This window comes from Serinus canaria, chromosome 2, assembly GCF_022539315.1.
Source record: "Serinus canaria isolate serCan28SL12 chromosome 2, serCan2020, whole genome shotgun sequence".
NCBI lineage: Eukaryota > Metazoa > Chordata > Aves > Passeriformes > Fringillidae > Serinus > Serinus canaria.
Window position 1 is genome coordinate 72,518,657 of NC_066315.1, and position 72,089 is coordinate 72,590,745.

The window sequence follows — 72,089 nt, forward strand, 5'->3', positions numbered from 1 at the left end:
AATAGATTATCTGATGCTATTAATGGTAATACAGTGCTAATATCATGACAGTATTGTTAATATACTGTATTTGATCCCAGACAACAGCCCTTGAATGCCATGAATCAGTACCTCTGTTCAACTTAATGCAAAAAAATGCATTATTTTTCATTTTTCACCTTTTTTTTCCTGTAATTTTTTTGTTTTGCTCATACCAAGCCATAGGACAAGAAACAATGGGCAGAAACTGATGCACAAGATGTGCCTCCTGAATAAGAGGATGAACTTCCTTACTGTGCAGAAGATTGAGCCCTGAACAGATTGCCCAGAGAAGTTGCAGAGTCTCCACCACTTGAGATATTCAAGAAATGTCTGGATACACCCTTGTGCCATACATAGTGGTGTCTGCATAGGTTTTTCTCTCACATGTTCTCACCCCATTCTTCTCTGACTACAAGTGTAAGTCTTCAATAACTTTTTCCTTTTTTTCTCTTCTCTTAAATCTGTTATCACAGAGGTGTTACCACCATTTCTGTTTGCCCCAGCCTTTTTCAATGGCACATCTGTCTTTGGAGCTGTCAGTCATTGGCTCTGTCAGACACGGAGGAAGTTTCTGGCAGAGAAACACTCCTGTGTTTCTCACAGAAGACACTCCTGTAGCCCCTGCCACCAAATCTTGTCCACAAAAAGCAAATACAGTTTGTTAAGATCATTTTCTAATAAAAACCCCATTATTGTCTAAGGAGCATGAATTATATCTGACAATTTCCTGGAGGGCTTCAGTCAACACCTTCTCAGGAGAATCAAATATTTTTGACCATCCTGATACCAGTAGACAGCTAAAAGAGCTGCCAGAATTAGGAGCTGGTCATGTTCTAGTAAGAAGTCTCTGTTCTTCTATGCAGACAACATGCTGAAAGGCTTTTGTCTCCAGCAGGACGGGGACAAAAGATTACAAAAGGTGTTGTACTGGGCAATGACAGCCCTAAAGGGACTGAATCTTTACACTGTCAGTTGTTCTGGATGTGGCTATCTAAATGATGCCATCCTCAAACAGAGTCAAAAAAAGTGCCTCTTTAGACTTGGGTTCAGCCACTATTATTCAGCTCAGGAATTCACAGTGAACAGGACTACCTCTGACAAAGTGCCACCTACCAGATTCACAAGATCTTCTCAAAGTGAGAAGATATAATGTCTGTAATTCTCAGCATTACAGACATTATATCACCACTTTAGCAAAAGCTTCAGCAGCCCAGTCTCCAGAAACAAAAGCTTTGTCATCATGAGGTAAAAGACAGGGTATTCCATGGCATATGAGACAGCAATTAAAACATATATCAGTTGATACAATTCACCAATATTCAATCCATTTGCAACAGTTCATTGCTGCAGTGTAACAAAAATAATCTTTGGTCTGAGAGGCTTGACTATGTAATTAAAACACAGTATATAAAGCAAATCATGCATCTGAGATCCACTGCTTAGCTACTTTCCTGATTTTATTAGCCCTTGAATTGACCTAAACATGCTGTGTTGTTCACTATAGTTTTGAAACTGAGCTTTTAAAAAACGTAATCAAACAAGTCATAAAAAGGCTTGATTTCTAAAGCCAAAACCAGCACTTAAATGTTGTCGAAAATCTGATGGGATTTTGATGCATGGAAGTGGATTTTTCTGTGTGTTAGAGGTAATAATTTGGCAAGTGTTAAGAGTATGTATGGAAGTTTCCAGAAAAAAAAAAAAGCTAAGATGAAAAAACAACATTATAATCACACTAACTATACCAATAGCTAATATTTATCTTAAGTATGAACTCTCTAAAAGCTAAGACTGGCTTTCTTTCTTTTCTAAGAAACTGAAATATTAGATGTTAAAGTGTCATTAAACATCAGTTTAAATTCTTCTGAAACAGACACCGAGCAGTAGCTTGTTTGATATACTCGTTCTGTACCAAATAATTGCCCTCAATTCCATATCTCCATGTGAAACCTTCATAAGAAGCAGCAAAGGCCCTGAGGCAAAAGTGAGGAAGCAGCTGCATGGTATGTCTTGTTTTCTGTACCACGGTGCAAAACACACCCAGCACTTGTAGACAGAGATCTATGGAAGCTGAGGCAGTTGCACCCAAGAATGGCACTGATGCTTTTCAGAGAGCATCAGCTGGTGGCAAATATCTTTAATATGAATGTTTTCTTTTGCCTAAGTTTCTATGCTGCAAGATAATATTATTTGTCTTGTATTTTAGACTGAAAAAGTAATTTTTACATACCTGGTGATTTATGCTGAGGAAGTAATAACATTTAATTTGACAAACAGAGCTTTCTCTAACCTTTTATCTTATTATTACTCCTCAATATTCCTAAATACTGGAACAACTAAAGCAATCTGCCAGGTAGCCACAGTACTGCAACAAAACCAGTCTTTCATCACAATAAGAACAAACAATTTCCGAGTATAAAAATAAATCTAGAATAAAATGGTGATAAAGCTTAGAGTTCAGTGTAAAGAAAAAGACAGTGACTGCTCTGTATCTGTATAAAAACCCTTATAAGAAATCTCATTTTTCTTTGAACTGTTTGTGCCAACAAAGAATTTCTAACTGAAAAGCAATGACAGAGAAGGAATAGCTGCTTACTTGGGAGCTGTTGAACTAATTGTCTTGGATGATTCTGCAATTTATCATACAATTCCAGCCTCCAAATTGTCTAGTGCAAATCTGTGAGGATATCTACAGGCAGATATAATTTAGAACAAAGACAAATAAGACAAAAGCACTGTGCTCCAAAATCTTGGTCCTTATTTCTGCTAGGAGAAACAATTAAATTACCAAACCAACCAAGACAAAATTTCAGGAATACTTTCATATGATTGAAAGGTTGATATCACATGCAGATGCTGTTGGAGACATTTCAGATGCATATAATTAGATATTTATCTGTTTATCTATTTATGATGATCTGTGAGCATCTGAAGGGCAACAGAGTTGTCTGGGTGTATGGCTATTCTCAACACTACTAGGAAAATGCTATGAGATAATGTTTGCATTAGGAAAACCACACAGACATTTCTAATATTAACAAATTGCCTTCAGAAATGTCAGCAAACTAGAACAAAACTTATTAATTTTTCAAGTAATATAAATCCTCTGCCTTAATTATTTTAAGGAAGTACTCTTGATACTTTGAAACAGTGTCCATGGGATTTTTATACTGGACTCTTCTATCACCTTAAGACCTACAGATAAGATGGTAGAAAGTTCAAATCTAATATAGTAAAATAAACTCAGCATTCAAATATTCTTCAATTAAAGAAAACTTTTATTTCTGCTATTGGAAGAGGTGTATTGGATTCATACATTGTTAAAGACTTCATCATCTCTTAGTTATGAATTACCAATCAGGACATGATTAATACAAATATGTCTTAAACCCAAATACATGCATGCATTTTGCAACACTGTGATTGCATAGCCAGACAAAATTTTAGTAAAGTGTGCGAGCAAACAGGGCAAAGGCAGGTAGATGCAGTTGCAAGTAGGAGGCACTCAAGTAATAAAAGTTGTCAGGAAAAAAACACATAAGCAGAGGGAGTTAAAAGTGGCAGAAGTCCAGCTGAACATCCTGGAAGAACAATTGGCAGGACAGAAGCCAAGCAAACAAGCAGGTAAGCAGACTCCCCTTCTCAGGAGGAGCAATAGCATAAAAACATCTGGCACATGACAGATGAAAGAGGCAAGCCTATTTCACTTCCAACTTGTCTCATCAAAGAACTCTCAAGCCTCATCATTCAGATCTCTGAAAGCAAGGACCAACAAGAACGGCAGCCATTATTAAACATGGAGTTGTATATTCAAAGATAATTTGGAACAAATATCTTAAAAACTGCATGTTTCGTATATAGCAATGATGATTAATACTGTTCAGAATGACCATGAGCAAGGAGTATGCTGTTTGTGTGAGAATTTAGTAAAATTCAGTTTTAAAGCTTAAAACTGGCCTGATTTTTCAGTCTGCAAATGCTTCTATTCCAGAGTTCTCTAATTCCCTAAGTGATCCATACATCTATTCAGATGTAATACAACATTGATTTCATTGCTACTCAAATACTCAATTTATCATATGAACACCACAAACTTATGGTAGATTGGCTCAATTTGAAGAATTCCCCAAAAAGCAATATTTGCGGAATTACAGAAGTTTGGACTTTTTCATTTCCCACATGGGTCCTTCTGACCTTTTACTTTAGTTTAAACAAAATTTATTCTACATACATTCACCCTCTCTCTAGCAAAGCAACAGGTATATAACAAGACAAGTTGCCCCAAAAACATTTCCAGAAGTTTCACAATTTTTCTGATACCTTCAAAAAGCATTGCAGCAGAGCATAGTAGAGACCTAACTACAGCTTCTTCTGTATTTAGTTTGCTACGTGCTAGACTCTGCCAGACAAAAGCACACCAGGTAGTCACAGAATTTAAAGAGAAAACAAAAGTATTTCTCACAGAAGAGACAGAGGCCAGCTTACAAAAATCAGTATGCAGTGACAAATGGATCTCTCACCATTTGTGAGTGATCCACCCCATCAATACAATGTGCACATCAATGCAATCTCTTAAGGAGGTCAGGGTTCTGCTTTTAAGACTGACAGATTGTGGTAGCTTTCAGAGATGTTTGGGATGTTGTCGTTCATCTTTTGCAACAATTTGTATTTCACTTTTTTGATTTGATAGTTCATTATGCTGTTTTCACCATCACTCTGCAAAAATGGAGATGAATTCAATGAAGCAAAAAGCAGCCAAAAAACCAAGCCTATTTTATGTCTCAGACTGCCTTTCTACTCAGAACTACTTTGGTATCATTGCCTTAAAACGCTTAGTGCCTCAGGGCTTGTGCTGTCTGAGGCATTATGTCTTATAATCAAGTTTATATCCTCAACAGAAAAGTCCCATTGGACTGAGAAATGCAATATTTATAACTTCAAGAAATGTTACTGGTTCATTAAGCATTTCCAAAAGTTATTTCCCTCTAAGAACAGTTGCTACTGATTGCATTTATAAAATACTTCTCCTATGCAACATTGCAAAGCACATACTTCTGCTCCTGTAGCTACTTAGCAAGAGTTACACCAATTTTGCAATATTATCTATTGGGATAGATCTATAATATCTGCTGGAAAACATCTGTCCAACTACCTCACAGCTGCAATAGCTTTGAAGCCCTGCTCACAAATATTTTATTTCAGATATAAATTTTTAAGCTTCCACTGTTTTCAACAATGCATGTCAAACCTAATGCACCTCAAGCCTGTAGGTCACTGAAATGTCACCATGACTTGTGCATCACAAAGGAGTCCCATGAATTTTTGTGGCAAGAGAGGTGCCAGTTGTTCTAGGTTCAGAGATGCCAAAGAATGAAGCTGTTTAACCAAATTCTCCTTTTGTGTGTTGCTTTTACTCATGCTTCAGTGTAGCTGTGTTTCTCACCACGGTCTTCAAGGCAATTACCTCACAAACAGAAACCACAATTAGATTCTATGTATCCTACAAATAACACTCAGGAAAATTAATTCATACTAAACTCAGATGAGCTACATTTCTTTCTGCTGAATTCAAAAGATCTTGGAACTTAGCAGGGAGCCTACCAATTATTTCAACTAAACCTGTGTATTGCATAACCGGTAGTGTTAAATGCATGGCAAATATGAATCTACAGCCTTTCTCTAGAGGCTGAGACTCAGACATCCTCATGTGATGGTAATGTTTCTGTCCTTCAAAGACCTTGCCAGTATCTTCAGGCAAAAAGGAGGAAACGAAGATCTAATAATAAATATATTTTTTTTAGCAAAAGCATTTGTGTGGTGGAGAATAATATTAGCCTTATTATACATCATAAAAGGAAACTTTCTCCAATTTCTCTTAAAGGCAATAACTTTAAGTAGCTGAATGTGGAAATGTGTTTTTTTCCTTCACATGCTAATAAGGCTAACTGAATATGTTTGAGGTTTTTTTTGCTCTAGGCCTCTAAGCAGATTTTTTTCCCAGTATCTGCAGAGCCTCTTGGCTGTCTGTTACAGTTATAATACGTTCAATATTTAAAATTTTCACTGCACAAAGAGTTCCTGCAGTTTGTTAATCTTTCCAACCAAGATATTAAAATCTCTTAACAGGCTTTTAAGAATGTTTTGAACACCTAAAAGACTTTCTAAAGAAAACTGCTAAACAAAAAAACAACCCCTCCCCCCCCCAAAAAAAAAAAAAAAGAAAAATAGGTGAAAATTGAAAATTAATACCTAGCAGGTAAGGTATGAAACAGTTCAGTTTCTTAGTTTCAGAGTTTAAAAACTCTGCAACTTCATCAGTTGCAGAGTTTTTAAACTGTAGTTACAAATAAAATAGATGGTATAGTGTGTCAACAAGCATAAGAATATGATCATCACTGAAGAGAGTCACTGGACAAAAATTTTGTACCACCCATTTTACAACTCACTTAGCAGATATGATTGTTCACGCCTTTAACATAAAAGATGGAGAGTTTACTCTTTAGGTGTAATTTTCTCTGAAAACAGCACTCTTGCTCACTATTGAACTAACCATTTCCTGAAGATGCACATTATATCATGAAGGGAATAAAAATAATAATTTGCTGTTTATTTTGACACACAATATACCTTTTTGTAAGACCTTTATCAAAGTCTCAAAGCACCCACAATATGAGCAATTAAAGAAAGGATTAACTGTGATTCACTCAATTTTGCCTTTTCATCTCATAAGAAATTTGTACAGAAAAATGTGTCTTTAACACAGAAGTTAACTGTCCTTTGCAGTGTATCCAAGAAGGGAACATACTACTTAGTGGAGACATGTGAAGGGTTCACAGGTCAAATATTCCTGTGGTTTTCTCTAACAAACAGAAGCATTTGTTAGGGCTTGATAGGGCAAAGGGAAATGGCCTCAAGTTGTGCAAAGGTATCTTCAGGTTGTACGTAACAGGCTTCCCAAGAGAGTGGTGGAGTCACCATTCCTGCAAGTGTTCTAAAAACAAGTAGATGTGGCTCTTTGTAACATGGTTTTAGTGGACATGATGGTATTTGGTTGAAAGTTTGACTCATTGATCTTGGAGGTCTCTCCACACTTTAATGATTTTATACTTTATAGTTAAAGACAAATAATATCTCCTAAGCTAGGCCTGAAGCCGTGCAATCCACACATGTAACATAAGTTAAAAGACTCATGAGTTTCAAAGTTCCATCTGATAGGATCACCATCTCTTCAAACAACACTAAAAGCTATTAAAAAAACCAAGGAAGCATTTCTTAATCTCTCTAGAGTCCAGTAGGCTACAATAACATTAATCTACTTGGGGTGAAATAGTCAACAGGCAAAAGCAAGCAGACTGCAAAGTTGTCAGATGTTTAGGAAGAAGACAGTCTGACAGAGACAGATAGGAGTGATACACCTGTCAAAATTAATTTAACTCAGAATCTTCCTTACATAAGGTCAAGGCAGCTCAAATGGACAAGGAATATAATTAATTCAACAGTTCAAATAGACTGCATGGTTGCTCAGTCATAAAGAATAAAGAGATTAAATACAGGGTCCAGGTGCTACCTGTCCACAACAGACGTCCAAGTACCTCATTTGGCTGAGACAGTACCAAAAGTCAGAGTTTTCTTCTGGCTACCTACTCAGAAATGGCTGGAAGGCAATTGAAGATATTAGCATAGAGACTATTAAAGTATATCACCCAAGAATGACATGTCTTGCCCATTATAAAAAGAAGCTCAGGTAGACATTTAACATCATTAAATAACTGTTTAACTCACTTATATAACTCTGAATGCACACTCGTAAAAATACAGGCTATACCTATAGAAATCACTGCTGGATTTTTAGAGACTTTCTAGGGAGAAATAAACTGCTTTTGCCCAAGTACAATACTCAAAAAATTGCAGTCTATTATGTTAGATTAGGTAATAAAAGCCCATCTGCACACCTAAAAAGGATCCTTACCCTGGCTGCTCTCAAGTCCATCAGAGGTACCATCAGCCTATATCAGGCACATCTTCAGAAACTGAGAAGTACATAGACTTACAGTGGGAGGCAGGAAGCCAGTATGGATCCAGACAAAAGAATATAATGTTCAGGCCCCTCTCATGGGAAAATTCTCAGCCCCATTTTGCAGGTGTGAAACCCATCAAGAGTCAAGAATGAAGGGTCCTGCTGGCTGAAGGGGTGATGCTTCCTGGGCGAATGGGACATACACAGAGATTGCACAGAGATACAGTAAGGGATAATAGGAGGTGGAACAAAAGGCAGGGAAAGGGATGGATTTAGGCAATTTGAGAAGGAAAAGGTGTGTGGAAAATAGAGGAATAAAGGATAAAAGGGCTGGTTGCTTGAAAATAAATAATGTATGATCACTTCATTTTTTTTAGCCACATCCTGCACTTGAACAGTTTAATCTGGTCACATTTCTTATTGGCTTTCTTTCTAATTCTCTTCCTGTGTGCATGTATGTACTGGAGGGTCTGAGTGCAATAATTGTGCAGAGCACAGGTTGAAGGTCTGTAATGTCAGCAACTTCATCTGTAATGTCAGCAACTCGAGAGACTAGAATGAGAAATTTCTAGCACCAAAAACTGGAGATTCCCAGGGCATAGGAATCTGTGTGTCCACAGCACCAGCAAGTGGAACAACAGAAGGACTGAGTGCCACCACCTGGACTGGGAACACAGGTTGATTGACCTACATGCCAGCTGAAGATGGAGAGAGATCAATTGCCAGTCATGGGGATGGGGCCAGTGTCAGAGCCCCACAAGCCCATGTGGCCAGGAACTGCAGAAAGTGGAAGTTCTAGCGAGAAATAAAATGGACCCGCTGGCAGGTATGTGATACAGCCTGGGGGCCAAGGAGGGACATGTGTCTTCCAGTTAGGAGCATGTCCAATCCATGAAGTTAACCGTAGCCCTATATGTATTCATACATGTGGTCTGCAGGTGTATTCTTCCTGTGTGCCTGCTGGAAATACATTTTCAGTGTTACTGCTGATTGGGCCTGGGACATGGAGCAGTGCAGCAGTTTTGCTTCACTTGGTCTGTGAGATTCAGGGCAATATATTTTCCCTGGACATCTTCCAAAGTAGATAAGTGCAGTTGGATAGCTACAGACATAGGCCATAGATTTGAAATAATTCCTTCAAAAGAGGATTCAGGTAGAATCATCTGAAGAATGCTCCATTCTCTGGAGAACAGAAGATGAGATAGTTTTGAAAATTATGTCCAGTATTCTCTCTTCTCTTTATATTGTTACTGATTTTTTAAAAATACCAAATTACATTTTAGCGCTGTCTGGAAGAACCATAAAAGACCCCATATTACTTATTTCAGATTGGCTTTAGGATATAACTGCTTCATCCTAACCCTTTTTGAACTTACGAAACAAAAGGTTTACCATAAGTCAAATTTTAATTTGGGAAAAATAATATCAACCACAAACAAACAATTGCATCTGTTTTTTTGTAATGTGGATATTTACCTTTTTGGGAGGAGGAAAAAAAAAAACCAAGCAGAATCAGAGATCATCTTCATCTAAAGGCATCATGTTATTAAAGAAGGATTGCTGACAACATGTTTGTTTCAGGAGCACTTGCTCAGCCACAGTGAATCATCCAATAAGGTATTAAAAGCTAGTCTTCAGGGAAAGCTGATTCACATATATATATTTTCCAAACCTTTCTTTAACAGTGATTATTGATATGTGCATTTTAATATATTTATGATCTTTCAGGAAGAGACCTAAAATAAAAACTCTGGAAACTGCCTAGTCCAGTCCCCCCAGATCAAGGCAGGGGTAGTCAGAACATGTAAAAATGTCTTCACATATCTCCAAGGATGGAGACTCAACAAAATCTCTGGGCAACTTGGTCCAGTGATTGGACACCTGATAGTAAAAAAGTATTTTTCTTATGCCTAACAAGAATTTCCCATGTTTCAGTTTGTGCTCCTTTGCCTCTTGTCTTTTAGCTGTGCACCACTGAGATGTCATCTCCATCTTACTCTCCCCACCCCATATACAAATGGATAAAATCTCATAAGAAAGTGGTCTTTACCTTATTATCTATATTCTTAATGAAGGTGTTAAATGGTGGTGGCCTCACTCTTGATCCCTGGGGAACACCACTAGTTCATGACTGGCCTCTAAACTGAATTTCACATCACTGATCACAGCCTTCCCTCAGTTTTCATTTTACCTCACTCTCTGTACTCCATCAGTTTTTCAATAGGATATTGTGAGAGAGACACTTTACTAAAGTAAATATAAATGACATCCACTGTTCTCTTCTTGTCCACCAAGCAAGCAATTTTGTGGTAACAGCTCATTAGTTGGTCAGACACAATCTCTGCTTTTTTGGTCAGACACAATTTCTGTAAATCCAAGCTGACAACTCCCAATCACCGTCTTGATATGTTTAGAGTACCATGGTTATTTCTACATCCTTTGTCTTCAACTCCTCTGACTTACTTAATAATGTGTCTACATTTTCCCTTGGTTTTTTTCAGCCATATGTAAAATCTCTTTTTGTTGTCCTTCATGTCCCTTGACATATTTACCTGTAGATGAGCTCTGGCTTTCCTAACCTCATCTCTGCACATTCAGCTAGTGTCTATACAATTCCTCTTTTTTGTCCAGATCCTTCTTCCATCTCTTCTATGCTCTCATTTTAAGTTTGTGTTTTGTCAGAAGCATCCATGTGGGCTTCCTGACTCTATTGCTCTATTATAAATTGCTACCTCCTAAAATACTAAATGCAAACTGGAAAAAGGGAAAAAGAAAACATAAAAATCATTCTATAGCTTCTGCTCGTTAAGGCAGACGCAGAAGACTTGTGTATCAGCTGTCATGCATGAAGATAAATTACATGTAAAAAAAAGAAGCATGTATTCTCTTTGTAAAACAGAATTGGAGCTGATAAATTGCTGTACTTGGCCCAAATTCTCAGCTGGTATTTATTTACACACCTCCACTGAAGACAAAGCAGCTACTCTCATTTGTACCTGCTGAAAGTAGAGATCATTAGAATCTCTTTTACTCATTAAGTTTGAATGTTAATGATGTGTTCCCTGTAAAGAAATTAAGTATCTCTAGACGCTCTAAATTCTTATCAGGTATACTCAAAAGTACAGTTATCATATTTGTTTACCAATTTCTGCCTCAGAAAAGCAATTTGCTAAAAGATTCTTCCTCCTTCCAATGGAAGTAGGCGAAGAACTAGTGGAACCAGAACAACTACTGCTCCCACCCCTGTACCCACACAGTGGGTAACCTAAAGTAGAAAAGTTTAGGTGTCACAGTAAATGTTTGCTGGACTAAATCATATTCTTTTACTGAAATGTTGAGCAGAGAAAAACAATGTAATGAAAATCAGCACTTGTTGAAATTGCTTACAGTATTAAAAAACCCCTGTTTTAATCCATAGCAATGAGGAAAATCACATTTCTTACAAAAGATATAAGAGGATATTATTGTGCAAACACGAAATAGACAAAAGCAAATGAATTAGCTATCAAATTCTCATGGGCTTTAAATATTTTCAGTGTCTGATTAAAGATCATTACTTACAGCTATGCATCATAGACAAAAAAATCTGAGGTGTTTTTTAATAAATAAATTCTGTTTAGGTAATATTACTCTCTCAAAGTTTCTCAGTTAAAATGCCTCTATTCTTGCATGGATGCTCATTAAAACTCTGAAAGTTCTGTTTCTTTTTTTTAAGTCAGACAATGAACAATCAACTAAAATACTTTTACTGAGGTTTGAAAGCACAAGACAAAATGGAAAGTGTCAATAAAAGTTAACTACAAATAGCTAAACCAGTCTGAAAAGTCTGAGTGACAGACAAGGGAATAAAGTATTGACTCCCAAGGATGAACAAGATTAGGATAAAGACCAAGTGATAGACAGATCCCATCAAGACCAAATCTGGAAAAACCTTCCAAATACCAAGAATATGGTGAGTGTACAGCTCAAAAGCTCTTATGAAATCTTTGTAAACATGTAAGTGCTACATTGGGTTTTGAAGGATAAAGTTTTATTTATTACAGAGAGCTTAAATTACCAACTTGAAAAACACTGAAGAAGGTAACTTCCAGATCTTTAAAGATTACTATTTAGTGCAAGACTAAAATTGTAAGAATGTGAGTTAAATACACTATTTCAATGTGTTTATTAAAAAGAAATCACTGACACAACCTTAAAATGCTAGATAAAATATTTAGAATTTTTTCATGTTTATCCTGTTTTTTGGGAACACATAGGATTAAAGAGTATTAGAAAGGGACAATTATATTGCCTACATTTGAAAAAGTAAAAGAAGAAATATACAATTATAGGAGAGGCATCCTTCTTTTAAATTTAGTGAAGCTTACTGGAAAAATATGAAATTACCAATAAATGTCTGAAAATAAGGAGTAATATTACCAAATTTGGATGCATTAAAGTCAAATGGTATTCAACTTTTTTTGTATGGCATGGTAAAAGATCTATTTAAATATAATAACTAGGAGACTCTGGATATGATTTTATGTAGGGATTTTGACACCATTTCACATTGCATTCTCATATACAAATTAAGAAATATAGTATAGATAGAACTTTTGTGTTTTATGGCCTGTAGCTCCCTTTTGTAATGCAATTCCTCAAGGGATCTATCTTGACTCTGGTTGTTTTCAATTAATGATTTGGCTGGTGATACAAATGCTGCATACATGAAATATGCAGTTGATTAAAAAAAAGTTGTGATTATTTGCAGGCATGCTGAAGATAAGGATCAGAATCCATAAACACCTTTTTTCCCCCTGAAAAAAAAGTCTTAGAGGAAAGTAGAGAGTAGGATTTGATAAAGACAAGGCAAGGCTTTACACATAAATGGAAATATTTTTCAAGCCAAATACAGAATAAGAATAACAAATGTTCAGAAAAGGTCTTTGAGTTTATAGTGGATCATGAAACTACATGCTACTTAATTATGTCATGATGCTACTCTAAAGGCAAACCATGCTAACATGTGTAAGCATAAAATCCTGCCTGAAAACCAGGATGCAATTACTCTCTCCTTTCCCTGGTGCTGATAAGGCAGCAGCTGGAACTCAGTGTTCAGTTTGTGCCCTAATTGTCTAGAATGATGGGGACTGACAGGGGAGAATTCAGGGAGATCAATATGAACTTCACAAAGAGGAATGAATGAGTTTGTTTAGCCAAAAAAAGGAAAGATCATAATGTTTGTGTGTGGCGTCGTCCACAAGGGTTCCAGGATGAGGGAAGAGACGAGAAAGTTGACTCCATGTTTCAGAAGGATTGATTTATTATATGATAGATAATATATTAAAACTATACTAAAAGAATAGAAGAAAGGATTTCACTAGAAGGCTAAGCTAAGAATAGAAAAGGAATGAAAACAAAGTCTTGTCTCAGACCGAGACCGTCCGGCCAGGTGTCCTGTGATTGGCCTGTAATTGGAAACAGCCTGACAAGGCCAATCACAGATCTCCCCTGTTGCATTCCACAGCAGCAGATAAGAATTGTTTACAGTTTGTTCCTGAGGCCTCTCAGCTTCTCAGGAGGGAAAAAATCCTAAGGAAAGGATTTTTCATAAAACATGTCGGTGACATTTGTGATTACAGCTTTCAGACACAGATACTGTTGTGCTGAAGAAAGAGGGACCAATCTTTCCTTTGGGTCTTTGATGAATAGAACCTAATGAACTGAAACTATAGAAAACAATCAGGTTAGATATTAAAACAAAATTCGAAGACAAGTGTGACAGATTTACTGGGAATATGGTGGAGCTCCATATTTAAAGGTTTTAAAAAAGTAACCATGCAAAGGATTGACCCAAATTTTTTTCAAACAATTCTTTCCTTCTAGACCTATTTTCAGTATATTCTGTGAATGCTGTGAAACATTGTCGACTAAGAGAAACACTGGAATGTTAAGCAGAAAGAATGAGCTGCTTATGATAACTGTAAGAAAGAAATGGGGCTTAAATCCATCCACAAACTCTTGGATTTAGGGACTAAGAGGAAAACCTTCAGTTACAATCTAGAAATTCAATATCTGGAAATTAAAAGATTAAAAAAGACCAGTGTATATTTGATAATTTTACAAGGGTCTTCCATCATCAGTTTTTACTTTGAAGAAAAATTCTGTATTTTGATATATACTAAAAGGTATTTTCAGTACTATAAAGGCCATTATGAAAGGCCCTTGAGACAGGCTCCTCTTCTAGAGAACTGTACAGGTTATCTCTTGATCATCTTTAATATAAGAAATATTTAATTTTTACTTTGACACAAGCATAGAGCAAGTACAAACACAGACAAATAAAAAGCTTTTATTACTACATGGTCCAAAATTCTGTACAGTATTTGCCAGGCTAAGAGCCTATAATAAGTAGATTGAGGATTATAGAATGATTTGTATTAGAAAGGACCTTGAAGATCAGCTAGTTTCAATCACATTGCCTTTGCAAGGGAAACCTTCCATAGACCAGGCTGCTCAAATGAAACATAGAAAGAGGTAAAATTTTACATAATATTCAATAAAAAACCAGAGATTAGATCATAAACAAACTACTGATAGAAATTTGGTAAAGAAGTTTTTATTAGATAGATTTAAAAAAATATAAAAAACTCCACTGCCAATCAGAGAAGCAAAAATCCTGTCAATATAATTTGATGTGCTTCTGAGAGACAGTAGTTGAGAATAATAATTTTACTGAAATTATAATATGTTTTTCAGCTATACATAGACATGAGCAATTCACATTTCCGGTCTCCTTAAGAATATGCATCCATAAAAATATAAATAAGTAGACATTCTCTACAGTAAAGGAAGTGAAAAATCATTTTATTATACCTATATAGGCACTCACACTTCCTGTTTTAACTTAACTGACTATTCATGGGTGTCATTTGATCCCTATAGCTTTGTTAATCAAGCAATGATGCTAACCAAGCAGTCTTAATCTTTTCCAGTTCTCCCTCTCTTTGCTTGTTGGTTGCCTGCTAACACTGTTTAGATGTCTTCCCACTCATTTTTTACATAAAATTTCATCTGTTTGCTCCCTAATTCATCCCTCACTCACAAGCATACTTCAAATTATTTTTGATGCAACAGTCCTAAAATAATTGCTTTTTGCTAAAAACCTCAGTGGAAATAGGACAGAAGTAATGCAGATTATTTAGAGAAAAAAGTTGAATTTCAGGCCTACAGTGCGGCACCAATTGCTTGAAAATACCTATTTCTTTTCCATGTTTCACTAATGGGAAGGATTACAAGACACCTTTTAGTTTCTGTTATCCAAGTGGCATATCCATACACTGATGTCTAACTTAACCAACAGACTTGTGATATTTTTCTTACTATTATCATTATTATCATCATCACCATAATCATCGTTATTATCATTATTATTATCATTATCATTATTATTGTCATTATTATTTTCGCTTCAACATAGTTTCAGGAGAAATTTCAACTGTTCTTCAAAGTCAATTCCATCCATCTTTCAGTCAAAATAGGTTGATTAGATATGGATTTTTTAAAAATAAGAATAATATATAGCCAGTCTTCATTATTTCTGGGAATTTCTTCTAGTGCTTTGAACAAATATCTGGAAGTAGAGCTCTACATTATAAATGTGCTTCATCTGAACCAATATGAAAATAGTATTTTAAAACTTCAGACTGTATCTCATAAGTCACTCAGAGAAAATATTTTTGTACTTTCACACCCTCATTATGAATAATGTAAAGAGACAATTAATAGAAAATGTTATTTTCTGAATTATGAATTAGGACCAAATTAAAAATGCAAAATTACAGAAAAACAATGACTGCTTGTTTTAAATTCTCCTTCCAGACAGGTAACCATTCTTAACTACATCTGCTATCCACAGTTGACTTATATCTTTATCTAATCCTATGGCTAATGGGGAACAAATTACTTATTACTCATGAATGACACTAACTACCCACTCTTGCACAGAAGAAGAATATTACAATTTACATGTAAATGAGATTTGAAATGTTAATGAACAGAGACAGTATTCTAATTATCCATAAAACTACTAATTACTTCAGAATCATACTCTATGTTTGCCCAGCAGCATTAATGAAGAATACGATTTGCAGAATAATTCCCAATAACGGAGGGTCAAGAATGGACAAACAATGCCAATATGTATTTAATAGCATTTAATAGTAGGAATGTGGTTGTATGTGAGACATATACAAAAAATATCTTAAGAAATCCCCTCAAAAACATTTGATATTTTCTTTTAAGTTTAAGTAGAACCTTAGATTTAAGATGTGTTTCTTCCATATTCAACTGAGTCACTTGGGCACAGATGGTCATGGAATCTTGGCCCTTATGTCCATTTGCAATGCTTAATTTCCCTTTGCCTGTTTTTGGCTATTGTTGTTGTTATTCTTATTGTTGTTGCTGTTGGGTTTTTGGTTTGTCTTATTTGGGGTTTTTTCCATAGCTTTCCTTTAAACATTGAAGAGCACGATGGCAAAGAAATTCACCAAAATATTTTGTGTGCACAACATAAACAGGGGATTTTTTTCATCTTAAAAAGGTCAAATTAACTTTTTTTTTTTTTTTTCCCTGACCAGTCATACTGATTTTAATGAATTCCTATCTCTATGTCAGGATAAAACAAGAACCATTATTAAGAGGAAAATATTTTCTTTATTCAGCAAACCCAGGAAAGGAAGTTGGCTCAGAAATATCATGCATCTTAAAACAATTGTCTCATGAGTTTTTAAACTTTTACTAATTTATTCCAACTCTTCTATTCACACACAGATTCCAGATATCATTAAAGTTTTGAGAAATTAACCAAAAAAAAGTAATTATTCATAAGGATACAATTGAAATAATTCAGCAAACAATGCAGTAGAGTTGTAGTAGAATGACATCTCAGGCTCTACATGATAGTTCAAAAGGATCTTAACACCTTAATTTTCAATAGTGTGGAAACACAAAGTTGTGACAGAGATAGTAAAGTTCAAAGACATCTAATACTTGCATTATAGAACATTACTGAATGGTAAAGCATTCATTAATGCTTTAGTGTACATTATTTTTGTGTATATTATTTGATATTTAAATAATATAAAATGTACATACATCAGTTTGAGTCACTTTCTGTTCTGATACTAAAGTGATTTTCCCAAGTTTGACACTTCTTTTTGGAGAAGCACATTTGTGTTTTCATACTGTTCTTCCACTAACTTAACAGTCTGCTCAGAAATTCCAGTTCCATTTTTATTGCACCTCCTGCTCATTTGCAGTCTACTCTTTGTTTCAAATTCAGCAACACTTCCTGATGCTAGAAACATTTTTTTTTCACCAAAAAAGGTCTTAAGAACATTGGAATGAGTAATTGATACTGAATTATGCATAGATTTAAACTCTCATTTGAGTCTATTTTTTAATCATTATCGCTATTACTGTCTTCTGTTTCTCTTAGTAACAAGTTAAATAAAGAAATAAGACAAGAAGACAAGAAGCTCCCAAGATTCATTCTTAAGAAGGTTAAAAGTTCAGCAGTCTCCAGGTAGACTAGGTCAATATCAATTCCACTTGCAGCATGTAGCAAATGAGCCTTAAGAGAGGGTAGCAGAGCTACTCATGATTAAAAATTAGAATAACAGTTACAGATTAACTGCTAATTACTCACAATATTTGGCTAAAATATTTTGCATTGAATAAAGACAGATGAGAATTCTCTCATGCCAAAATAAGAGGGCACATTGTCAAAAGGATTTCAAACATTATAGCAAAAGTCAAGATTTTAGGGGGTCTGCTTAACTGATGTTCTATTCTAAGCAGAAATTTCTCATCACCTGCAGCTTACAAAATTAGCATAAAAATTAAAATCCCTTTCTGTCCTTTATATTTCTCTAAACATCTTTTGTGCAAAAAAAGAACACTCTGTTCTGCTCTGGGTTATAACATGAGCTAGGCAACTATATGCCAGAGAAGGTAAAGGGCCAGATCTCTTGTATCATAGTCTGGATAATAATGATTTTTCTTTTTTTTTTGCCATCATGAGTGAAAAGCTTCTGTAAAAATTCAGAAACCTTGCAAAAACCAGTGGTTTGGGATTAAAAAGTAAACATATATTAATCAGGAATATCTTGAAAAAGATTCCACAAACTGAGCTTTTAAAACATCTGAACTCAACAAGCTAGGCATTCATGTTCATATTGGGCTAATAAACAATTATTGTACAACTGAATGGAAAAAGGTGGAAAGAATACTTTTATTTAATATTTTAGCATGCACTTCTAAAGTAAAAGGCACAGGAAAGATCCTGACCAAAGGCCAACTCTTGTTTTCCATGCAAATCTAATGCAAAATATTCTGTGGAAGGAGAAGAACTTGTTGCTGAAGTTTAGACACAAACATTGTTGCAGCAGCTTTTCCTAAGTATACACCATCACAACCTATTTGCATGTTATAAATAGAATAAAATGCATTACTTCTCTTGTTGCATGTGGCTTTCTTCTTTATATATATATTTTTTTTTATTTCACTGTTAGGCCTTCTCTATACATCCACTTCATTTAATCTCTCTTTAATTTTTATGTTTTAGTCAGGACCACTTCAGTCTTAGAGAGAAAAAAATAGGAACTAAGATGCATTTGTCTGACTTCTTTATTTTGTCTCTGAAAATTCCCTTCTAGAGAAATACCATATTCTGGTTGAACTGTGTTCTAGTTTTAGAGTCTCTCCATATCTGGTTTTCCATGTGTAATTCATAATATTTTCGTATTATTTTTGTTATTGTAAACTTTTCAAAGTTGTCTCCTCTTCCTGAACTCTGAATTGTGTAAACAGATGGCACTAGGCATAAAACAGATTATTTTTTCCTCAACTTTCAAAGGCTATGAAGTGTATTTTGAAAGATTTGATATATATCTTGAGCTCAGGACTTTATTTAGAGTAGGTACTTTTATGTCCAATATATATGTGACCTGTACACCTGATCTATGCAAAAAATTGAGTTGACAGGCACAGGAGATTTGCATTTTATATTTGCATCAAATTACACTGTACATTCAATCACAGCAATCACTAACAACGTTTCATATTGTAGCTCACATTTTTAAAAGATGCCTAAGTGTCTAGGTATCACCTTTCCATCCAAAATCTCTTTCCAGGAATTTTGGAAAACTAACCCAACTTTTTACTTTTTTCTTTGTGAATGCTTACAATTAAACTTAAGAATTCTTTTTCAGGAAACATAAAGGTATCATTCTGTGCTCTAGACTGTCCATATAAAACTGAAACTGTTCGGCTAAAACAAGCCACTAAAAACTCTCTCCAGCCAACAAGATGAAATGAAACTTTTAAGTCTCTCTCAGTGCCCAGGAAAAATTCTACAAGCTTCAAAATGGCAATGTTTCACATGAATTACCTATTGACAGAAAATAAATTCACAGTATTGTCATTTAGTCATTCATCCTTGTCACCTCACTACAGGTCAACAATAGTCCCATTTTTTGTGGCTTTCCCATGACTACTTGCAAAATTGACTATAAGAGCTTTCAAAGAGCTTTCATTTAATATGAAAGAAGATTTCTAAGTTAACCTCATCCAAATATTACCTAAAATAAAATTCAGAGTTCAGGTAGAACTTCCATAGACAGAGGAACAATCCCCAAGAAATATTGGTGCCAGTTTCTGTTTTGCATGGTGAATTTGAACCGAGTGTATTTTTCCTCTAATACATATGTCACTCAGTGAAGAAAATGCAGATATTTTATCTACAACAGCTATGGGCTTTACAAAGTGTAATTTTTTAATGATGCGTGCAGCTCCAAGGTGGAAAGAAGCACAAAATAAACTGCTTTTTATACCATTATTTTTAAAACCTCTTTAAATTGTGTTTGATGACTAATAAAAGTCAGCATATCCTATGTTTTTCTGACCTTAGTTCTGTAGAAAGTATGGGAAGAACATTTGTTTGTTTTCAGCAAATGCCTTCTCTTATCTAAATAGTACATACCTGATGATAATCCCAAAACATGGGTTAGAGTAGTGCCATTTGTACTAAAGCAGTTCACCCTTTCTAGCTACCTGCCAGAACTGATTATTTTTCAAAATCCTTGCATAAAATATAATCAATTATCACAAAGGTTCAGGAGACTCTATTGATGAAAATCTGATCATTCCAGATGAACAGGGTCTGGCTGGTATGGAGTCAGATTTCTACATACCAGTCCATATGGTGCCATGCTTTGGACCTGTGACTGCACCACCCTCAATAATACATCAGTGTTTCAGGCTTTGCTGAGAAGTGCTTGCACATTGTCAAGGCTTTTTCTGTTTCCCACTCTGTCCACTTAGAGAGGAGGTTGAGGCTGAGCTGAGCTTGGGAGGGAACACAGCTAGAACAATTTACCCAGAGTGACCCATGTCCTATTCCTTGTGATGTCATGCTCAGCAATAAAATATCAAGGAAAAGAGGAAGGAGAGGTGGTGGTTATGATTTTTGTCTCCCCTAACTAGAATTATGAATGCCAAGGCCCTGCCTCTTTGGTGGTGGCTGGGCATTTGCTACTTGATGGAATGTCTTGAGTAAATTCCTGCTTTGCTTTGTGTGAACAGATTTTATTTCATCTATAAATTGTCTTTTCTTTGATTCATGAGCCTTCTTGCCATCCTTATACATTCTGCCTATCCCACAAGAGAGGGGAAGGCGTGAAAAGCCATGAGGGTTTAGCTGCTGGCCATAGTAAACATATTACAAGGCAATTAAAATAAACTTTAAATAAAATTCTAAGAAAATAAGCTTTAAACAAAATTCACTTCACAAAATTACAAAATTGCATATTATCTTACCCAGATATATTTGCATAGATACTCACATACATTAATTCCCGAAACCTTTGTGGACAGTATTTTGCTCTAACTTAGAGGAGCCAGTGGGCTTTCCACAAAATGCCTATGTGGCAATAGAAAGTCAGGAGCAGTCTGGAAGCACTGGACAGGTAACCTACAGAGATGTTCCCTCACATGCTCCAAAAACTTGTCTTTATCCAAGTTCCACCCTTGTACTAGTCACTAGGGACTGTAGACCTGATGCAGCCCTTCATTTCTCTTTGCTGTAAACCCTTTTTTTTTTTTTTTTTTTTTTTTGGAAGAAGTATTAAACAAATTCAGAGTAAATAATTCATGCAGTGTGAGAAAGCAACACTGAAGCTCTGTGGCAATGGGCGGAGTAAACTGGGTTAAAGCAGTATGCCTCAACAAACAGTGAAAAGTGAACAAAAACTGGGACAGAAGAAATACTCATCTAATCTGAATTTTTTTCACTTGACCATGTTTCCCAACTCTGAGATTTGAGAATGTTCACTTCCTGTGAACATTTGAATACTAGAAGCTGACTGACACGAATGTGCAGATCAGTGAGTTTTAAACTTAAACACCCAAGGAGTTATCCAAAGGTAGTTTTGAGTTATATATTCACTCAGAAATTACAGCAAGTTTCACACTAGCCTGTTAAATCAGTCACTCAGACTCAGGCAACCAGAACAAAATAGATGAAATTTGTAGCTAAAAAAAGCACTTAATGACTTTCAAATACCCAAACCAAATTTTGGCAGCTATATACAAAGAAAGCACACAGAGATAGATGTGCATCCATGCAAGAAATGTAGAACTCTTGATCATGTACAAAGGCTGCATTTGTTGAATAGCTACATCAAATATCTTCACTACTGATAATTATCCATTGTCAGAGGCTGATGCAGTATGGTACACTCCCCTCCATACTACAGAACCTACTGTCACAAATTTAATTTATCAGATGTTACGGCCACATCTCTAAGGTATTAATTAACTGACTACCAACAGCTTGTACAGTTATATAATCCTTCAGAAAAACATAATTCTTTCTCTCAAAACTTGGAAGCTGTTCAAAAATGGTTAAATAAACAATCACTCAGCTGTCACTTAAATTACATGAGTACTATCCTTCTATTCAACACTGCATGCAAAACTTGTACTATATACATAAAAGTTAAAATAGATTTAAAATGTCTTGAATCTTGTGAGCATCTGGCTATTCCTTACCTTGCATGCCTTAGGATGTACCAGAGCTGCTTCTTATTTTATGAAATGTGTCAACTTAAATCACATAATTTTGTCTTTTATATAGAATTTCAATGCAACCAATTTACTGTATCTCATTATCTTGTACTTTTTTCATTTCACTACCTCAAATGCTTTTCAGTTTTTTACAGGAATGTAAGTATTTGTTATTGAGCTGTAAACGGTGACAGGAACTGGAATCATAACTTTAACCACAAGTGACCAGTGCAGAATTTAGCAGAGTAATTCCAGGGTTGCGGCCCAGCAGACTCCAGGAGCTGGGACTTGCTTCTGCCCAGCTGCCAGACCAGCCCATGTGGCTGTTGCTTTCCATGTTGTGTGGTTCTGCCAGGAGAAAAGCTGTGTGTGGATCATGGCCAGACACTGAGTAGTGCAGACGGCTACACAGGGGCTGCCTTTCCATACAACACCTCCAGAATCTGCATGAAACCTAACAGGTCTTCATCATTCCCCCCTGGTATCAAGGCTGACACTAAAGAAAACTCAGATTCCTTCAGACTGTTCCATAGCCAAGTCTGTTGACATTTCTCTGTGTTGAACTACAACAGTTCTCTTGTACAGATTCTGGACTTCAAGCAGCAAAGTAAGAAACCTGTGTGTTAGCATAGAAACAGGGTCATAAAAAATCCTGGTAGTTAAACCACAGAAGAAAGCAGAAGAGCTTGAGGTGTCAGATAACACAGTCTAGCTTCAAATGTCAGATGTCCCTGAGTGGAAGACAATGAACAAATCTTTGTGAGCTTATGTTTGGGTGAAATAATGGCAATAAACATGAAGAACAGGCATTTTATGCAAGCACTGCTTTATAAGTCTTCCTGGCTTTTTTTTCATATCCTTTTTCCTGATGAAGATGTTTCAAAATTCAAAACGTAAAGGGTAATCAGGACTAACTTTAAATTAGACTTATTCTTTATTTGCATTCAATACAAGTACAAAAATTATACTCCCAGACTGTGATCAAAGCTACACTGAGTCTGTGCGTACCTTCTGTACAAAGAAGAAACAGACAAAACCCTAGCAGAGCAGCATATGCTATACTTGTGCAGTATGTCAGAACATTTGGGAGAATAAGGGGAGTTCAGGATACTGGAATTATGTCAAGTGTCTCCTCAGAGGACAGATCTAAAAGTTCATTGTGTGAATCTTGATGCTGCCTGCTCCTATACTCACTGGAAGTGACTTTGCTTTCAAAAAAAATTTGGTTTGGTGTAAGCACATTGACTGCAGTGGAAATGCAGCTAAATACCATAAAGATGATAATCGGTCTCTGTATTTGAAAGAGCAAAATTCAGCAGGTGTAATAATGTAGCACTGACTCCTCTGAAAAGGTCATGAGCATTTAATGTATATGCAAAACACATTGTACTACATTAGTTATTTAATTGTAGGAAAAGGTAATTTCATGCATGCTAATTCACAAACTCATAAAAAGAGTGCATAATATATATCCATGTACTTTTGCTATGCCTTCCAACATTTACATTTAAATATTTTTAAATTATTTTATATACTGTGTCTTTTTGAAGCAGAATGGGTAACTTGAATATACAGTCAGTTATAAGTCAACAGAGAACATGAGTGGCATGGGACAGCCTTTAGCCTTCTGACTTACTCTTCAGCTGAACAGACACAGCATTATTTTGTTATGATTACCAATTCAGAACATATTCATAACTAGCAGATGTTTTCCTCTTGGTTGCTTGGAAATTAGGGATGTTGCTGCAGCTGAATTTTGCACCTGGACAACAAATGACCAAACCAGTTCTGTAAAACCTTTGACTTACAAAAATTGTCCCTTAGTGGAAATGATTATTTTGAAACTAACACTAGATCTATGTGTCAAAGATAATTAATTAATCACAAATCACTGATGCATTTAAATCAGATAGCATTAATTTCCAAACACTATGTATGTATATAAAGAACACAGAAAAAAACAGGATGGCATTCTCCACTGCTGCTGCTAATTTTAAAAACCTCAATCATATGTTCAGTTCTGGGTACATTATCATTTTTTTCTCTTCAACACTAAAACAAAATAATTGTGCATCCCTTTTGAAAAAATAGTATGCAACTGGCTAGCCAAAGGTTGTTTCTTGTTACATACCTTCAAAGATAGTAAGCAAGCCAAACATCTCTTGGATTATAGTGTTATGTTTTAACCACAACATAGCAATTTTGAAAATGCAACAGTAAACTGATTGGGAGGCACACTCCTAGGAAAGTGAAACAAACAAAGTTGAGGTGAAGTATTTGCAAAAATACTTTTAAAAGCATCAACTTGTTATACTAACCAGCATCCATAATCATGTAGGAAAATGGAAGCAAGGATTTCTATCTGCTGATCTGACAGCAGACTTGTACAAGCCAAGTCATTCTATTTGATAATTAGGAGAGAACGAAAAAAAGAATACCTCTACAGTTTCTGATAAGAATCACTACACAACAATCACTGATTTCTCTGCTGCACTAAAATACCTGGGTGCCAGACAGTAGGACCTTCAAACAGTGCTCCGAGCTGTATTTCTGCTATATTAATTAAACTCTCTGAGGTCTCAGAACAAAATTCTGCCTCTTTACTCTCTCTCTCTATTCTAAGACCTAAAAAAGCAGTCTCATTTTTTTTTTTTTTCAAAGGGTTGATGGTTAGAGAATTACTCCCTAGTATTTTGAAAACAAAAGGTCAGAATGTATAATTTAAGATCTAATAAGGTTTGATGGAATTGAGACCTTTGGAAAGTAGTTTAATGTATGCATACTTAAGGTATATTCAACATATATATTTCAAATATAGGTTAGTTCCTTTCTGTCTACCAAATTAAAAAAAAATAAGTAAGAGCTTAAAAGAATATGGGTTCTTTTCTTTATAAAATAGCACAAAGCACAATTAAAGAAAAGGTGACAGCCCAACAGCCAGTACTGAGGAAACTAAACACAGCCTGCCACATACCATCACTTTAAGACAATTCTTTTATTATGCCAGTTTAAAAAAACACATCACTAACACTCTCTGCGTCCAATCACTGCAAACTCATTTGTTATTCATTGAAGCATCCATCAAGGATCAAAATAGATTCATTTTCTATTCATGATGTTCCCATATGCACTTCTGCATGTCTTGCACTGTATTTTAGCATTTAAATGACAGGTTGTACAGTGGGAAGTAGCATTATATATTAACACTTTGAAAGCCACCTTGTCACCTAGTCCAGAAACACATACAAGTGTATGTTTTATATATTAAGTTAAACTCATGGTTTCCTGTGGCCTTTTCTGAGCATTTTAGCCTAGGATTCCTAGTGGTTTCTGAAACCCTGAATCATCCACTTTGGTATTTGACATTTACCCAGACATGTCACTTTTTTCCTCACAGAAATTAATATTACATATTTGTAAGATGTAAATGCTGTAACAACAATCTTGCATGCTACATTTCACTTTGTGGAAAAGATAGCATGCTTTGGAAAAATTGGGAGAATTTTGTTAAAAGAGATATGAAATTCTGTAGAGATCTGGAAATAGACTTTTAGCGAAATGGAATTGTAACCTGGGATCATCTTTTCAGCATAACTAATAATTACTGCAAAATAAAAGAAGGTATGAAGAAGCAAGGACAACAAAACAAGTAATAGCATGCACGAATTACTTTGGTGTTGTCTGCCTGAGGTTTTCTACTCTGCAGCAGGACATAAAGATCAATCACTTTCTTATATGATGCCATATAGACAGAGATAATTTTTCATCTCCACTTAAAGAGGATAAAACTGTGTTCCCAGTTTTCCAGGCCTATATATGGACCATCCCTGTTGAAGATGGCAGCAAACCACCACTTTGGACAAGCACCTCTACTCTCTTCCAAAGGTGGCATGAAGACAGAACAAACTGCTGCATGAGCATCCCAGCTGCTATACATCACATTCTGAGGCATCTCAGTTTTGTCACACATTTCACTCTGAGACCAAGGGCTTAGCACAGTATTCTGGATTCTAGCTCAAAGGCCAGGTTGCTCAAATTATCTCCCATGGAACTTAAACACCCATTAGTGTGCTCCTTTCCTTACACACTGCAAGAACAAAACAGGTGTACAAAGCCACTCACCAGAATGGCAGCATTCCCAATTCATTTGATACTGCAGTAAGTCCCTGCAAAAGTCATAGAATCAACACATTCCAGAAAGCTGTATCTGTGGTATAATCCTAAAAAGAAAGATATAAGCTTTTTATTTTTTTTTTCTTAATTTCTTAAAATTTCTTATTTTTTCTTAAATTAAATTAAATTTTTAAATTTTTCTTTTCTTTCTGCTATAAGAAAACACTGGTGGAAAGTTTAAATATGTACCTTGTAACAGTTTTAGACCTTTTTAAAAGGTAAATCTCCAGTAGTCCATTTGCATAAGAATTCCTATACTAAATAATAGAGAAAATATCATGTTCATATTTAATGGTTATTTTTTCAGTAGTTTGCTACTGAATTGCACATCTGAATCTTTCTTGTCCTTTGTATGATGCCAAGTTTTCAGTGACAACAGCTTAAATGACAGGAATTTTACAATTTTAAAAAATATATATCTGCAAAGGCACTGGATTTTTCACTTCTTTGAATTTGAATAAAATGAGATATTAAATCTTCACATGAAATATTTATTCATATTAGAAACAGACAAAAAAGAATAGCTCATGCATAACTCAGAACAAAGCAACCATATTATGCAAAGAAAAAGGAATAGTTATGTCTTGACTTTCCTCACATTTTATAGTGGATTATTATTCCTAAAACAGAAAGGACAAACAAAATAAAATAAATATTAAATCTTTGTCCTAAGGTGTTCCGATTTTTGTTGATACTTCACCATAATGTGTTTTTGAACACCTCTTATTCAAGAATAATTGTGATGCTATATAAATTTTAAAATAAAGTTGAAATAAGTTTTTTTTTATAAATAGAGTGAAGAACTTGGTGTAGTAGAGAAAATACTACCCACCCTTTAGAGGAATGAAAAATAATTGACCATATTAACCTTTATTCTGAGCAATTCTTATTGAACTACTGGCAAGACCTACCAAGCTGACATGTTGCTCCTATGAGATACTAATAATTAAAATTTAAATTTAAAACCAAAGAGTTAAAATACAAAGCAAAAAGCTTTTTGTCTTTATGAATACTTTTAGGCCTGAATTAAGGAAACAAATTTTATTATGCCAAAACACATCAGTCCACACACACCCCTGGGTGTGCAGTGGTTTGCTGCCCAGCAGTGCTGTCCAGGAGACCACCACATTCTTATGAAAACACTGGTATTCAAGTAATTCAAAGAAACAGGTTGCTGCAACAACATGGCTGTACTGCTTTCAACACCCAAGATAATAATTTTAAAGCTGAATTTAGCTTGAATGTAATATCTTAAAATGAACTTTAATGTTTCGATGATTTGCTATATTCTGAACATTTTCTCTGAGATTTTGACCAGTTTTTGTTGATGACATGCACACCACAACTGCTTTTGCTAAATTTCTCCATAAGCCCCAGCTGCAACATTCCTTGCTGAAGCTGTACACAGCTGCATGACCAACCTATTTTGCTGCTTCTCCCTGTATTCATACTGAAATTTCTTTTTTGCCTTTTCCTTGCCCATCCTGTAAAAACATCTTACCATCAATTGCTTTGCCAAACATAAATTTAAAGGAACAAAAATGTCTTTGCATAAAACTGAAAGACCTGAAAGTTGGTTCACATCACCTGTAAAAACAAAGAAATTTCATCTTTTCAGTGGATGCAATCAACTCTTTGGTTTGACCTACCCAACAATATTCATTTAAGGAAAACAATAGTAAATTTCTGTGACCAAAATTTATGTATTTTGGCCATGTTTTTCCTGATGGTTCAGTCCACTGGGATTTTGCAGTATTTTCTTTGATTCTTAAATAGGACATTGAATAGATAGTGAAAAAGCAAAGTTGATTTACTAAACAAATACTGTGTGTGTTATTATAAGATCCTGGTAAAAAAGATGTTTTTTGAATAAAAATATGATTATCCCATTTCTACTCAATTACACTAATGCTCAAAAAAATATCTTAAGAGATACAAAATTGTATTGCCACAGAATTTTTAACTAAAATAGTTATTTTTCTATCACCTCCAACACCACAAAACCATTGTACATCTTTACAGTTGTTGGTATCTAAGAAAAGAAATTCTACAACATGGAAGAGCTAACAGAAGTCAAAACTATATTGGTAGAACAGCAAGTAACAGATGTCTTGAGATTTATTTTAGTGTAAGAACTCCAAAACAAATGGGAAACATTATGAGCCAACTTGATAATAAATTCACTTCAAACTCAAGCATGCAGTAGTTGAATACAGTTGGAGCTGTATCAACTAATGGTTTGTCCCCTTAATACCTTTTCTTTAAAAAAAGAAAAAAAAAGCTCTATTTAGCAGCCATATGAATGTCACCAAGTCTGAAACAGATGTTTGTAATGCTGACAGTGCAATGTGCAAATATCTGTTTATTTTTATATATATATATATACATACACACAGAATTTTTAAACTAAATTTTAGAGAAATTTTGCACCACTAAGCTATATTCACATAAACTCCAGAAATTTGCTACTTTGAGTAAGAAGTAATAGAAACTACAGAATATTCTGAGTTGGAAAAGACACATAAGGATAGAGTCCAACTCCCAAGTGAATGGCCCATACAGGGATTAAACTCACAAACTTGGCATTATTAACACCATGCTCTGAGCAGCTGAGCTAATCTCAGAGTTGATATCAACAGAAATTAGTTTTCCTAAGAGAAAGCTGAATTATTCCATAATGAGCAAAATAGGCAATCCTCAGACATGGGCAAGAAATGCATCTAATGGACTCCTTGATCCTTCATTTGTAACTTTGCTATAAAGCAGATAAACTCAGGGATACTTCAGGGGCCTCATGCCTAACCATGAAGCTTTAATGACCATCTCATTGAAGAAGTGGTTATGCTTATGCAAACAAATTTTATTTCATCTGACTCTACCACCAGTGAGATGGAAGGTACCAGTAGGTAAGAGAGAGAGAAAGGAATAAAAGGATGACCCAGCTCCCTTGTCCCCTGAGGCAGGCTGGAAGCTTTAAGATCCAGTGCCTTTAGCTATCCAAGGCTGAACCTCAGCAGAGGCTCCTCTACACCCAACCTCGCTGCAGCAAGACTCTTGACCAGGCCAGGATGAAATAAACCCATAGAAAATAAACTTCTTCATTCTTAGTCTCCCCAGCTAACACTGCTGCACTCTAAAATAAATATGACAATACTACAGATAAGGATGTTTTTCCAGCTATTCCCATTCCTCCTCCAAGAATGAAATAAGGGAAATAACAGTTAATGGATGACAGTTAATATGTTGGAATTCCACACCACAGAATCACAAGTGATAACAATTTTCTCCAATATTATTAAGGACTCAAACACAAACCATTAGAATTAAATATAAAAAAAATGAATACTTTAGAATGAAGGCTTTGCACTGAGAAGTTTTCCAGAAGCTATAGCCTCCTTTAAGTAATCATATACGAAAATGAAAAATTAGCACAAAAGGCTGCTTGAATGACTTCTACAAACTCCTAAAATGCAGGAAAAGGATGCAAATTTCATCCTAGAGGACTACTAGGATATGAAAAGACAAAAAGAAAGACAGGAGCTCATTTCTAGCAAGAGGTACCTGAGAGATAAGATACAATTCCTACTTCAACTGTTGAGGCACCATCTGCCTCTGCATCCAGTCTATCTTTTTTTTTGTTGTTTGTTTGTTTTTGTTGTTTAAAAATCTGGGGAGTCCAAGGTTTTCTGTTATTTCCCTTTTTCACACATACTCTGTCTTACTCCATTTCACTATTTTCAAATCACTAAGATATTTAAAATTAAAAACCTAAACACAGAACAGGAGTACATTGTAGCTGCTGTATTAGAGTGTTAGAACAGTGAAATTTCATTTGGGTCGAGAACAGAGCAGAGAAAAAAAAACAGAGGGAGGGGTAAAAAAATGTACTGTCTCCTGAAAGAGGTTTCCCTTTTGCAAACATCATTAAGTCTCCATGCCTTCATACTTTGTTCCTCCATCTACAGAATAAATTGCCTACAATATCACTGGAAAAATACATATTATGAAAGACTGATCAAAATGTTACTTCTGCATGCTGAAGAATCCTCTGTCATTAGGAAACTATCCTAGTGCTGCCACTAAAGTAACCCAAGAAGTTATAAATGCTCAGAACATTATAAGCAATGGATCTGTGACTAAGCTGACTTGTTACTGGAATTATCTTTGTCAATGAAGTAGGTCTTTGCTGGAACTTCACGCTTATCAGTATCAACATATCTGTGAAATTCCTGTCTGTAGGGCAAAAACCTTAAAGAAATCTTCCTGGTTTGCTTATACTTTCTACAATGCTTCTCAGTTTCAGCCCATTCTATGATGTCTTTAAAGATGGCCAAAGGGAACAGAAAAAATAATGATACAGTAGGAAGAAAGAGCAAAAGTTAAGAAGAGCAAACAGTGAGGAGCACAGTGGTATGACCTGGAGGAAAGAAAACCTGCCTAGTGAGAGACAAAAAGGCCAATGCTCTCTTTCAATGGAAAGAGAGAGTCAATAAAGTCTCTGAGAAGAATCCCATACGTGGCTGGAGAAGCTTCTTTTCTTTGTTCAGATGGTTCCTTGGGGCCGACAGAAGGAGAGTGCGACAGAATACGCAGCCAACAGTTATCTCCATCCCTATCCATATCCAGTCACATATAACCTCTGACCTCTGGCTTCAAACAATTTTTGGCACTGACTTCAAGTTGTGTCTGATATTTCCTATTGTTTCTCCTTTCCACTAACAGCATTGCATTCTCCTGCTTTGACAAAAAGCCCATGTGCTTGGAGACTTAGGATCAAAATACCTCTGCTTTGTGTCTCAGGCATTCCAGCTTCACTCTCAGCTGTATTACTTGCTCCATGCTGGACAGCATTCTTAAATCCTACTGACAGAAGAGTCCTCAAGGACCCTGTAGGACAGAGATAACCCAATGTGTAGACACAAAACCTGATATGCCCAATGTACGGATCAGTAACAAGAGCAGTTATTCTTACAGGAGAACACTGCCTGATAAGTATAAGTAGCTCGCAGTATGCCATGCACAATTGGAGAACACAAATACAGTTGTTAGAAATGAAGCTTCAAAGTTGGAAATATTTTCACTTTTTTCACTTTATAACTGAAAGGGTAGTGCAAGCCTCCATGAATCACTGCTGCTGTACAGAGCAAGAATGTCAAAATTAGAGTGTTTTCAATTGCAGTGTAAATAACTGAAGGTGCTGCTACACTCTTTGCAGAATTGGTGTGTGCATTTCTGAAACTGTCAACCATTCTACATGAGAATTTATTACATACACTGAATTTTTTTTTGCTAATGCTCCTCACAGATATTTAAAACACTTAAATATTCCCATTAAAATCCCTTTCTTAATCTTGTCTAAAACTTCATAAACAGATGTTCTTTGGTCTATTCACACTGCTGAAACTAAGAGTAAGACCGTCATAAGATCACTGAGCTAGAACAGATGCCTCAGGCGCCTAAGCAAAGTCCCTTGCTATAGAACATGCTGTGTGATTTAAATCCTTTTCACAATGTAAGACATCTCCAAGTAAAGGAAAAAAATAAAAATAAATAAATCACAGCAGCTTCCTTCCTAACAATTTTTTTGGAGGAACATTCCAGATTTTTTTTACTCAAAAAACTAGGAATTATGCAGTTTATTCCAGAGTAAATCAATACCCATTTGTTTGTGTCAGCATGACTCTTTAGACAGCTAGTTCTTTTCTTCACAGTATTTACACCTGAAAGGTTTGCAAATTTCACTCACAACTCTTCTTAGCCTTTGGTTTGCTAGAGTAAACAAATCAAGCCTTTTCAGTTGAAGGGGGTTTGCTGGCTCACCATTTTCTTGACAGTGTTCTGCACTTGCAGCTGCTTGAGCTCCAGTTTGTCTTTTCTCTTTGTTCCTGAACATAATGTTTCATTATTTGTTTCATCGAAATCTTAATAGCACCAATTGTCTCTTTTCCTTTTTTCCTTTCCTTTTTTTATTTCTTTTTATGTAACATAGTTCTAATTGCATTCTGCCCTTCTTGCAAATGCAACACAATAGCAGTTTATAGCTACACCAGCATGCTAAGACTTACCCTTAGCCACTTATTTCCACATTATGAACTCTCAATGGAAAAAGCCTAAATGACAACAAGAATAAGAGCAATGAAAGCAAAAAATTAGTGACACACAATCTAATAGCAAACATTCTCTCTGTAATATATTAGTCTGCTTTGTGTCCTCCAACTTAATTTTGTCAGCAGATTATGCTGAAAATGTTTCCCTGTTATTAATGTAAGGGTCATTAATGAAAACATTTACGAAAATTACTCCCAATGCTAACCTTTGAGAAACACTAATGATTTCCCTTTGCTTGATATTTCTTCTTTCAGCATGATTAGCTGCATTAGCCAATACTTTATCCTCTTTCTTAATAACCTACATTGCTTTCTTTAACTTCTGATTTAAGACATAATCATGTAAAATTTCCTACTGAGGGCTACATAAAGGAGATCTATCTTATTTTCACCAGGGGAAAACCTCTACACTATGCTGTATCACATTAACCTCCAAACCTTTTCTTTTTCTCCCTCTGTTCAAAGTATCATGATTGCAGCAGTGGCACTCAAGCTTTTTAAAAAAGAAAAACTTAGCTGAAAAGCAGAAAGGATGAGATCCAAACCAGCAGTGAAAGGAAAGAACAAGGACTAAGGATAGAAGAAGAATTAATGACAGTGTTAACTCAGCTATTAGCATTCCACTGGAACATATGAGGTGCCTTTTCTTCAACCAGCAGAAACACATGGCTTGTTATATTTTATCTTGTAATCAGAATATTATCAAGAGAAAATTACTGGGGCTGATAAACACCTGCATCTCACTCCTATAAGGGGAAAAAAAAATCATTGTGCAATCAAGATATACATTTGGAGCCAGCTGCTTTATCACTGTGTAGTAAGAGAATCCAACACCCACAATCTCAGTTAGCTTTGGGAAGGAAAGGTAGGGGCATTGAAGTTAGAGGGTGCTCCAACAGGCCCTTCAGTCTGGACACTGAGGGAAATCAGCACTGAGGATTACATCATGCAGAGTTCATCCTCCATAACTGGGAATTAGCCAGGAAGAGTGTATCTGTAACTTGCTGTGGACAGCCCTCTGTTGATCCATTAGGACTTCCAGGGAAGCCATGCATATAGAAACAACAAAGGACAGGGAACAATGCCTTGGACTTGGAAGTCACACAACTGATCTTACAGGTGTCACTTATTTTTCTTTCAATATGTTTTTTAGCCTAGCTTTGTCAGGAAACGATGAAGATATGAACACATTGCAGGTACACCTTTTTCAGGCAGAGAACAAGTAGCACATTTAACTTCTGAAGTAGATGACCAAATTGGTTAGGCTTACTGTGCAATTTGACAGGTGCTCCTACACAGTGAACAAAAGGCCAGAGCATGAGCATAGTCCTCAGTAAAAGAAGAAAATGCACATAAATTTTAATCCTGTTTCTCTTTTTAAGTTTCCAGAGGCTGAAGTATTTGCAGTACAAACCTATTCATCTTGGTACAAACATAATTTCTTATAAAAAAGGAATTAAATCCAAGTACTTATATTAAAACACTATGATTTTTGCAGTCTTTGCTTCTAGATTCAAGAACAGTCAGGATCCTAAGAAGAAGGGGTGTCTACTGTAAGGGAAGTTCACCTACATATGTGTGTGTGTGTGTGTGTGTGTGTGTGTGTGTGTGTGTGTAACTTCATTCTTGCACATACCCCTGTAATATTTAAGACTGTAAAGGTGTTGTTACACTGAGCTTTCTTGACATGAAGGTTTGATTTAGAACCTTAAAAATTGTTTAGGCATACAAGAAAATAATTTACATTGTTTATTTAAAGATTCCAAAACCCCAATCATCTATCAGAATAAGAAATCAAAGTAAATTGTATGAATTACAAAAATGCAGAGAGCCTTCTATATAACTCAGTCATCAAGACAAATGGCAATAGCTCATTTGTAGAACAATTGGAATGCTTATTTTCCCTAGCATACATTTTGACACATTGTTATTTCTCACAATCTGTTAAACCCTGACATATTTCAACCTTCTTAAAAGATATTCTTACTTTTAAAACAGAATTTGTATTTCCTAAATAATATACAGGTTTGCTTTCAAATTTCCATTTCAAAGGTTCAATTAATTCAAGTGTAAGCTACAAAAGCTACTCATCATCCAATCTGACTATCAAAATGTGGAGCAAAAAGTAAGTTAATTTTCTACTATTCAAATTTTAACAGAAGAAACAGAGGTTTGCATCAGATGAAAGCTTCCATTCTTTACAGGTTTTTTTCTTGCTGTACTCTGCATACAAATGGAAAAAAAAAAACAAAAAATACCCAAAAAAACTTTAAGAGTTTTGACATCAAAACTTAAAAGAAAAGAAAATCAAAATTATAGTTGCTTAACCTAACTCTGACTTTGATGAATGACTCAGAAAAAAATCCAGAAAATAAATCTTCTATTTTATATATCAAATCCTTCTAGTTCAATGATAGACAATCTTCAAAGGTAGCAGAGCTTTGGTAAGGTTTCCTCTGGATTATCCTAAGCTTCTTTGATTTACCTGAACTTCTGAAGGCCCAGTGGCTCATAGTCCCTTGAAAATTCTTGTTTGGCACAGTTTGCTGTAGAGGGCACAAGTTATGGGTCTGCAAAACTGTCTAATTTCCCTTTATGAAAAAAAACAAAAACAAAGAAAAAAGAAAAGAAAAAACCACCACAAAATAACATAAGTACAAACCGAAATCAACTAAATGTACTGCAAGGGGAACTAAGTAGCTCCAGTCTTGATATCTTTCTTTCTTGAAATAGACAGCTATTATTTTGAAAACTATGCCAATGGAAATAAATGCTTCTCAAAGAAATGAACAAAACAATTTAAAGGCATCAGTCCTTAACAAAAAGATGAAGCGTCAAGTGGGCACTTCAACTTACAACAACTGTAATCAGCAACAGAAAGTAGCTCAAAAGGTGAAAAAGTTGTGAGAAGAATGTCTGGTCAGAAGGTATGCCGGGTAAAATTATACTTCTCAGATCAATGATGCAGTAAAAAGGGGAGGGAGATACATGGACTGGAATCTCAGTAACACAAAAATTTGGAAATGTCTATTTCCTCTTCATATTACTTGGGCCTTCACCATGCTGTTCTCTACTTCCCCATCAAAAACTGAAAGAGACACATCCTGCACTACACCGCTATTTCTGAGCTTTAAATAAACTGAGCAATTGTCAAAGTTGTGATTTATATACAAATATGTAAGGCACAAGAGTCAATTACATTGCCTCACATTTTAAAAGTCTCGAGTCACTTTCCATTTCTGGAAAGGAAACTGGTGAAAATTAAACTAAAACACAGAGAAAATAACTGTTGAAATTCCATCAAGGCTTAATTTGCCTGGTTATTTTCTCTGCAACTCCAAGAGTTTAAGTTATGATTCAGTCTAATTTGGCTGTGCAAGTGAATAAGGATACTACTTAACACTTGATGAAAAATTCCCTGAGTCAGCTGTAAAGTTAAATAGTAGAGAATATCATACAATCACAGCAGCCAATGAACTTCTTTATATAATTTTGAGATGTGGTCCCTGCATTTATTTTTTAATTAAAAATTGGGCCAGCCAAACTCTAAGTAAACCAGAAAACTCTGGTCTTAGAATTGTTCTGTTAAGTACTAGACAAGGGTGTCTTACAGTCTGTAAATGCTTAAAACAGAGAACTAAAATATTTGAGGAAGGACTGGTCTGGCGTGGTTGCAGTATAGATACAGAGGGTTCTGAAATTTGACATTTTAGGTTGTGTACAGGTGATCCTTTTGCTCATCATCAACAGCATTTTGAAGTTTAACACAAGTAGCTTTGAAGGTGAAACTACACAGTAATTTTAAGTGGAATGTGAATAGTTTTTTGCTAAGAATTTAGGGCTACCCAAGCCCTTATGGATGTTTCAAATCCTTACATATGCTAGTGCTGTTAGTCATACTGATATCCTTCCATAAGGAGTTTGAAATGTGAACATAGCTGTAATGGGCTCAGATCAACCTTCTCCAAGGATAATATAAAGAACAAAAAGCAAAATTTAAATCAACTCATATTAGAGTGCATAAAGAACATATTAAGTATAGAATAGAAATAAAGTTCTGTGATGCACTGGAGAAATCCAGATCTAAACTCAACTGCAGCTCTTTAGGATAAGATTGGAAATGTTTAAGGACTGTGGATCTTTCCTCAAGTATTCTATCATTGTTCACATATCAAAAAAATCTGCAGTTTAGTCAGCACCTGAGCCAAGTATATGATGGAGCTTCAAGGCCTGTGACACTTTTTCTCAGTGTAATCTCTGTGGGAGCTCTTGTCCCCTCAGACTAATTCAGCAGCTATCTGCTGGCAAGAGGGGGAGAAAGAGAGGGGCAGGAGGAATACAAGGAGGGAGAGTGGGAGGGCGGGAGGGAGGAAGTAGGGGAGAGAGAGAGATCTTCTATAGTAGACAAGTTTTGTTTTTTAATCTCCTCCCTGCCCTGCATCTTTTCTTCTCCTGTTCTTTGACTAAGCAGTAAGGCTTAGAGATGATAATATTAGAATGAGAAATTCAGGATAGCTGGTAAATGACATATTAAAACAATACTGTCATTAATAAATTTCCTGAAGATCATGTCCACTAGATTTTCAAAATAAAGGGGAAAGATTCCCTTCAAGAAAAAGCTAAGGAATCAGATTTTCTGATAAGCTACTTTCCACAGCAAGTAAAAATTGTCCGAACATATAACAAGACAGCTCTTGATCCTCTGCTACGTTCACAAGATGAAACTTTTATTGAAGGATATTAAAATCCTACATTGTTTCTACAGGAGATTCTCATGGAGCCAGCAATGATAAAAAAAGACACTATAATATCACGTTAGATCAATGGACACAATAATTAAATATTGCTTTTAAATAAATGGATCTCAATTTTTTTTTTAATCTGTGTAGACTATTGAGGAATCATTTAGCCTTTTTCTTGTATATAATATACACACAAAGAAATTTAATGGGAAAAGTGTTCATCCTTTGCAGTTTATGTTAGGAAAAACAAAGTAAGAGAAACTTCACAATTTGCTGTCACGTAACGAATTATCTCATAGATGTGCATTACCTGCATATTATTTAACTTCTATCAATAAACACAAACACTGAATTAAAAATTTAAGATCTTGATGGAATATGCATCTTCTGTCAAAAGTTATAACTTCGAGCAGCAACTGGTGAGCCAGTAATTTTTTTCACCAGCTCTGAAAATAAATTCAGCCAAGGACGGTAACTGGCGAACCATGAAATTGTGCACTTAAGTGGACTTCACACTGACAACAGAAATGCCAGATGAAATTTATATAGGCCTGCTAGTATCACATCTGCTGAGTCTTATTCTCCAGAATCTTCTTACCCAAAATCCATTTCCAATGCTTGTAGCAGTCTAACCATTTTCTGTATCAATGCCAGTTTTCAGCATCATATTCATCAAATTCTTTTTCCCTGAAGTTTCAGCATCAAAAATTATTACCTTCATCCCAAACTTTTAAAAGGAAGGTGACATCTAACAGTATGTATGAATGTTAGGATCAAATTACCTATCTGTATCCTGTCAGAATTTTTGGGATTTGTTAAAAACTAACCAAGAGAAAAACCCAAACAAAATATAAAACAATATGGTATACAAAACTAGACCATAAGAGAAGATGTATTCTATAAAAACAAAAGAGTATGAAAACATGTGTTACAGGGATATATTTGTATAATTAGGAAATACTGTTTAGAAGATAGGTAAGTATGCTTGATTTAGAAAAAGATTTGATTTTTTTTTTCCTTTAAGAAAAAAGGTGATTGATAGCATTGGATTTATTTTTTTAAATTTTTATTATTCACTTTAACATTTACTTGGAAAGCAGGAAAACTTCACAAGACTGCTGGAAGAAATGCTAAAGTGGTATATAATTCATCAGTCTGGAATAACACCAAGAAAATTCTCAATGCTCTCAAAATGAGTACTTCATCAATTCATTTATACTACTGGATTTACACACGATATGGAATTCTACATGCTCAACTACACAGAAACCTAAGACACAGTTTTACAATACAAATTAATAATGCAGATGATGTGAGAGCACCTTAACATAAAAAAGCTGTAAACAGATCAATTATAGAAAACAAATACCTACTGAAAAATATCCTCTCTCTTCATTACTCCCATGCCAATACTTAATGTTTGTAACAATAGCCAGTTTAACTTAAATGAAGGTTTCTTCAAGAACAATCTTTCCCCATATAAATTCAGTAGTCACAAATCCTGTTCTATAGCTGCCCTGGGCAATGGACAATCTGCAAGCCTAACACTGAAGAAAGCAAAGCATAGATTTATATGTTTGTAAATTTGTAGCATCTCATCTGGGCAACCACTGTGACAGCAGAGCCTCCTGCAAGCCAGAGACTCAGTGCAGAGACAGCAATCCACCATTTCCCTCAGTCACCTGCCACTAAATGTGCACAGAAATTCATGCTCATGCACACCCACTTTGTCAACTGCCAAAGCAAGGTCACAAATCCAGAAAATGCTGTTCCAAATATTTAAACCAGTGGACCAGATCGAGTAAAAATGACCAATGAATTCTATTAATTTAAATTGGTTTATGCTGATTTATATTACCTGGGACCCAATCCATTTTGAAAATGTTTTTTCAGAGCAAATTTGGTCGAAAGTTTCCAGCTCTAGCAATTGCAGCATAATGTTCTTCTTAGTGTATGTCCTCTTAACAAGCTTTCATCTATGTATATAAAGATCTAAGTTAAAATACTGGCTCTAGGGGGAAGAAAGGAAAAAAAAAAAAGGAATTAAAAGAACTATGGAGTACTCCTTAGGTTTTCAAATTGACCAAAAGCAGCTTGGACCACAGTCCAGACTTAAATATTCCACTCAGAGAATTTTAATCTCTTTTCATTACATTAGAAAAGCACATAGAAGAGCCATCAACATGTCTTCCCACCCCAGTAAAAAAAAAAATTTACTTAGCTTTTCATTCTGATAAATAGAAACCCTGACCATGAACTTTTTTCACACTTCCATGTGGCAAGGACAGCACGAGCTATTGGCTGAAATACCATTACCCCTACAGAGTCTATATTTAGCCTGTGCTTCTCCTGTAATCCCTTGTTGGTGACTGCAGGTAGCTATCTCATTCAGAGTATGACAGCTCTGTTCCCTGATTCAATAGCTGTTAAATCTAGTTGGTTTCCTCAGAAGATTTTGCTATGTTGCTAGGTGAATTAAATGTGGGAAGCAATGTGAAGCCTTCTCTCTCTAAGTCCCAGTTGATTTGCAGGGAAGACAGGATAAAATCTTATATGTACTGCACAGTAATCCCTCTTGTGAACAGTTTGAGTGCCCTTACATTACTCTTGCCCCCTTAAATAACCAAAAGCAGGGGAGTTACCATGGCCTCACTCTAAGGATGCTACTAAGCAACAATCTCTGTTAGTCTCAAAAGTGTTTTTAGGTACCTAAATCTTCATAGTAAATTTCAATAAACCTATTAACCATGTGTCAACACCAGCAGAAAAGTATAAAACCTGTTAAATTCCCTCCTAGCACATTCTTAGCAGTTTAGACAGGAGCTAGCTGGCACAGCAAGAGCTAGATGGCAAAAGTTATTTTCAAGAAGGGATGTCATTACAGCTGCATTACTCTCTGCAGATGATCACAATACCGATATTTTTTATGGCCTCATTCTGTAACAGAAAAAAACTGTTCAATGATATTCTATACCAATCAAAGATAAGAGTAGGAAAATATTCATTATGTATCTATATTGAAAATATTCATTATGTATCTATATTGGGCCTGCCAGTTCTACTGTTATTTTTTAAGAGTTTCCAGTTACACATTCGTGCAAATGGGACACTGCAGCCAGCAAAGAGATACTGATGTAAATGAGGCCACTGTCCAGACAGTAAGTAGCCATTATGATTCCCATTATTACTCACTAATAGAATTCAAATCTAAAACAAAAAAAGAGATTATCTTTAATTCTTCTCTTTCACCTTCCCAGAACCTTCCATAAAGGATGGATTTCTCAAATTTCTTGGAACAGTCCAGTGACGTCCATTGCTGGCTGTCAGAACAGCTCTCTAATTTTATTAAGTAGGAAAATGAGCTGTCAGATTCCAAAGAGACCAATAATTTATAACACAGTTTCCTGTTAGTTAGCATGTGTTCACACAATCAAAATGTTACTAATGAAATTTTTGGGGGTACTCGGGGGAAAAAAAAGCAAAAATCCCAATAACGGACAAGGTAGCCATGATTTCAAGTAGAAGTTAGAAATATTGATGTCTGCAAAGGATATATTAAGAGAAATATAATCCAGAGCTTTGGAGAGTCCATTCTCTCTCATACATAGCAATGTTTTCATCCAGGAAAAAAAGCAAGTTAAAAAACCAAGCACTCCCAATTAATATGTCATAAGTTTGCAAAGATATGTGTCTCAAATAAAGACAGTTTTTACATTTAAATTATCACTATTTTAAATAGAACTGAAGTGATAGACAAAAAAATTAACCAATATGCTAATTTATATTAAATATTATTTTATGTTCTGATTTTATAAATGTGACTGAAAGAGCTGTTCATTACAGAGAGTAACATAATCATGTCAGTGCTATTACCATTTTTCAAGACAATTCATGAAATTTCATTATATGTAATGATGTCTTAGGTTGGAAATTCAGGTTGTGGCTGGGGTATGTATTCTATTGCCATCTGTTAGAGGTGGAGCAGTTGTCTTCTGTTAATTGGGCAGTTTTTCTTTATCTCTTCCACAACCCATTCTGCCTCCAGGAGATATCTTCTCTTGATGGGCCACTGAATCTCACTGCATGACTGATAAAATTACATCATCCCAGTGTGAGATACTCTGCCCAATGGGGAGGGGCCAAGTATTCCTTCATGGATATAATCATAGATTTGAACAGCACAAGCAGCCTTTTCCCGTTGGAGTCCCAGAGAAGCAGCCTTCTTTTCCACTAGATTCCCAGAGGAAGAGCAGACCCACCACTGGACCTCCAGAAGAAAACTACACTCTTTCTCCAGGATCATTGTTGCAACAGAACCACATCTGTCACTCCAGGAGGATGGCAGCCACCATTTAATGGGACTGCGACCAACACCCTGACAAACAGGATGTCAGGTTGTATTCTGACTCGGTCAGTGTTGTTGTATATTACTGAAATTGTTGTTTTTATTTTTCCTAGTAAAGAGCTGTTATTCCTATTCCTGTTTCTTTGCCTGAGAGCCCCTTAATTTTAAAATTATAGTAATTTGGAGGGAGACGGTTTACATTTTCCATTTCAAGAGATGCTCCTGCCTTCCTTAGCAGACACCTGTCTTTTCAAAGCAAGACAGTAACATTTATTTTAGGAAAATAATGCCTTTGAGGTAGCCTGGTTTCCTATAACAGTAGACATCAATTTACTTATAGTCAAATGTGCTTGCATTCAAACTCTTATAATCATTACTGTCTAGACATCACTAACATTTTAACTGTGTCCTTTAAGAAGTTCAATGTCTAAAGTTTTCAAAGTTCAAAATTGAAAAATTTCATTGGAGTTGGACTTCAAAAAAAGTTGCATGCAATACTAAGAACTCAAAGGAAAAATATTAATATTTTGTGTTAAACCTGATGACTTAATTTAAAGGATAATTGCTGTACTTTTTTAAAAAGGATGAACACAAAAAGAAGAACCACTTCATTTCATAGGAGTGTTATGAAAACTGAAAAAACTTTCAGTATCAGATTTACAAGAGAAATATGGGGCCTGAATCTATACATGAAAGAGAATTATTAACTGGTTTTATAAGAGAAATAAGTTTTATGAAGATTATCTGTGGCCATTGCTTCTGCAATAAGAACATTCATGTTCACTAATTTAAGACTGCCCAGCATGATTGCTAAGCAAAGAAACTCTATTTCAAAACTAGTATATTGCCAGTTATAATATATCTGTACACATACCTGTGCATATGTATATATATATATGCAGTTATGAAGGTTATAGAAGTTAAAATGGTATAGAAGTTGCAGTTATTATATGTTTGTGTGCATTGCTTTGAAATGTATATAAACCTGCAATATTCTACCAAAAAAAAAAAAAAAAGATTTCTAGATATTTTCCAAAACACAGCATCCTGCTTTATACCAAATATCAGAGAAGTCACTGAGAAATTTTTTGTTACAAATCTTTAACATTATTGAATTTTCAAATCAGTCTGCAAGGCTAAAGTCAAAAAACATGGTGATGTTCAGACACATTCAAACACTGCATGGATACATTGGAACAGTGTGTGGGGTCCTGAAAAGTGTGATTCCAGAATTCAGACTGACTGCCAAATAAATTCAAAACACCTTTGAGGTAGTTAAACTCATAGCAAAGTATAAATATTTGAAGGGAAAAAGGAATCAATCAAACAGAAAACATAAAGTAGAACAGAGAAAGCATTTAAAGATAAATAAAAAATTATTTTAAAATCAGGTTTATTGTAGACTTTCTAATTCTAGAGACACTTTCCACTGTCATCTTGACTGTTTCCTATGGACATGCAGTTGATCAACACAGCCATGGGTTCAATTCCTGCACATGAATTTAGGTCTTAAATTGCATCTCCACTCCTACTCATGGAATTTTCCACTCCTCCTTTCTCCATTTATTTAATTAATCAAAATTAATTTATTTATTTTACCTTCTACGATGCATTCTGCATCGTAGAAGGCCTCAGAAATCTCATTCAAATTTTGTAGCTACCCAAAATTTACCCATTTTTTACTTGATGTGGAAGTTAGTTTCAAAATGTCCCTCACTAAATTCTTAAATCTCACCACGTCTTCAGAAACTCAAGCCTCTTATTGACATTTCAAACACCACATCCTGTACTTGATTGGAAGATTAGCAAATCAGCCTCTCATTGCAGGGGAAAGAGAGGAGAAGACGACAATTGTTTTTCTCTGAAGCGAACAGGCAGTGATTAAATTTTAGTTTAAAACCTTTTGAATGTGTCTGATTGCTGCCAGTTAATCTGGTGTCCTATTTCAAGGTACAGCAGGTACTGGTGCTTCAGATAAAGACATGACACCTTCAAGATTCATCCAGTGTGTGTCCTTGTTTGCATTTGGGAAATCTTCTGACCCTTATGCAGGCCAGTGTCTGAGTCCCTGATTTGATTTTCTTTACCATCTTCACTACAAAGAGCTACGTGTTAGCACTGTAGAATTCAAATGGAGGTTAATGTTCCACTCCTGTGTGTAAGCATAAAAGCAAGGCATGAAGTGAAAGCAGAATGAGTTTATACATCATACTGAGAAACATTATACATCCTTAATCACCTTGAACAGCACTTCACTGAAAAAACATGAAATTCAAATTTGCTACAGAGTAGAGACATAATTTCCTCTAGAAGAGAGCAAGAATAGTCTTCGTATAGCATCATAAACATTCTTTTATATAACTACAGATTAAAGCAAGTCTATTTTGATTCTCTAAATATTGTTGGGAAGAGGCAGTTTTTCTAGAAACACTAATGAAACAACCTTGTATTTTGCTGTGATGCTCATTCCCAAACCACTGTGCAGAAAGAACCTTGGATGATGCGTTCACTAAAATCTGCAGAAAGAAATCCTGATAACCTTGTCAAATTAAACCTTGCTGTTGAAAACTAAGTTTCTATCTTATTCAGTCTAATATATTCACAGCATTCTGTTAATTCATTAACAGAAATAGGAAGGGCAATAATATATACCTGGCATTATCTTCACTGGGACACACCAGTTACATCACACCTTGCAGTGATAATCTTTCTGAATTTTACTTAAGGAACAAAATAAGACATTAGTACCTTTTATCTACTCAAAATAATATTTGGGCCTATGTAATACACCCAAATTTCATTACTTGCTTTTGAGTTTAAAGTGTCAGGTGCAGTTAAAGAAGTACAATATTATTAAATATGCTGATGTATTTCAAGCTGTATTAGTAAAGGGAAAAAAATACAGCAGAAAGAAGATAGTAGAGAGTGGAAGAATTATGATGAGATAGAAAAAATTCTAAAAAAGACAAAAGCAGAAATGTTGCAATTTGAGTTATATGAAATTATCATGCTTTCAATGTATTTTTAAAGTTAGAAAAGAGCCAGCAAAAACTGTCAGTGACTTGTAAAGTTAACTCAAATAACCAAAATAAACCCATCTGACATCAGTTCTCTGTAATGACAAGGATATACAGCAAGCACAGGGATATTTTGAAAAAGTAGCTTGTCAGATCCTCTCATTTTAGAAAGCAATTGGAGTGAAATTCTTCTACTAGTCAAAAATAATAGCACAAGAAGGAGCAGAGCTGAGATTCAAATTTTAGGATCTTACATCCAGCGAGAATTTATTATGTCCATTTTTGTGCTTGAAACTTGCAGTTCCCTACAGTTTTAGCTTTTCACAGTACCTGCCAATAAAGTGTTTAAAACTGTTTTGAGATTCTGAGATTCTGAACTGTTTGTTTAAATCCTAAGTACACTGTGAGGCTGCATGAATTTTTGTATAAACTGCACTATTCCACATTCCTAAAAAAAGAAAAAAGCTATTAAATTTCCCATGTAGAGGCAGCTTACATGCTGGATTTCTGTCAGTGAATGAATCAACAGGCCTGGGAGCTACAGGCTGCAACATATTGGAAGAGGTCTTAAGTAGATTTTGCCACTCAGCAACACAACAATTATTCAGTATGAGAGAGATTTTCCTGTCTTCAATCTTAGGCTTTGTTTCTGAAACACACTGGTACATTTTTCTTCTTGCTCTAATACTTCTGATTCTTATCACATCCTTTTTTCTTCAACACTGTTAGGAGAGCAGGGTTCAACATGGAAATACTTTTATAAAATAAAACTACAGTGCAAACTCCTGAACAGAAGAGAATCTAACCACCTCTGCCTGCAAGCAGTTGCAAGATAACATTACCCTCTTCCCAGCTAAAGAAAGAAAATCCTGCATGGTGTAAACACTCTAATTACATGGTAATACCATACAAACCTAATCAAGATCAAGAAAAAGATGACTGGAAGCAAAGTAAGTGTGGAACATGATGGAAACAAAAGGCTCCTATGAAAACACTGGCAATAAAACAGGACCAAGGAAACCTCAAGGATTGCCTCTAATAAAGGTAGGGGATCCAATGATGGAGGAAAAACACATGAACACATTAGTACTCATTTGCTCTTCTACCTTTACAAGTGAGGTCTACTCTCAGCACACCTTACTGTACTAGTGATAGCCTCGGGGTCTGAGGGAGTGAAGTATTACCCAAAAGAGTAAATCACAGTAGAGAGGAGGACCATAAATTGATCAGACTGGAACTGCCAGCTCCATAGGACTGCATGGGACTCCAGGACATTGCCAAACAACATTGCTTTGAGACTGCTTTCACCTCAGAGGGATTGTACCTTTCTAGCAATTCCATTGTTGCTGCTACAAATGTAGGTTGTTTTCAGAGAGGGAAGGGAAATGAATGAGTACTAAGAGTAAAACCCAAGTCCAAAGATTTTGTGTGTGTGGCCAGACACATAAAATAGGTCTCTCAAATGTTTTTTCTGCTGTCTACAGGTAGCTCATTACCACTAGCCTGCATAATTGCCAGAAAACATTGCCATGGTACAACAAAAAAGCACTGCAGAAATCAGTGCTCAGCCACAAAGGGTAGCCTTGGCTCTGCAAAACAGCCCAAACAAAATGTTTCATCAACACTTTTTGCTGCCAGAGCATTAAGATTTCATCAGAACAGAAACCTGTGTTATAAAAAACCAAGATAGGTGTGTATATGATGTTAACAGAAGACTGAACCTTTCCTAGAAAATGGAATAAATCCCACCAGGAAACAAGAATACCCATTCCTTTAAACCTAAACAGGAAATTTTGAGAAATTGTGAAATTCTTAGGGGTTGAGAAAATTCACAGATTCCCAATCATGCATGTGTTCAACATTCCTCCTCTCTCTTAGGTAAGATCCCTTGTCTGAAGTTCTGACAAAAATTGGAGTGTCTACAGTACTGACTTGCTACTGAAATTGAATTAATTTACTTCTTTCCAGGTGAAGGTTATAATGTACATAATTTACTTAATACTAAGCTTTTCTTAATAATGAAACTGATGTACATTTAGGTACTTCAGAGTTGTATCAGTGGGGTGGGGCAGCAACTGCAGCACTCTTAAGTGAGAAAGGATGGTGAGTGGAAGAATAAAATGCCAAAAATGAAAAGTATCAAAACTGATAAATTAAAAATAAACAGAAAAGTCTTTAGGGAGAGTGACTTTTTTCACAGGAGACAGCAAGAGGACAAAGGAGAATGGTGTTAGAGTAAAAGAGAAGAGATTTAGAAGAGATGTTAGGAAGGACTTCCCTTCAGTGAGAGGGGTGAGACCTGGAACACATGGCCCAGGAAGGTGGCAGATGCCAGATCCATGAAAACATTCAAATTCAGGTTACTCAGGCTCTGAGTAACCTGACATAGTTGAAGATGTCCCTACTCAGTTCAGGGGGTTGGACTAAATGACTTATGTGTTAGTTCGACTTTTGTTCCAACTTCAGATCGAGGGGTTTTGTTTTTTTTGACAGTTCCTGACATAAGTTTTCTTCCAGCACACATTTGTCTTAAAAAGAAATAAGTTATTTAGAAACTAAACTATATTTGTTTTGGAAAATCAGAATGATTAAACCGAAATAAAATAACCAGTTAAATGTTACAGAGAATATTAAAAATTGCATGAATTATGAACGTGTACAAAACAAATATGAAAACCTTTAGACCAGCTGTTAACTAGCATTTAAAAGCCAACTGAAGTGAGTTCATAGAATAATGCACCAGATGGAAGAAATATGTGTACCCAGGGAATAACTGTTTCTTTATCTGCAATTCTAGCTTACTTTCAGACACATACTTATCATCACTGAAGAAAACTTCTTCACTCTGCATAACACCTTGAAATAAAGTAATATTCTTTGTGTCCTTGTCTTTTTTTGCATTTTTTTCCTTCAGTGTGGAAAGGAGGAAAGTAGTAGGTAAAAAAATAGAAACAAACTTGAGGTATCTAAAAAAAATCCTATATGCTTTCCTATTTAGCTTATTCTGCACTTGATCAAATATTATATGTATTATTTAATCATAAATTCATATAGGGGTCCTTATAAATGGAACAGTCTTTGAATAAAGCTTCTCTTTAACATCGATAATTTCCTACATTTGGATGATTTTGGATGTGCAGAATTATACAGAAATTACTTTAATTAGCAACTATAAAGGATATGTCAAGAAACTTCTCCAGTACATGCTTTAATATAAGATACATATGTTGTAAAATGGTGCTGTCAAACAACATATTTAACTGAAACTTGATAGACAAAGTTGTATCAGTATGAAATGTGCTAATAGATTGATAGGAAATAAAGATGTTGCAAATTAGTTCATTAATACATAACAGAAAGATAATTTAGTTTTAGTTTTCCCCAAATGCTTAGGAGATGGACAAAGAGCATTGGGTTTGTGAGGTAATGTTTTGGTACCTGAGGGGCCACAGGGGCAGTTTCTGTGAGAAGCTTCTGGAATCTTGCCCCAAGTCAGATAGAGCCAATGCCAGCTGGCTCCTAGAGTGGCCAAGGTTGAGCCCAGAAGAGACCAAGGTAGCCCCTCTGGAAAAACAGCTTTAAGGGGAAAGAAGTTATGACTCAGGAGCAATTGCAACCAGAGAAGAGAGGACTGAGAGTATGTCAGAGAAACAAGCCTTTCATTATATTTTTTCTTCCCTGTCCAGCTGAGACGGGAAAAGTTAGAATGACTTTGGTGGACTCTTGGAATCCAGCCATGGTCAATACTACCATATAGATAGAAATTAATTTTCTACATGTGAAAGCTATACATGGTCCCAGATGCTGCACATCCATCTGGGTTGTGATTTACAAAACCTTAGGATGCTGGCTGGTTTTTTTGTACACTAGGTGCTTTAGACCAAAGCTTTTTCACATTAATTTTAGCAAACATGGGCCTATACTAAGAAATATTACTCCTGTGCATATATATTTTATCCTAAATCTCAAGACCCGATCAAATTATTCATTATTTGGCTTCTTTTGCTGTGGGGCAAAAAATGCTTTCAGAGATATCACTTCATGAAAAAAACTACATAAAACAGAGTGTGGTGTTAACATCAAACACTAATGTACTTTCTCTCAGTATTTTGTTCAACCAAGCATGAATTCCTTTGTTGTTGATATATGTTTTAATGTTGCAGGAAGGTGAAGTTTGTACCCAATGTATAGAGATTAAAAAAAGATGTGTTTCTTTGTTTTGTACTATGACTGTAATGATCTTGCATAATCACTGCAGCAAGTTGTGGAAGAGACAGAAAGTTATTAAAACCTACCGACTGCACAGAGGATAAAATCATTGCTGTGAATTTTCAGCTGTGCTGTACTAGATTATTTACTGCACACTACAAAAACAGAGGATGTTTAGCTCAGATGCAGGCAGAAAATAAAGGCCTTCCAAGTCCAGATGTCTTAACTGTGATGAAAAGATAAAAGTTGAATTTTGAAGTGTTAATATTTTATTTCTAAAATATTTTAATTATAATTTTTCGCTCCCTAAGGCACTTCCCTTTCCTGTTTCCTTTAAAGCAACCAGATGGTTGAAACTCGTAGAACAAGAGCTATTTGCACATTTCAATCCTCAGTCTTCACAATATTCTGTAGAAAACACAACACTGTTACTTAAGAAGATAACAGTAGTTGCCCATAAAAAAATATCCTTTTGGAAAAGGAGGTAGCTAAGGACCTGACAGTCATATTAATTTCTCCTTTCCTTGCAGACTAGAGTGTAAATCCTTGCTTAAGGAATAATGAAGGAAGGTTTGCTTGCCTGAACAACCTGTAAGAGACTTCAACAGAAGCTAGTACAGCCAATAACATGAAGGTATAAGAAGAGTTTTCTAAATTACTCTAAAATCTACAGAAGCACTGTCAGTAGGGCCAAAGTCATATACAACTATGCCATGGTTTAGTTGAGATTTTAGGGCATGGGTTGAACTCAAAGATCTTTAAGGTCTCTTCTAACCTAGTTATTCTGTGAGTTCTGTGAACTAAAATAATAATCAGATCAGTGTGAGACTCTCTCTGTAGTCACAGCTGCAGTGCACAGGGAGATAAAATTTTTTTATACAATCTTTAAAAAACTTATAGACAGGCAGCAGCTTGAATTGAATCCTGGTTCATTCCTAGATTCAGAATTATCTGTGATTTGGAAACAAGCAACACTGTTAGGAACTGTCTGTCACAGTTGTATTTGTACCTGCCATGAATGAGCGTTTTGGGCTGCTCAAAGAACTGGCAGCAAAGGTACTGGCAAAAGTGGGTTTACTATAAAAGTGAAAGCATGAAAAAGTTTGTTGGCAAGGTGCATGCTATTACTTACTAGAAGAATAAATCACACAGGGAAAAATCAGACTAAAATCTGAAATCAGTAAATCTAAAACTAAATGATGCATAGAGGCTGGGACGGAATGGGTTAAAGATCAAAAAGAGTAAGGGAGACCTACTCACTGAGCCACAAGGGTCGGGTGGAGCCTTTTGCCAAACTTTGCCCTGAACTTGACCAACAATTTAGACCAAAAGGTTTAAGCAGCACCTGTACTTAACAGCACTAAAGTGATAGCTGAATTGACACAATTTAACCAAAGATTCTGTAGAATTGACTATAGCACTACAATGCCTCACTTGCTTACAAATCTGATATATCTAAGAATCTAACAGTAACATTCATAATACATTTGCTAATTCATGTTCATGCACATACAGAATAGAGCCTCCATAATAATAAAGGTATGTACAAGGCTCCATAGTCGGCATTCAGCAGTGAGCCTCCAAGTAGAGTAAAGTTGGGAGTTCCCTGTCTCTGAGAGGCGTCCCACTCAGAGGCAGTTTGCTGGTCACAGCCTCTTACAGTCCAGCAGAGCTCAAAAGGTCCCACTTAGGACCACTGTTGAAAGGGCCACAAGAGAGTTGGCTTTAGGCAGAGTAATTTTCCATCCTGGCCTTAATCCAGGTCAGTAACTTTCTTTGAAAGTTCAATAACAAAAATGTTGTTCCACTTGGGCTGTTACTCAGGCAAGAAAAATAGGTTTCCAAGGCTGTTCGTTAAAAAGCAGGATCTCATTAGACAGCAGAAGTTCCTGGCAGCAGACAGTGCTTCTGCTGAGCTCAAGAGGAGCTTAGGCCAGGTGCTGTTTGTCAAGACTGAGGCCTAATGAGCATTTCTGAGATAATAGTGCAGCTCAAGGAAAGGGGGAAATGTACCACCACAGTACCTTGCCTCAGCCAAGAGGTAAAGTCCAACTTCCTTGTTACTCACTCAACAAGGAAAAAAGTCTTCAGAGGTTCCTAAGTTTTATCTTGGTCTAACAATTTTGAAAAAACCCACAACTATTTGTACACACTATTTTTACAACAACTACACAAAGTTAACTATTGGAAAGGAGGAGAAAAATAATGTAGCTATGACCACATCATGATTTGAATGTGAGCTCTGTTCTCATGGAACAGTCCTCTATTTCAAATTAACTTCACAGTCATTCAGGTAAAGGTTAAATATATCCTCAGTTATACATGCCTAATGCAAGAGTTCAGGCACTGCAAAGAATACTTGGGTTTATGTTATATTTTCACACTAAAACAAGTGCTTACCCCCTGCAATGTGCATGACTGACATCCATCCCTGACCACGTATTCCAATAACGCTTATTTTAATGTCAGTCCACAAATGTAGGACAAGTCTCTGAGGTTGTTTCCAGACCATCTCAATGTTCTGCTTTGCAGTGTAGTATGAGTTGCAATCTGCCAAACAGGGGCATTAGGTCTGCTATAAAATGGGGAGATAGTCTAAATTTCACTGTACTGCTTTATTTCCAGCCCCAGGATGCAGAATAGGTCAGCTAAATCAAGCCTGCACTTCCAGCTTCTGTTTAGTCCTTTGTGAGCTCTAAGGTCCCTCTGCTTTGGGAAGGATAACCAGAAGAAGGGAACAGTGGACATATGTAAAAATACAAATTATTCCATGTACATGCTTCTTAAAAATAGTGGTTTTCTTCCTGTTCACTCTCTCAGGATTTAGCAGTGTCCCTACGAAAACTTTCTGGCATCCTATGTGACACCTACTACCTCCATTCCACCTAAATTCCTCTGATGAAGCAACGGCCAGGACTAGCACTACAGATTGTCATCATAAGGAACTGTGCTAATGAAAATCTAATCATTAAGGAGTACAAAAGCCTCAAGAGTGCTGTGATATTTTCTTTAGAAACATCAGAGGATATAGGCCAAAGAGGCAGGTGTAATGCTAACTGTGTCCCACTGAAATATCACTTTCTTTCTGGCAAGGTAAAAAAATAAAGAAAACCAGAATAAAACATATTATCCTTCCCCCTCAAATTATTCACATTTCACTTATTCCAAACTAAAAGGTAAAAAAAAAATAAATACTAAACAACAAAGAATTTAATCCCATATAGTTTCATGGATCACAAATTCAGGCTGGAGGAACTCAAGAGGTCCAGCTGCCCAGAGATAACAAGGCCATCTCTGAGGTCAGACTGACTGCTAAAGGGTTTGATCCAGTCTGGTCATGAAAAGAGGGAGGCTGAACAGTCTCTCCCACTCCTTGACTGTACTTAGGGTGAAAATGTACAGACAATCAAAATCTCTTGTATCAACATGTGTCCATTATAGTTTTTCCTGCCTCGCAAAAAGAGCCTGCAAAGTGCTGCTTGCATGCCTGAAATGAGCCTGACATTTGATATATTTTGCATGCAGTTAATGTGAAAAAACAGTGATTGTATAAAATAAGGTGAAGTTTTTGAAATACTGGCAGAAACTTTGACATTTTTGGCTTGTGCAAAGAGAGTTAAGTATCCTACCTTGCCTATCCATTAAGTTTTAAGAGACACCTCCTGGCTTTTGCAGTGTCCCTTACCCAGCAAGAATATGTGGAAAGCATCAGCTAAAGCCCCTCAGGAAAGACAAACAGAGAAGTGCCAAATTTCTGAAGACAAAGTTTCCTGGCTTAAATATGCAACTTTTCTGAGTTAAGAGCATTTACAATCACTTCAGCTTGGACTCAGAACTGCTATATAGGAACCTTCTTGATAACTCACACACTCTCCAGAGTATCCTTTTTGGTTTAAACACTGAGTTCCCTTCCAAGAAAAATAAAACCCAGCAACTATCCTACATGCACTTGGTGCAGACATTTGTTAGAACTGTTTCACATACATCCCTTTCTCAGCATAGCTCTTTAAGATCTTCATAAATATAAATTTACAAAATACCCAAGAGGCATAGATTTTTTTTTTTTAATGAAAAGGAAGACAGACACAATACCTATTCCCAACTCCACAAACAAAATTTTCAGCAGAGCAAGAAACTAAAGCTAGATGCCTTACTTGCTTAGGCAAACTGTAGTTCAGCAGTTTCTTTTCTCTCCAGACCACTCTACTATTCAGTTGGCACGATCTTTTGGAAATCTTAGATCAAATGTTGATAAAGAGACAGGATCAGGAAGGAGTGCTCAGCTGGAAGACCAGAGGCCATTCTCACTGGCAAATGATTGGTTACAATGCAATATGGACTCCAAGTACCTCCCAAAAGAAATTTCAGACAAAAACCAGATCTTCATCTGATCATTCCTGAATATGCAAGCCAGTTGTGGGGGTGGAGTTTATTGTAGTTTTTTTGGGGTTTCTGCAAGTTTTTTGCACTTGAACAGGTGGTTTGAACTTGGAAGAATAGACCTGGGCATTTAAAAAAATCAATAAAAATCATCATAATAAAAAAATCTCATTCTATGCTAAGTATTTCTGCTGATATACAAATTAATATGGACATGTTATTACGGAGATTTGTTTTTCTAATTTTAAAAAAATTCTGTGTATGGAATTAAACTTCTATTATTGTTTAACTTTCAGAAAAAAAATGCTATAACCAGCCACTGAAAAAAAAAAAAAGGATGCTTGATAAAACAATAATAGATAAGTTCATTCATTATTGACCAAAAATTTTGTGTACAAAATTTTTCCACATATTCACGTGAAAGTGACATAGCACCATGTGTGCCAGTCTTTCACCCTCACAAAGGGATTTTAATTCTGAGGGCTCTTCTTCTTAGAGTTATTCAGTTGATATTTTCCTGGTAAGAAAATGAATTAGAGTGGGAAGATGCTTATCTTGATGTAACTTGCTTCCTTCCTCAGCTGGACAGGAAAGAGAAAACATAATGAAAAGCTTGCAAATCAAGATAAAGACAGGAAGTGAACACTCATCAGTTTCACTCTTGGGCAGAACACACTCAGCTTGGGGAAATCAGTTTAGTTAATTGCCAATCACATTAGAGTAGGATAATAGGAAATAAAACAAACAGCAACAACAACAAAAAACAAAACAAAGAAAAGTTAAAAAAAAAAAAACACCAATAAACATCCCCATTCTTCCCATTCCTCCTTCTTCCAGGCTTAACATCATTGCTGATTTTCCTACCCTATTTTCCCCCAGTGGCACAGGGAGTGGGGGCCGTGGTCAGTTCAGCATATGCTCTCTCTACCACTCCTACATCCTCAAGGGAAGGACTCCTCACACTCTTCCCCTGCTCCATTGTGTAGATCCTCACCCATGGGGTGAGTCCTCTGTGAACAGCTCAAATGTGAGTCCTTCCCATGGGCTGCAGAATGGGTCCCTTTCATGGGATGCAGTCCTTCAGGAACAGGCTCCTCCACAGCAGGTCCCCTTCAGGGTTACAAATCCTACCTGAAAACCTGCTTCAGCATGGGCTTCCCACAGACTCATTTAGGCATCCAGCTGCTTTGTTTTGGAGTCCTCCACAGGCTTCAGGTGGATCTATGCTACACCATGAAACCTCTATGGCTGCAGGGGGATGGTCTTGGTCTTCACCATAGCTTCAGTGTCTGAAGCACTTCCTCCACCTCCTTCTTCACTAACCTTGGTGTCTGCAGAGCTGCTTCTATCATCTATTCTCATTCTTCTATGCTGTTATTACTGCAACAGTAGATTTGGGGTTTTTCCTACTACTGTCTCTGGTGGACTCAGCCTTGGCTAGTACTTCCACTGCTGTTATTCTTCTTGGCTGATGCTGAGGTTGAACAAAATCCCTCAGTACTTCAGTGTAGAAATGCAACATTTTAGGTATGGGAAAGTGTTTAAAAGTTTCTACACTCTCCAAAAGTCCTGTGTTGCTTCATTCTAGAGAATATCATCAGTGTAATTCCAGAAAGCAGTGTGGAAAATTGCAGAACACCAGCAGCAACTTCCAAGTACTCTTCAGACATGATTCAAATTGCTCTATAAGTATCTGTTAAAATAAAATAAAAACTTCAACATATACAGCATCTTTCTCAAAGAACTTAACCTCCAGTAAAATAACTTTTTTCTTGAGCAAAAATCTCCATTAAACATCTCTCTGCTTTTAGTATCCATTAGCAGAGAAAAGGACATTTTAAAATATTCAGATAATGGCAAAAAAGTTTTTACTTGGGTGTTTTAAGCAGTGTACTACTGACTTTCAGTCTTATAGTTCAATTTTCTCCCTTCCCTAATAACTTTGCTATGCAGAGGAACACTTTTTTTAATGAGGAGAGGAAGGGTTGGTCTAAATATATATACACACATTTACATGCCTTATTATGCACAGATAATTTATATTGAAACAGCCATCTCTGCCCACTGTTTGGACAATCTAGTGTAATGGTGAGTTACAGTTATTCACACATGTATTTTGCAGATACAGAGACAGTTTCTTGTGCCTCTATTCTCATTTTATGCCTCTTTACCAACAGAATATTTTAAACAATCATATAAGCAAAAAATTAAGTTGCATTATTACGAGACATGTAATTTCAGAGTTTATTAAAAGAACATTTCTGAAGATTCACATGCCTGTAGGCAACAGCTGGTGATAGAAAAGGAGCAGCTGGTGGCTTTCAACAGCTGGTGACAACAACCATTGATGAGAGATACTACATTTTTTTGATAAAAAAGAAAAACACTTATACTGCTTCTGAGCACTGAGAGAACTACACTGGCAAAAGGAGTCAAAAGTGTTTGCTTGCCTTACAGATTCAGGGCATGTCTACCACTGGGAACAGAGTAAGAAACTGACAAAAAACCCAACAAAACACCACAACAAAACACAACAAGAAACAAAGGAACTAATCTGAGTCCAAAACCTACACTAGTTTGGGTATAATGACAGGATAGTTGTGTTACCATAGCATTTTGGCAGGTGGACTTCAGTAACAAATAGATAACTAGTTTTGTGGTGGGAAGATTTGAAGTTGCCACATCTTGCACTATTACACAAACAAACTTCCTTAGAAAGAGTTTTCCTACGTCTGCTAAGTCCTGATAAATTTGCAGGATAAGATTCCCTTATCAAAGCTCACAAAGCCTTGCAACCTCTTTTGAATGCCCTCAGACCATGCGTTGCCGTTTCCTCACCCTCTAAATGGAAGATCAGTAATGAGTAATAGCCTGTGGGCTGCATCAGGCTTGGAAGTTTCCTTGAGACATCCTAAACCCATGGAGGCAGCAGGTCTTCCTACTGATTGGGCCCATTTAGCCCAGCCTCTTGCTTCACAACTGGTATCCTCCTCCTTGTTGGGGGATGAATAGAGGATCCCCTTGAACTTGAATTGTTTCTGGTAGCTGTTCCTTCTTTAGGGAGGCACAAGCATGGTCTGTCTCCCTCTCTGATTCTCTGATACTTCTCAGCCTTTCTACTTCATTTCATATCTCCACTAGACTGAGCAGCTTGTCCACCTGTCCACATCTAATGCAACTTCCAGCACTGCTGGAATCCACTGAGAGGCATGGGTGTTTCCTGTAGCCTGAAGCCCAAATAGATACATAGAGTTGCGCATGTTTTTCATGGGTTTTTTGTCTGGGTTGCTCTTGTCTGTCTGGGTTGCTGCATCTTTTTTGACAACCTTACACAAGACCTCAGAGTGGACATCAAATTTGAGCTCTCTTGGTGAACATAAGGACCAGCAACCGAGCTGGCTGGCTGCCTTTGCTGCAGTACTTCACCCTCCCTGTGCAAGTGGGCTATCCCCTGAACTCCCCGGAGCCATTTAAATCTCCCTCAGATGCTCCTGGCAACACCCTTTTGCCCAGCTGGCTGAAGAGGTGTGTCCGGTCCTGAGGGGGTCCTGGACTGCTGCTCCAGTTAACATTCAAATAACATTAACCCAAATTCCTAATACCACAATGATCATGGGAGAAAAAGCATGCCTCCTCAAAGTTTCCATCCCCTTTCTAGCACATTTTCAATCTACAGAAAACAATTTAGTCTATAATTAGCATCCTAAAACAGCCATCTTGTTAGTATTGGCCCACACACTCTACCTTTTAAGACCTAGTCTGCCAGTCAAATATTTTTTTTAAAAACAAAGAAATTACACTTTTAATGATTTAAAACAAACAGAAGAAATAAAGGTTAACTAACGGTGTGCAAAGAAGCAAGCTATTACTCATGACAAAATGTCATTCCTTTGGAGTATGGAGCCAAGCCAAGTTGTGTCTTGTCAAGCTGAGCCATGGTGGGACAGGCTGGTGTCCTGGCTCTTGCTGCATGACAGGATAAAACTCTTTAACAGAGAGCTGGGCTGTTCTGTTCTTCCTAACAGAGATGGGAAATTCACTTTTAACCACTGAGTGCTACAGTGATGCTCGTGAGAGCCCAGTCTGAAGGCAAAGGGCTGCTGAGAGATGAAACAAGGCTCCCCCAGCCTGTGAGCTCCAACACAGGTGCAAGCAGCTAAAGTCTCGTTGCAGCCCACACCCTCCCTTCTCCAGAGACTTCTCCCATCATGGTCCTTGTCCTCCATGGAAATATTTCAAACATAACAGCTGTAATGCAATACAAATCCCAGAGCTGGAGATTACTTCCCATCAGAAACAAATACTCGCTGAATATTGTTGTTCCGATTCCCATGCACTGAGACACTGCTGCCATTCCCATCTCTCGTGCTCCCAGGCATAAAAACATGCCAACAGTGCCCTGTTTGGCTTCCTGAAGGCTCTCAGGAGCCAGGAGTGTGTGTTGAGTTGCTAATCTCCCTCCCTAAGTCCTACCAGAAATCCTCTTTGCTGTACCCTGGCCACATGGTACTCCAGGATCCCATCAGGAGATTTAATGGAAGGGAAACTGAAGAAAAGCTGTTCCATCAACTAAAACAAACCAAGGGCTTCAGCTTACATGGCTTGCCCAGTGTCAGGTTTCAGCACAGGAAACTTTGGGCTAGGGAGCCCTCAGAGCTGAATGGTGGGGGAGTACTCAGTGTGTAAATGTCAATGCAATTTGGGGCAGAGGAGGAAAGGTCAGAGTGTTTTTAGAGATGCTGTGTAATCTCTGTGTTACATCCTGTATTTCCCTAATCATCAGGAAAACACTGCAAGTACATGGCAAATGTGCCCCCATGCTGGTAGGAGGTGATCCACATTCACACACACACACACACCAAGCTGGGTTTGAAGCAGGATTCCAGGGAAAGCTCAGCAGAATGCAGTAGATGGCATCATCAAGGATGCTAACACACCAACTGGCAATTATGTGTGCCCGAGAGAGCCTTGCTGGAATGGGCAACCATGGTCTTGCTGTCACAGCCTCACTTGGTGATGCTGCAGTACCCAGAGCAGCCAGGAAACCTCAGACCATGCCTTCCTACAGCCACATCCTGGTTCCTACTCAGCCATCCTGGAAGAGTGAAGATCAGGGTGATGCTCTGCAGTTCAGTGTCTCCTGCATCCATCATGTCAGGGCTTGCTCCATGGTTCAGGAGGGGTTTACTCCCTCCCCTGGTTCAATTGTAAGTCACTTATTTCGGAAATACTTTCAGATATCTTTCAGGACAGGACACAATTTTCACAGGCACTGGTTCCCCTCTAAATCATCAGGGGATAACTCATCAAACCAAACACACACAATAAAAGTGAACTACTCAAAACTCACTTAGTTGGAAAGGACAACATCATTTTGCAGACAACCTTAGCCATTTGAAAATTTGTCTCTTCAAAATCAAACAAAAGAAAAAAAAATTGCATTATTTTCTCCACATGATTCTACATAAAGTTCCACTGCAAAATGTCAAAATTACTATATTTTTCTGCCATATTATGATACCTTCAAAGTGGTGTCAACACGCATTTCATGTTTAATTGTAATAAAATAATAATATATTTAATAGTTATCATTGTGCAGACCACACAGATTAAATATTATTGCCTTTACAAAATTAGAAAAGATATATCAGTAAATACATTTTTCTGTATGTTTCTAGACACACATAATATATATGCAGATATATATACATATACATATATATATATTCACAAAACTCCATTAAAATATGTTTATTTTAGAAACATGGCATTTTCTGATGAAAAGCTGTTGTTTTTTTTTTAAAGAAAGCAATCTGTTTTTATAATTTTGTTATTCAGATATACATCCCTCCCACAAGTGCCCCTCCAGTGTCCACTCAGCCTGCATCAATATTCATATCTCTCTCTAATCATAAGATGAGCTCCCTGAAGGCCCATAGTAGTTAGGTTCTCTTTATATGACCATTAAAAGAGATAACTGGTTTTGCCATTAAGCGTCTCTCAGCCTTCTGTGCAGTTATGCAGAAGTGCTTATGGTCCAGTTCCTAACAGGGAATCCACTCTGACAGAGCCCCAGAGAAGCATTTGGGGTACTGTTTTGCCAATAATGCTTAGAAGCAGAAAGTTAAGTTAACAAAGTCCTTCAGTGAAAGTTAATTTAGCTATAACCTTGAGTCAAAACCTTACTGAAGAAGTACATTAGAAAGAAATCTTAGCTTAAATTAATTCAACCTGAAAGCTCAATAGAGACATATTAACATTTGTAGCTAGACAAATCAAAGCAGGGAGGCTTTTGGTAAAAAGCAGCACTAATTAAGACAGAAAAAAGAACTCCAGAAATTTCTCTAACCTAGAAAACTTCCCAAACATGTGGTGGAGCAAGCAAAATGATATTTTATATCCACAAACATCAACCACTAAAAGCTGATTTTTTAACAGAACTATTTTCATGAAAACAATCCTCTATTGTTTCTTCTTTCTTTCCCTCTGTTTCTTTCTCTGCTTTTTTTTTTTTTTTAAGCAGTTTTTCAGTTTCACTCTGTCCTTCTTTACTTTCTTATTTCTTGTGTTCCATCTGCTCTGCATCTCTTCTTCATGAAGCCTTTCTTATGTTAATCAGCTCAGTAATAACAAACTTTCTTAATGTAACCACACAGATATAGGACAGATATCTAAGGGCTATTATAAACAGATGTAGGACAAAAGGTAACAAGGCCTTCACACCCCTCTAATTTAAATGAAAAGTAATTTCTCTGAGAGCTTTGATGTCTAAGATGCTCAAGCTTATATTCAAACCCCTTAATTTAAACTAGAAGAACATGGCCAAAGGCTGGAATGTTTTCCACTGGTGATGTGTGAGCACGTTCTGTGTCATTGCTTTTGGTAAAGCCTCAGTTGCTTTTACTTCAGGACCTCCTATTTAGCTCCACCTTTTTCAAAATCTTAATAAACCAAATTTTGGAGTTAGACTTTTGAGATTATAATACAAAAATAATTGCAAGGACAAATAAATTCCAGTGCTACATCAGAATATTATTGGGGTGTGTTTTTAAACATAATCAGTAAGAGTCAGCTGTGAAGAAAACATTATAATGCATCATTCAGCCATGAACTGAAACACTGATTTTATATAGATACAAAAAGGTTGTTTTGGGTAGCTCCTGTTGTTGCTGATACAAGATTACAATATAAGCAATGATTTTGCACTTCACAGTATTTCAAATACTGCTTTAATGAATGTTACCTACATCTTTAGTACATATTAAAGCACCTACCGTCTAACATGAAATAGACTCCAACAAGAAAGTCTCCACCACAGGAGCAGCAAATAAATGAAGTTTTGCTTTCATTAAATTACAAACAAGTTACTAAATATATGATGCCCAAAGGGTATAATTTCTAGTTGCCTAAAACCTAATCAACCTAAAACAGGACTATATAACTTAATGCAATTAAGTCTACATATAAAGAACATTGGAGTGGAAAAAGAAAAAAAATATATAAAAAAATTGATGCACAAATTCGTTATCAAATTGATGTTTATAAAGATTTTTCTGAAGTTCAAGACAACAAAACACATGATTACAGTTATTATCATCTCTGGCTAGTAAGATGACATTTTAAGTGATAATAACTTTTCAAGTCTATCTCGAATATAAGAACAATTTTTTTCTCTTTAAAATCTGAAGTCTATTTTGTACACCTAGATCTTTTGGATTACATTGCTAAAATGCTAGTTCTCATTAATTTAAAATTTATCTGGTTAATCCATCTCCTAAAAAGTATCATGCTAATTTCCAGAGGCAACACTACTTCAACATAGTGCATATGTGTTCAGCAAAGACCAGAAAATAGCATCAGCTAGTTCAGAACCCACAGGAGCAAAATGACATAATTTCATCCCATGAAAACAGAAAAATCTCACTTGGGCAGAAAGGGCAGGAAGTCACAAGAGAAAGATAGATTCTCAAAATCTGAGCCAAACACGGTTTGCCAACTAGAATTAACTCACTTCTGAAGGCATATCCCATCTTGTATTATGGAACTTTACCCTCAAGGAACAGGAACATAAGAAAGGAAAGAAACCTCAAGAGCTCAGTTTGCAAAGGTGCCTACAAGCATGTCTTGAAATCAGAGAAACTGTAAAGAATAACTGAGGCAAAGCCAAAGCCCTGCAGGTGTTTGGAACAGCTATTTCCTTTGGAGACTTCTGTCTTCCCTCTAGTAGGCACTCTCATAGCAACAATCATGCACATTTTACCCACAGAGAAGTTTTGTTTTCTTTTTATGTAATTCAGGTTTAAAAAGTCATCTTTGCTAAGATGCTATTTTGGAAAATACCTCTAAGATAGGAATGCCTATATTATTTAAATTGATGCATTATCAGTACTGCAGTTTGGATAGGTACTACTAAACTAAATACAAACTTGCAATTCAAGTACCATTTGCCTTAGCGGGAACAAAAAGGGAGGCTTGTTCACATGTTTAAAAAAGAATAAAACTTAAATATGTGAAAAGGATTTTGCTCTAGCTGAATGGCCTTTCCCAGAAGTGAGAGCCACCCAGCAATACAATCTGGAGTGGTTAACTGATGGATAAGAACACCTTATTCGAAGTTCCTAGAACAGCTTCAAAACCACTTTTCACTGTTCTGAATTCAACTAGTCTCCAAAGTAACTTTTACTGTTGCTGGCTCTGTAAAGCAAGTTTTGTTTGGAAAACTTTCAGGCACAATCACTAAATCTCATAAGGCAAGCAATGATTTTTTTTTTTTATAAAACTTCTATTTTTTCAGTAACTGATGTCAAAGAGACAGAAAGTTTCCTGAAAGGGAGTAGATATTTAGGAAGACTGTAGCATCAGGTCATGTGTATTAAAAAGAAAAAAAAAAAGAAATTGTAGGGTGTTAAAAAAAAAAATCACAGAATTGAGTGGGTGCCAGGACCTTGTTAGAGCATGGTGGCAATAACACCTAAGTTGTGTTAACCAATCCCTGTATGTGCCATATACTTTAGAGTTTAACTTGATGACCATTGTGGATCTCTTCCAACCCAGAACATTCTGCAAATCTGTGATTCCTCCACCCTAGCTACTGCCCTTCAGTGGGACACCATCTCAAGCCAGGAAGCCTCTCCTGGTCCTGTCCCATGAGTGTGGCTGCTCTTGTCCTCTTTCCAACCAGCATCATTATTGCACACCTGTGAGAATTCAACACATCACTCCTGATGTACAGAGCTACCGAGAGAACCCTTAGGGGGCTCAAAAGTCTTAGAATGCTACCAGAAATACTTAATACCTTAATTTTGATCCATCTAGAGATGTGCCACCTGTGTTTGAAGAAATAAAACCTATGAGAGCCACTCGAGTGTAAATAGTGAAAAGAAGACATAATTATAGAGTGAAGCACAGATTTTAAAGTTTTAGTACAAAAAAGTTTTAGAGACAAGATGAAAAAATCAAAACATGTCACAAAGTTCATCTTTCTTCTTCTTGTCATCCATTTTCTGTAGTAGTGTTAGCACTTGTAATTTAGTCTGTAGTAAAAGTGCACTTAGTAATAAGAGTGATAAGTATTGAGAATGAAAAGTAAATATGATGTACGTAATTTTTACTATAAAAAGACGCGACCGCCTCGTGGGCGGTCAGAGTGCCTTCAGCTGCCCTGCTAGTCAAATCCCAGTCAATCAGAGAAAGAACTTTGTAGATAAAAAATAATAAACAATTCTAAAAAAACAAAAAACTAAAGTCTAAACTAGTCCTTTAAAGCTCAGCGTTCAAAAAACCATCCTTCGCGTATGTAAGAGCAGAGACAGACAACCAAACCCCATACACACCCATTCCAAAATGGCATGGTTAAACACAGTCAAAATACTGACACAGACAGCTACAGAGACAGTGTCTTTACTGACACTACTACCCACAACAAAAACACCACCAAGCTTTTTTCCCTCTTTGACTGATTTGAGTTGAAGTCCATTTACCAAAAAATACATGCTCTCACTCTGTTGTTTCTCAAACATCTCTTAATTAATAATATTTCTGTACTGGCTTTGGTCAGGATAGAGTTAATTTTTTTCATTATGTCTTGTATATTGCTATGTTTTGATTTTACTATTAAGTCGTTGTTGACAATGTAGGGAAGTTTTAGTTATTGCTGAGCAGGGCTTATCAGTGCAAAGGCCTTTTCTGTTCTTGACATCCCCCAGCAAGGGGGTGCACAAGGTATTGGGAGGGAGCACATCTGGCACAGCTGACCCCAACTGACCAAATGGCCATTCCATACCTGATGGCATCATGGTCAGCAATAAAAGCTGCAGGGAAGGAGGAGGGGAGACAACATTCAGAGTTATGACATTTGTCTTCCCGTAACTTCATTTTGATGGAGCCCTGCTTCCCTGGAGATAGCTGACTAGCTGCCTGCCAATGAGAAGTAGTTTTACAGTGAAAACAAAATAAGGAATTCATCCACTGTCTCTGTCTCAAGCCATGAGTTTTCTCAGTTTTACACTTGCAGTTCTCATCTCCCACTGCATTGGTGTGGGCAAGCAGCTCTGTGGGGCTTAGCAAAGTTAAATCAAAACAGTCACAAATATCAGCACCAGCTCCACAACCCCCTAAAACAGTTTAGAGTTTAGAGAGCTTAGAAATTCTGGGATGCCTTTTGCATCCACTGCCTCAGACCTTGAGTCTTCCCATATGCAGGTCTCCTTCTACTTGCCAGTGAGCTCAATTTGACATCTGCTAGCACATTACATGTACTCACACAGAGAATTGGAAAGCCCCAGGGAAACATAAACCAGCTGCTGTGCTAGACCTACAGGCCTCACCACCCACAGACATTTCTTCAGTGAAAGACCTTTCAACCATTCATCCCCTCCAGCTGCTGGCATTTAAGTCTTTGAGTTCATGCACAGAATACCTTACATGAAAAATGGTTAAGACCAGGATTATTAAGAGGATAGGATACACTGAAGTGGACACGTACTGGGTGCTTTGTCAGCAAAAGAGCACTCAGCAGCAGCTGTTTATCTGCAACTGGCTCCTTTTATCAAACTTCTCTCCTTTATCTCACATTTGTGGAATCATCACCACCCCACACTAAACCCTTAGCCTTTCATTTCTCCACCCTGGTCTCCTCCCAAACGATCAATTTGCCCCCATCTGCTTTTCTCCCTGTCAGTCTCAGTTTGGCTTCACTCATATTCAAATCCTGTATTTCTGACACTCTTACCTAGGTCACCTTGTCTTTCATGACAATACTACTAAAGTTTTAGCTACTACTGTTCTTGCAGGAAAGCACTCCCACAAGGTCCCTTAATACTCTTCTCCATCTCCTTAAAAAGGTCAGACATCCCCTACACGGCTGATTTGTCGCAGCAGTACCTCAGCCATCCTCACACTGTGTTATGGAATCTGTGTTGCATTCCCTATTTCTGCATTCTCCATTCTCCATTCATTCACTAACTCTCATGGCCAAGGCCCAGTCCGTTCCCCGCCTGTCCCAGCAGTACCTACACAGACACACAGACACCCACAGACACACAGACACACCCAGACACACACACACTCACACACATACATGTGCCTTCAACTCTCCGAGCTGCTCCCAGGGAAGAACTTTGAACACAGCTACCCTAGGAGTTAGCAAGCCTTCCTTCATTCCTATAAGATCCTTCACCACTCCTGAGGATCTAGGGCTCTCCTAGAAAGAGCTGCTCCTACTTTTGATGGATGCAAATTACAGCGGATTGCTGCAGTGGCTGCTGAGAGGTTGGAAGATCTTTGCTGAGCCCTGGGAAGATTAAAAATGGAACACCATGTTTCCTCCTGCAGAGGAACAGTTGCTAAGTAGGGTACTACTCTTCTGGTCTAGGGAGCTCTCCTACAAGTTGCTGCTCTGTTACAGAATTAGCATTCTGATCCCAGCATCAAGTCACAGAGGAAAAGCTTCATCCTTTTGGTTAGGTCATGCTCCAGTATGCTAACAACAGTCTGAAGCCTTGAGACAATTAATACACATGAAGATCCTTTTGTAGTGCTAAAACAGCATATGGAGACCTTAATGAAAGTAAAAGTTGCATTACTTTTTGATTAATATTGCTGCCAAAAGCACAAGACTCTGTTTTGGCACAGAAAGAAAGCATCAGTGCATTTGTTTCCTGAAATTAAATTAAGTTTATTAAACAGGAAAAAGAACAACTGAAAATGACTTAATAGGAAAAGCAGGATGAAACTCAAGATCCAAAAAGGCAGCAATGCCTAATTGCAAGTATTTGGAAAAAAGCTACTGTTTCTGAGTATGGCCTATATTAGGATCTGTAAAATATGGCATCTGTTGTCTTTTCCAAGAGTAAGTATCTGGTAATAGATTAATAACTTTTGTCTCCATTAAAGCTCTGTGAGGTCACCCTATGCAGTATATTGAATTTATTAGTCTGGGCTAGAGTTCAGCTACATCAAGTGCAGGACAGCCAAATGTCAGAATATCTATTGACTATGCCCCTGGAATCTTAACATTAAACTGAAACCCACAAGAGGAACTCCATTTCAGTCCATTCCAATGAAATCATAGCTTGCTTAAACTGCAGGAACTCTGGAGGAACTAATCTGCCACAAAGCAACATAAATTGAAGCAGATAATGCCTGGTTGCAAAGAGGTCCATTATCTTAATATCTGCTGAGAATATTGGCAATTGTTAACCTATTCCCAGAGAGATAGAGGTCTACACGTCAGAATTAATGCTTTATGAATGATCTCTAGAATTTAAGGACTTACAGGACCAATGGATCTTTTTGAAGGTTTAGTAAAACTAAATTACTAGCAGCCTGGAAAAGTTTCAGACTATCCAAAATATTTGGAGATCTTCATCAGGAGAAATAGCTTCCCATGGAATAGTCATGATATCATAGATACAAATATTTTCTGCAAGGAAAGCAAAAAAAAAAAAAAAACCACACAAAATGCACACAGAAATCTTCTCTTGTAAAAGCTGTTCTAAAAGCCAAAAAGTGTGAAATAAGGATGAGATATGGATATATATGATAGTGATACACATATTTGAAACATGAATGAGGAAAAGAATTAGCTCATCACCAAATTCTCTTGGGACTTTCAATCTGAATTTGTTTAACAAAGATTATCTGAAAGAGTTTTAATATAACTGAGTTTATAAAACCCAGAACCAAAAAGTTATAATGAGAATTCCAAAGCAACCTGTACTGGAGCAGCAGCAGACACTGCTATAAAACAGTTTTCCCTGTGATTCAGAAATAATTATATTTTCTTTTTCTTAGTAGCATTTACTCTTAAATGTGGCATTCTACACTTACAAGTTATTTACTAGATTTAATTCAGCCACAGTCATTATTAAATAAATCAATTAAATGGAATCATCAATGAAACAATTTTTCACTCTAAATGTCCTTTTGTAAACTGAAAGATCTTTCACTTTCCCAATGAAGATTTTTATATTTTCTTAAGCATGTGTTACATCTTCTTAAAGCCAGTCAGACTTCTTGAGGTCAGGAAAGGGAGGATAACTGCATTTTCATATACAGAGAATAAAAATCTGCTGGAGAAGTGAGTGGGACTTGCTAGTTTTCTTCCAGATTTTAAACAGGTAACACACCAGTAAGGGTTAGCCATTATTAACATTAGTAATGAAATCACAGTGGTAGACATGATTTGAAAAGCAGTTCTGTTTTGAAAACAAATTCTTGTCATTTATCTTACTAGCACTGTAACAAAAAAAACAAGGCAAATTCAACTGAAAATATAAATTCTTGTAGAATGTTGTTCTGTCAAATTCTTGCTTGCTTTCCACCAGAATCATTCAGGTTGCAAAAGACAGTTCCTTTCCTTTGGAATCCTCCTTCAGATTGTTTAGAATTCTGCATCTTCTGGATGATTTAGTGCTGATACAGTGCTTTACAAAATATTTCTTCACCCATACAAAAGATTACCTTTCTGACAATGTTTTCCTTCTTTGCACTTACATACAGGTTTTCATATCACAATAAGAAAGAATTTTATTTAGTTTTCACTACGAATCAAATAGCTTTTAAAACCATCCTTCTGCATCTGTCCTGTTATTACTGAAAAAAGTTTCATGGATTTTGGGTCATCTTTCCTGACTTTTTGCACATGGAGAACATTTTTGCAATGATGAACATTATATCTGCCCATTTATTAAACAGCTTACTCTAACACTTGATCAAATGTCAATCTATACAGGCCATTTTTTCTTCTTGCGACTTCCTACACTAATGTGCAAAATTCAGCATTTAATTTCCTACTACTTGAGAAATTCCAAAAAATTTTTCCTACAGCCCAGTGCTGTTTTTTTTTTTCTTTTTTTTGTTTGCTTTCTTGTTGGTTTTACTTTTTTCAGGTCTGTTTTTCTTCTTTTTGTTTTGTTATTTGTTTGCTTGTTTTTCCACTCTAGATTGTGCCTCACACTAGAGAACATAATGTTTGTCAGGATTTTAAATTAGTGACATAGAATGAGATTTAAAGAACACATCCATGCTTTTATTTAACTTAAATTCAACTGCCTGAATTCTTTTGCAACCAGTCTTAATTCTTCCAGGTTTGGTGGTACCTCTAGCAAAAGGGGGACAACATGTTCCTTGTCCGAACAGGGTTCTAGTTAATGTCTCTTGAAAAATATTCTGCTTTTGTAAGGAGAAGCAGATTAAACCTACCCACTGTTGTACTATCTTTATCTCCCAAAGGGCAAAGAGATAAATACTATAACATAAATCTTTCCTGCAAGCAACTTAAACTACACAGAGTTTCGAACCTGACATCTTTGTCCAAATAGAAAGTGGAACCTCCTGTATATTTTACTTGAATTACTGCTCTTATAAGCCTAAGCATTTTGAATTTTGATCAGAAGTTATAGTCATTGAAAATTTAGCAAGGTAAATGATAGACTTCAATTCTAAGTAGAATTAAGTTCCTGGCACTCTGCTTGGTCTTAAGGTCACAGAGTCAAGCATCAAGTCCTCAGCTGCAGGAGAAGGACAACATCTTCATCTTCCCCAGCTACAAGCTACCACAGAAACGGGCAACAAAAGGAAACAGAGACAACTCCTCCCAGCAACAATAGTGAGGTTGATACTGTACAAACCCCTAACACTTAGTTGTCCATTAAGCAGGCAAACTCTTCTCATTCACCCCTGACAACCCATAGCTGGAAATATAGGAAAAAGAACAACTAGCTGGACATGTGGATTTTGTCCAGTCAAGGGTGAGGACACTACAACACTGCCATTATAGCATGATTTTTATCCCCAATCTGATCTTTTTTACGTGCCACAAAGTTACCTCCTTGCAGAGTAGCTGCACATTTTGTACTCGTTTTTCAGAAAATATGAAGACCCTGTTGATATCTTGTAGTCCAAATATTGCTTTAAAAATAGATAATCAGAAATGCCAAGATTTCCAGGAGGGTTGGGAGGGGTGAGAAGAAAAGCTTAGTATCAGAAAAGTAATGCTGCTCTTCATATGTTTCAGTGTTCTAGTATATGTATAGGAACTTATACAGGGAGAAGTGGGAAGGAGTTTAGTTCTCAGCTGACAGAATCTTAGTAGAAAGTGCTAAAAGATTAGAATATCTTAAACAGGTTAAATTAAAAGTTGTACTATCAAAAAAGTATCTCAGTGTTATCCGTAGGACATAGTATAAGCCAGCGTCTGGTCACTTTTTATTTTGCTAAATATGTTCAGTGGTTCCTCTTTTTTTTGTTGCTGTTTTTATTTTTTTTTTTCTCCAGGATGTGTCTTATAATGAACAGCATAGCTATTATTAAAATTTTTAGATTTCTCTACCTCCTGTTTTCTCTCTTTGTAACAGCACTAGCAATTTTCATCTGAGTACACCATAAAATATTAGGGACACACCAGGAGCAATGGCACATATAATCCCTCTGCATAAACTACTCAGGTTACACTTACTTAATATTAGTTAGGTCTCTTCTTCCCTTTAGATAACTAAATCTTCTAACCATGCCTATTTTCACAATTTTTATTTTCCTTCAAGACAAGGACATCCTCTTGAACAAAAGTTTAAAAAGAAAAGTAGCTAGCAAACACCCCCCAACCTACTCTAGTTCTTACTTAAAAAAAAAGAAAAGAAAAAAAAGCTGATTTTATACAATTGTGTGAAAAGTATCAAAGGTAAACACAGAAAAATAGAATCCAGAGCTGTAGAATTTAAATTTTCTTAATAAAAGTGGATGAAACTGTCAAAAGATATGAAATCATCAAGATTTCTCTTCACAACCTGTGTTTATTTTAACTACAGTATCACAGTCACATTGCCCAGAAGATGCTGAGTACGATAGCATCCATCAGTGAAGAAGAGAAAAAGATCTCTTAATTGGTCTGATATGTATCAGTTGAACAAACAAAAATAATTCATGTGTATTTCAGACTTATAATTTGTACACACACACACACTGTTTCTGTGGTATGCTTCTGCAATAACATATTGGGTCATTTACAAAGGTTCATTACTGTCCAATAGGTCAAAAACACTGAATAGCTGATACTTACAGAGAATTAACTTTTTTACTGGAGTCAACAAGAACTTGGTTTCAGTTAAACACTGCTACCCACCCACTGTGGTACCCAGGTACCCTGTTCTGCACCCCCTTGGCAGGTAGGAAGAATCCCACAGGCACCACCCCACCTGGGCTGCAGGGACCAGTTGTTGGTACAGATTAAGACCCAGGGGACAGCAAGGGAGAACAGCAGCAGAAAACACTCTGGGCTTCAGTAAAGCACTTTTCAGCCTGCTCAGGGACTGAAGGGATGGATGCTGTGCAGTGCTGTTCCAAAGGGCAAACAGGCCCTGGAGGATCTGGTCAATCTTCAAGAACACCCTCTTAAAAGCACAATTAGCCTACCCCAGCCTGCAAGAAAATAGGAAAGCAAAGGTTACAGGTTACACAGGGATGAGCAACAGTGTTCAAGCTTCAGGGCAGCTATTTGTTCAACAGAAGGATGAACCTAAAAGAAGAGTACATTTATTAGTGAGTCCACTGAGTGAGAACACATTTCCTGTTTATCAAATGTAAAATCATTGATGATTCAAATCAATCATTGTACATAAACTCAGCAGTGATGCAAAGTTAACAATGGAAGCGAACAAGCAGAGAATGTGTTTTTACATCCAATACTGAAAATTCATGTAGGAACTTGTGTTTGTGGGTTTTTAGGGTTTTTTTTTCCAAGCAGTTATTGCCCATCCTCAAAACAAAAAACAAAGAATAGAACAGTACAACTAATTCCTTTCAAATTTGGATGAATTCTATCCTTTGCAGATCTGACTCACTGAGTCAGCTAAGATGAAAATAAGATGATAAAAAAAACCAGAATGAATTTTAAATTGTTAAGTCATGTGTATTCATCAATATTTTTTTTCAGCTTTAAGAAATCAAATTTTCAAAAGGCAGACTCAAAATCCATTAGCAGCTCTTAAAAATATGCTGTTATATAAACTTCTATATAAGTGTGGTAAAAAGATCCTATTTATAACAAGTAGTTAATAACCTAATAAAAGCAAGGAAACAAAAAGGAGAAAGTGAGCTAAAAGAAATATATCACCTTCAATTACAGTCCCAGGATACTCTCTGGTTTTTCACTTTGACTCTCTGTTTTCACTTATGCTATCAGCAACTTCACTGTTACAAGATGATAGTTGACTGGTTATACACATAATTTGTTTTAAAGCTTCCCATCTCTAAAAACAGAACTTTACTTTGTAATATCCTCTCTAGAATTAGTAGGAAAAAAAAGTAATGTTTTGAGGCTTTTTTTCATTTTTCTGTTTGCCTATTTAAGCCAAAAGTCAATTCAACTTGACAGCCTCAGTAGCTTAGTCCAAAAATGTTAAACTTTATAATACTGATGGTGTTCTAAACACTGTATTATGACAGAGCAGCCTGATAAACTGTGGGCCATCCAAGCAACTCCTGCAGTACTGAAGGAGTGATAGACAACTCTGCTAGAGGGGATGTGATACTGGACATGATGGTCATCAGCACAAGTGAGCTAATTAATCAGTGACATTAAGACTGGAGACAGCCTGGGCTGCAGCGATCATGCATTGGTGCAGTTTTCAAAGTGTGGACAAAGCTGAACTTGGCAAGGGATGCAAAGAATAAGAGGGGCGTCTTTTGGTATGTCAGTCAGAAAAGTATGGTCAAAGAAAGCACTCTTTGATGAACACAACTGGAAAATTGGTAATGGTAAATGAAGAGAAGGCTAAGGTATCAACAACTTTTTCATGTCGGTCTTCACAGGAAACCTCACTTCCCACACCTCTTGAATGGAATCATTTCACTCATTTTTAAAAAGGTTAGGAAGGGGTAACCTGAGAACCTGTCAGCCTCACCTCTGTGTCTGGGAAGATCATGGAACTAATTCTCCTAGGAGCTTTGCTGAGGCATATAGAGGACAAGGAGGTGGTTTGAGACAGTCAGCAGAGCTTCTGTCAAAAGGACAAAACCTGCCAGGCCAAACTAGTGGCCTCCTATAAAAGAATGACTGCAAGAAGGAACAAGGGAAGAGCTACAAATGTCATCTATCTGGACCTCTGTACAGCCTTGTTGAGGGTGTTTGCCCTCACAAACTACTTCTTTATAAATTGAAAAGATATGGATTTGATTAATGGACTGTTCAGTGGATGCAGAATTGGCTGGATGGATGCAGTCAGAATGTAGTAGTCAACAGCCTAAAGAGTAGGTGAAGAGCAGTGGTAAGTGGTGTCCCTCAGGGATGCATATTTGGAACAGTACTTTTTGTGTCTTCATCAATGTCATAGGCAGTGGGAGCAGTGCACCCTCAGCAAGTTTGTAGATGACACCAGGCTGAGTGGTGTGACTGACATGCCTGAGGGACAGGATGTCATCCAGAGGGACCTGGACAAGCTTGAGAATGGGCCCATGGGAATCTCATGCAGTTTAACA